This window comes from Rhinoderma darwinii, unplaced genomic scaffold (genome assembly GCF_050947455.1).
Source record: "Rhinoderma darwinii isolate aRhiDar2 unplaced genomic scaffold, aRhiDar2.hap1 Scaffold_937, whole genome shotgun sequence".
Classification (NCBI taxonomy): Eukaryota; Metazoa; Chordata; class Amphibia; order Anura; family Rhinodermatidae; genus Rhinoderma; species Rhinoderma darwinii.
In genome coordinates, this window is record NW_027464511.1 from 1 (window position 1) to 58,139 (window position 58,139).

At 41.9% G+C, this 58,139-nt stretch overlaps 1 protein-coding gene across 1 annotated transcript; it reads right to left on the minus strand.

The window, feature by feature from the left end:
* Positions 1 to 15,476: 15,476 nt before the first annotated feature.
* On the minus strand, positions 15,477 to 48,979 carry LOC142733214 (transient receptor potential cation channel subfamily M member 2-like). The gene is made up of 9 exons (XM_075849514.1): positions 48,593 to 48,979; positions 44,017 to 44,174; positions 22,682 to 22,758; positions 21,949 to 22,044; positions 19,225 to 19,311; positions 18,856 to 18,958; positions 18,613 to 18,714; positions 18,405 to 18,515; positions 15,477 to 16,753 (listed from the first exon to the last, which is right to left on the minus strand). The coding sequence occupies exons 1-9, from the start codon at positions 48,672 to 48,674 to the stop codon at positions 16,628 to 16,630; spliced, it is 942 nt and encodes a 313-aa protein (XP_075705629.1). The 5' UTR covers positions 48,675 to 48,979; the 3' UTR covers positions 15,477 to 16,627.
* Positions 48,980 to 58,139: the final 9,160 nt, after the last annotated feature.

Genomic DNA, 58,139 nt, shown 5'->3' on the forward strand with positions numbered 1-58,139 from the left:
AGTGATGTGTATATATGTATAGTGATGCGTATATATGTATAGTGATGTGTATATGTATAGTGATGTGTATATATGTATAGTGATGTGTATATATGTATAGTGATGTGTATATATGTATAGTGATGTGTATATATGTATAGTGATGTGTATATGTATAGTGATGTGTATATATGTATAGTGATGTGTATATATGTATAGTGATGTGTATATATGTATAGTGATGTGTGTATATGTATAGTGATGTGTGTATATGTATAGTGATGTGTGTATGTGTATATATGTATAGTGATGTGTATATGTATAGTGATGTGTATATATGTATAGTGATGTGTATATATGTATAGTGATGTGTATATATGTATAGTGATGTGTATATATGTATAGTGATGTGTATATATGTATAGTGATGTGTATATATGTATAGTGATGTGTATATGTGTATAGTGATGTGTATATATGTATAGTGATGTGTATATATGTATAGTGATGTGTATATGTATAGTGATGTGTATATATGTATAGTGATGTGTATATGTATAGTGATGTGTATATATGTATAGTGATGTGTATATGTATAGTGATGTGTATAGTGATGTGTGTGTATATGTATAGTGATGTGTATATATGTATAGTGATGTGTATATGTGTATAGTGATGTGTATATGTATAGTGATGTGTGTATATGTATAGTGATGTGTGTATATGTATAGTGATGTGTGTATATGTATAGTGATGTGTGTATATGTATAGTGATGTGTATATATGTATAGTGATGTGTATATGTGTATAGTGATGTGTATATGTATAGTGATGTGTGTATATGTATAGTGATGTGTGTATATGTATAGTGATGTGTGTATATGTATAGTGATGTGTGTATATGTATAGTGATGTGTATATGTATAGTGATGTGTATAGTGATGTGTATATGTGTATAGTGATGTGTATATGTATAGTGATGTGTGTATATGTATAGTGATGTGTATATGTATAGTGATGTGTGTATATATGTATAGTGATGTGTATATGTATAGTGATGTGTATATATGTATAGTGATGTGTATATGTATAGTGATGTGTATAGTGATGTGTGTGTATATGTATAGTGATGTGTATATATGTATAGTGATGTGTATATGTGTATAGTGATGTGTATATGTATAGTGATGTGTGTATATGTATAGTGATGTGTGTATATGTATAGTGATGTGTATATGTGTATAGTGATGTGTATATGTATAGTGATGTGTATATATGTATAGTGATGTGTATATGTATAGTGATGTGTGTATATATGTATAGTGATGTGTATATGTATAGTGATGTGTATAGTGATGTGTGTGTATATGTATAGTGATGTGTATATATGTATAGTGATGTGTATATATGTATAGTGATGTGTATATATGTATAGTGATGTGGTAATATGTATAGTGATGTGTATATGTATAGTGATGTGTATATATGTATAGTGATGTGTATATGTATAGTGATGTGTATAGTGATGTGTATATATGTATAGTGATGTGTATATGTGTATAGTGATGTGTATATGTATAGTGATGTGTATATATGTATAGTGATGTGTATATGTATAGTGATGTGTATATGTATAGTGATGCGTGTATATGTATAGTGATGTGTGTATATGTATAGTGATGTGTATATATGTATAGTGATGTGTGTATATGTATAGTGATGTGTATATATGTATAGTGATGTGTATATATGTATAGTGATGTGTATATGTATAGTGATGTGTATATATGTATAGTGATGTGTATATGTATAGTGATGTGTATATGTATAGTGATGTGTGTATATATGTATAGTGATGTGTATATGTATAGTGATGTGTAATATGTATAGTGATGTATATATGTATAGTGATGTGTATATGTATAGTGATGTGTGTATATATGTATAGTGATGTGTGTATATGTATAGTGATGTGTGTATATGTATAGTGATGTGTGTATATGTATAGTGATGTGTATATATGTATAGTGATGTATATATGTATAGTGATGTGTATATATGTATAGTGATGTGTGTATATATGTATAGTGATGTGTATATGTATAGTGATGTGTATATATGTATAGTGATGTATATATGTATAGTGATGTGTGTATATGTATAGTGATGTGTATATATGTATAGTGATGTGTGTATATGTATAGTGATGTGTATATATGTATAGTGATGTGTATATATGTATAGTGATGTGTGTATATGTATAGTGATGTGTATATATGTATAGTGATGCGTGTATATGTATAGTGATGTGTATATGTATAGTGATGCGTGTATATGTATAGTGATGTGTATAGTGATGTGTGTATATGTATAGTGATGTGTGTATATGTGTATAGTGATGTGTATATATGTATAGTGATGTATATATGTATAGTGATGTGTGTATATGTATAGTGATGTGTGTATATGTATAGTGATGCGTGTATATGTATAGTGATGTGTATATATGTATAGTGATGTGTATATGTATAGTGATGTGTGTATATGTATAGTGATGCGTGTATATGTATAGTGATGCGTGTATATGTATAGTGATGTGTGTATATGTATAGTGATGTGTATATGTATAGTGATGTGTATATATGTATAGTGATGTGTATATATGTATAGTGATGTGTATATATGTATAGTGATGTGTATATGTATAGTGATGTGTATATGTATAGTGATGTGTATATGTATAGTGATGTGTATATGTATAGTGATGTGTATATGTATAGTGATGTGTATATATGTATAGTGATGTGTATATATGTATAGTGATGTGTATATATGTATAGTGATGTGTGTATATGTATAGTGATGTGTGTATATGTATAGTGATGTGTATATGTATAGTGATGTGTATATGTATAGTGATGTGTGTATATGTATAGTGATGGGTATATGTGTATAGTGATGTGTGTATATGTATAGTGATGTGTATATATGTATAGTGATGTGTGTATATGTATAGTGATGTGTGTATATGTATAGTGATGTGTGTATATGTATAGTGATGTGTGTATATGTATAGTGATGTGTATATATGTATATAGTGATGTGTATATATGTATAGTGATGTGTGTATATGTATAGTGATGTGTGTATATGTATAGTGATGTGTGTATATGTATAGTGATGTGTGTATATGTATAGTGATGTGTATATGTATAGTGATGTGTGTATATGTATAGTGATGTGTATATATGTATAGTGATGTGTATATGTATAGTGATGCGTGTATATGTATAGTGATGTGTGTATATATGTATAGTGATGTGTGTATATGTATAGTCATGTGTATATGTATAGTGATGTGTGTATATGTATAGTGATGTGTATATGTATAGTGATGTGTATATATGTATAGTGATGTGTATATATGTATAGTGATGTGTATATGTATAGTGATGTGTGTATATGTATAGTGATGCGTGTATATGTATAGTGATGTGTATATGTATAGTGATGTGTATATATGTATAGTGATGTGTATATATGTATAGTGATGTGTATATATGTATAGTGATGTGTATATGTATAGTGATGTGTATATGTATAGTGATGTGTATATGTATAGTGATGTGTATATGTATAGTGATGTGTATATGTATAGTGATGTGTATATATGTATAGTGATGTGTATATATGTATAGTGATGTGTATATATGTATAGTGATGTGTGTATATGTATAGTGATGTGTGTATATGTATAGTGATGTGTATATGTATAGTGATGTGTATATGTATAGTGATGTGTGTATATGTATAGTGATGGGTATATGTGTATAGTGATGTGTGTATATGTATAGTGATGTGTATATATGTATAGTGATGTGTGTATATGTATAGTGATGTGTGTATATGTATAGTGATGTGTGTATATGTATAGTGATGTGTGTATATGTATAGTGATGTGTATATATGTATATAGTGATGTGTATATATGTATAGTGATGTGTGTATATGTATAGTGATGTGTGTATATGTATAGTGATGTGTGTATATGTATAGTGATGTGTGTATATGTATAGTGATGTGTATATGTATAGTGATGTGTGTATATGTATAGTGATGTGTATATATGTATAGTGATGTGTATATGTATAGTGATGCGTGTATATGTATAGTGATGTGTGTATATATGTATAGTGATGTGTGTATATGTATAGTCATGTGTATATGTATAGTGATGTGTGTATATGTATAGTGATGTGTATATATGTATAGTGATGTGTATATATGTATAGTGATGTGTATATATGTATAGTGATGTGTATATGTATAGTGATGTGTGTATATGTATAGTGATGTGTGTATATGTATAGTGATGCGTGTATATGTATAGTGATGCGTGTATATGTATAGTCATGTGTATATGTATAGTGATGTGTATATATGTATAGTGATGTGTATATATGTATAGTGATGTGTATATATGTATAGTGATGTGTATATATGTATAGTGATGTGTATATATGTATAGTGATGCGTATATATGTATAGTGATGCGTATATATGTATAGTGATGCGTATATATGTATAGTGATGCGTATATATGTATAGTGATGCGTGTATATGTAGTGATGTGTATATGTGTATAGTGATGTGTGTATGTGTATAGTGATGTGTATATGTGTATAGTGATGTGTGTATATGTATAGTGATGTGTATATGTATAGTGATGTGTATATGTATAGTGATGTGTGTATATGTATAGTGATGTGTGTATATGTATAGTGATGTGTGTATATGTATAGTGATGTGTATATGTATAGTGATGCGTGTATATGTATAGTGATGTGTATATGTATAGTGATGTGTGTATATGTATAGTGATGTGTATATATGTATAGTGATGTGTATATATGTATAGTGATGTGTGTATATGTATAGTGATGTGTATATATGTATAGTGATGTGTATATATGTATAGTGATGTGTGTATATGTATAGTGATGTGTATATGTATAGTGATGTGTATATGTATAGTGATGTGTATAGTGATGCGTGTATATGTATAGTGATGCGTATATATGTATAGTGATGTGTATATATGTATAGTGATGTGTATATATGTATAGTGATGTGTATATATGTATAGTGATGTGTGTATATGTATAGTGATGTGTATATATGTATAGTGATGTGTATATATGTATAGTGATGTGTATATATGTATAGTGATGTGTATATATGTATAGTGATGTGTATATATGTATAGTGATGTGTGTATATGTATAGTGATGTGTATATATGTATAGTGATGTGTATATATGTATAGTGATGCGTATATATGAATAGTGATGCGTATATATGTATAGTGATGCGTATATATGTATAGTGATGCGTATATATGTATAGTGATGCGTATATATGTATAGTGATGCGTATATATGTATAGTGATGTGTATATATGTATAGTGATGTGTATATATGTATAGTGATGTGTGTATATGTATAGTGATGTGTATATGTATAGTGATGTGTATATATGTATAGTGATGTGTATATATGTATAGTGATGTGTATATATGTATAGTGATGTGTATATATGTATAGTGATGTGTGTATATGTATAGTGATGTGTGTATATGTATAGTGATGTGTGTATATGTATGGTGATGTGTGTATATGTATAGTGATGTGTATATGTATAGTGATGTGTATAGTGATGCGTGTATATGTATAGTGATGCGTGTATATGTATAGTGATGTGTGTATATGTATAGTGATGTGTATATATGTATAGTGATGTGTATATATGTATAGTGATGTGTGTATATGTATAGTGATGTGTGTATATGTATAGTGATGTATATATGTATAGTGATGTATATATGTATAGTGATGTGTATATATGTATAGTGATGTGTATATATGTATAGTGATGTGTATATATGTATAGTGATGTGTGTATATGTATATTGATGTGTATATGTATAGTGATGTGTATATATGTATAGTGATGTGTGTATATGTATAGTGATGTGTATATGTATAGTGATGTGTGTGTATATGTATAGTGATGTGTATATGTATAGTGATGTGTGTGTATATGTATAGTGATGCGTATATATGTATAGTGATGCGTGTATATGTATAGTGATGTGTGTATATGTATAGTGATGCGTATATATGTATATAGTGATGTGTGTATATGTATAGTGATGCGTATATATGTATATAGTGATGTGTATATATGTATAGTGATGTGTATATATGTATATAGTGATGTGTATATATGTATAGTGATGTGTATATATGTATAGTGATGTGTATATATGTATAGTGATGCGTATATATGTATAGTGATGTGTATATGTATAGTGATGTGTATATGTATAGTGATGTGTATATGTATAGTGATGTGTATATATGTATAGTGATGTGTATATATGTATAGTGATGTGTATATGTATAGTGATGTGTATATGTATAGTGATGTGTATATGTATAGTGATGTGTGTATATGTATAGTGATGTGTGTGTATATGTATAGTGATGTGTATATATGTATAGTGATGTGTATATATGTATAGTGATGTGTATATGTATAGTGATGTATATATGTATAGTGATGTGTATATATGTATAGTGATGTGTGTATATGTATAGTGATGTGTGTATATGTATAGTGATGTGTATATGTATAGTGATGTGTATATGTATAGTGATGTGTATATGTATAGTGATGTGTATATGTATAGTGATGTGTGTATATGTATAGTGATGTGTATATGTATAGTGATGTGTGTATATGTATAGTGATGTGTGTATATGTATAGTGATGTGTATATGTATAGTGATGTGTGTATATGTATAGTGATGTGTGTATATGTATAGTGATGTGTGTATATGTATAGTGATGTGTGTATATGTATAGTGATGTGTGTATATGTATAGTGATGTGTGTATATGTATAGTGATGTGTATATATGTATAGTGATGTGTGTATATGTATAGTGATGTGTATATGTATAGTGATGTGTATATGTATAGTGATGTGTGTATATGTATAGTGATGTGTGTATATGTATAGTGATGTGTATATATGTATAGTGATGTGTGTATGTGTATAGTGATGTGTATATGTATAGTGATGTGTATATATGTATAGTGATGTGTGTATATGTATAGTGATGTGTGTATATGTATAGTGATGTGTATATGTATAGTGATGTGTGTATATGTATAGTGATGTGTGTATATATGTATAGTGATGTGTGTATATATGTATAGTGATGTGTATATGTATAGTGATGTGTATATATGTATAGTGATGCGTGTATATGTATAGTGATGCGTATATATGTATAGTGATGTGTATATGTATAGTGATGTGTATATATGTATAGTGATGTGTATATATGTATAGTGATGTGTATATATGTATAGTGATGTGTATAGTGATGTGTGTATATGTATAGTGATGTGTGTATATGTATAGTGATGTGTATATATGTATAGTGATGTGTATATGTATAGTGATGCGTGTATATGTATAGTGATGTGTGTATATATGTATAGTGATGTGTGTATATGTATAGTCATGTGTATATGTATAGTGATGTGTGTATATGTATAGTGATGTGTATATGTATAGTGATGTGTATATATGTATAGTGATGTGTATATATGTATAGTGATGTGTATATGTATAGTGATGTGTGTATATGTATAGTGATGTGTGTATATGTATAGTGATGCGTGTATATGTATAGTGATGCGTGTATATGTATAGTCATGTGTATATGTATAGTGATGTGTATATATGTATAGTGATGTGTATATATGTATAGTGATGTGTATATATGTATAGTGATGTGTATATATGTATAGTGATGTGTATATATGTATAGTGATGTGTATATATGTATAGTGATGCGTATATATGTATAGTGATGCGTATATATGTATAGTGATGCGTATATATGTATAGTGATGCGTGTATATGTAGTGATGTGTATATGTGTATAGTGATGTGTGTATGTGTATAGTGATGTGTATATGTGTATAGTGATGTGTGTATATGTATAGTGATGTGTATATGTATAGTGATGTGTATATGTATAGTGATGTGTGTATATGTATAGTGATGTGTATATATGTATAGTGATGTGTGTATATGTATAGTGATGTGTATATATGTATAGTGATGCGTGTATATGTATAGTGATGTGTATATGTATAGTGATGCGTGTATATGTATAGTGATGTGTATAGTGATGTGTGTATATGTATAGTGATGTGTGTATATGTGTATAGTGATGTGTATATATGTATAGTGATGTATATATGTATAGTGATGTGTGTATATGTATAGTGATGTGTGTATATGTATAGTGATGCGTGTATATGTATAGTGATGTGTATATATGTATAGTGATGTGTATATGTATAGTGATGTGTGTATATGTATAGTGATGCGTGTATATGTATAGTGATGCGTGTATATGTATAGTGATGTGTGTATATGTATAGTGATGTGTATATGTATAGTGATGTGTATATATGTATAGTGATGTGTATATATGTATAGTGATGCGTGTATATGTATAGTGATGCGCGTATATGTATAGTGATGTGTATATGTATAGTGATGTGTATATATGTATAGTGATGTGTATATATGTATATAGTGATGCGTATATATGTATAGTGATGCGTATATATGTATATAGTGATGTGTATATATGTATAGTGATGTGTATATATGTATAGTGATGTGTATATATGTATAGTGATGTGTATATGTATAGTGATGTGTGTATATGTGTATAGTGATGTGTGTATATGTGTATAGTGATGTGTATATATGTATAGTGATGTGTATATATGTATAGTGATGTGTATATGTATAGTGATGCGTGTATATGTATAGTGATGTGTATATATGTATAGTGATGTGTATATATGTATAGTGATGTGTATATGTATAGTGATGCGTGTATATGTATAGTGATGCGTGTATATGTATAGTGATGTGTGTATATGTGTATAGTGATGTGTATATATGTATAGTGATGTGTATATATGTATAGTGATGTGTATATGTATAGTGATGCGTGTATATGTATAGTGATGCGTGTATATGTATAGTGATGTGTATATATGTATAGTGATGTGTATATATGTATAGTGATGTGTATATGTATAGTGATGCGTGTATATGTATAGTGATGTGTGTATATGTATAGTGATGCGTGTATATGTATAGTGATGTGCGTATATGTATAGTGATGTGTATATGTATAGTGATGTGTATATATCCAACCGCACCTTCACTCCCCTGCTGAGACTGTATTCACACCTGCCCTCATCCAGCCGCACCTTCACTCACCTACTGAGGATGTGTTCCCACCTGCTCTCATCCAGCCGCACCTTCACTCACCTGCCCTCAGCCAGCCGCACCTTCACTCCCCTGCTGAGGATGTATTCACAACTGCCCTCATCCAGCCGCACCTTCACTCACCTAAAGAGGATGTATTCACAACTGCCCTCATCCAGCCGCACCTTCACTTACCTGCTGAGACTGTATTCACGCCTGCCCACATCCAGCCGCACCTTTACTCACCTAAAGAGAATGTATTCACACCTGCCCTCATCCAGCCGCACCTTCACTCACCTGCTGAGACTGTATTCGCGCCTGCCCTCATCCAGCCGCACCTTCACTCACCTGCTGAAACTGTATTCACACCTGCCCTCATCCAGCCGCAGCTTCACTCACCTGCTGAGACTGTACTCACACCCGCTCTCATCCAGCCGCACCTTCACTCACCTGTTGACGCTGTACTCACACCTGCCCTCATCCAGCCGCACCTTCACTTACCTGCTGAGACTGTATTCACACCTGCCCTCATCCAGCCGCACCTTCACTCACCTGCTGAGACTGTATTCACACCTGCCCTCATCCAGCCGCACCTTCACTCACCTGCTGAGGCTGTACTCACACCTGCCCTCATCCAGCCGCACCTTCACTCACCTGCTGAGACTGTATTCACACCTGCCCTCATCCAGCCGCACCTTCACTCACCTGCTGAGGATTTATTCACACTTGCCCTCATCCAGCCGCACCTTCACTCACCTGCTGAGACTGTATTCACACCTGCCCTCATCCAGCCGCACCTTCACTCACCTGCTGACGCTGTACTCACACCTGCCCTCATCCAGCCGCACCTTCACTCACCTGCTGAGACTGTATTCACACCTGCCCTCATCCAGCGGCACCTTCACTCACCTGCTGAGGATTTATTCACACTTGCCCTCATCCAGCCGCACCTTCACTCACCTGCTGAGACTGTATTCACACCTGCCCTCATCCAGCCGCACCTTCACTCACCTGCTGACGCTGTACTCACACCTGCCCTCATCCAGCCGCACCTTCACTCACCTGCAGAGACTGTATTCACACCTGCCCTCATCCAGCCGCACCTTCACTCACCTGCTGAGACTGTACTCACACCCGCTCTTATCCAGCCGCACCTTCACTCACCTGCTGACGCTGTACTCACACCTGCCCTCATCCAGCCGCACCTTCACTCCCCTGCTGAGGCTGTATTCACACCTGCCCTCATCCAGCCGCACCTTCACTCACCTGCTGAGACTGTATTCACACCTGCCCTCATCCAGCCGCACCTTCACTCACCTGCTGAGACTGTATTCACACCTGCCCTCATCCAGCCGCACCTTCACTCACCTGCTGAGGATGTATTCACACCTGCCCTCATCCAGCCGCACCTTCACTCACCTGCTGAGACTTTATTCACACCTGCCCTCATCCAGCCGCACCTTCACTCACCTGCTGAGACTGTATTCACACCTGCCCTCATCCAGCCCAACCTTCACTCACCTGCTGAGACTGTATTCACACCTGCCCTTATCCAGCCGCACCTTCACTCACCTGCTGAGACTGTATTCACACCTGCCCTCATCTAGCCGCACCTTCACTCACCTGCTGAGACTGTATTCACACCTGCCCTCATCCAGCCGCACCTTCACTCACCTGCTGAGACTTTATTCACACCTGCCCTCATCCAGCCGCACCTTCACTCACCTGCTGAGGCTGTATTCACACCTGCCCTCATCCAGCCCCACCTTCACTCACCTGCTGACGCTGTCCTCACACCTGCCATCATCCAGCTGGACATTCTCTCACCTGCTGAGACTTTATTCACACCTGCCCTCATCCAGCCGCACCTTCACTCACCTGCTGAGGCTGTATTCACACCTGCCCTCATCCAGCCCCACCTTCACTCACCTGCTGACGCTGTCCTCACACCTGCCATCATCCAGCTGGACATTCTCTCACCTGCTGACGCTGTACTCACACCTGCTCTCATCCAGCTGCACCTTCACTCACCTGCTGAGACTGTATTCACATCTGCCCTCATCCAGCCGCACCTTCACTCACCTGCTGACGCTGTACTCACACCTGCCCTCATCCAGCCGCACCTTCACTCACCTGCTGAGACTGTACTCACACCTGCTCTCATCCAGCCGCACCTTCACTCACCTGCTGAGACTGTACTCACACCTGCCCTCATCCAGCCGCACCTTCACTCACCTGCTGAGCTTGTATTTTCTGCCATTCTGGCCTCTCTCTCCTTATGTTTGTATGGTAACATTTTGATTGAAATTGTATCCCTGAATCCTGGATCTTATTGTACAGCGCTATGAAGTATGTGGGTGTTTTATAAATAACATTATTATTACATTCTTATAAGAGCACTCTGCCTCTCTACGGGTCCCAGCTGGGCATAAGCTCAGACACCGACCGAGGAATCAAGTCACAAAGAATCTCCCCCAGACGCCGCTCACCCGTGTGTCACTATCATTACATTCACGCTATGGAGAAAGATAAAAACAAAGAGCAAATCGTGCATGAACCTGTGTGATCACGTGGAAGGAAAAAGTGGTCAAATGTGCTGACCTGATAATGTTATGCTGGGAGCAAAACATCCAAAAATGCCTATCCAAATTGCCCTGGCAAGAGCCGGTTGCTGCCCAATTTCTGATCCGTAGATTTTGGAACAAACGCCGCTAAACGAATCCAGTAGAAGGAAAAGGGAGAAGGGTGGAAAAATCCAAGGGCGCAGCCATATAGGAATTTAAAGTTTTAATTGTACATAGAACAGCAGCAATATATGTGTATCGGCCTCTTCGTCAGGTCAAGTACAAGTAATTAGTCCAAAGAGGATTCTCTGCTTATATAGTCAAATTTCAAAGTCGGTAGCCCAAATGACTACCGGGTTAGGTTATAGGTCAAACGGAGGGCAGGTTACGGCAGAGAATTTTGTACACAAGAAACACACAAATAACACATAAAAGCACCTAGAACACACTATTCAGTCCATAATATAAAAGACCATAAAAAAGGATGTTACTAAGATAAAAACAATGGAAAACAGAAAAAAGGGGGACGAATGAAAAACATGTAAATACATATGAGTCTCTACATACATAAATGCACACACATATATAAATTCATTAACTCTTCGTTTAGTCCTGCATGTTCTACATATAAAGCCATCAGTTGTCATAGAGAAAAGACCATAAAAAAGGATTCTAATGTGAGATTATCGCTGAAAGGCTGAAAGGGTTATAAATATAAGAGGAGTGGGAATATCAAAAGTTCCAAATATATTTTTGTATAGACACATAAAATCTCTCAAGAAATTGATAAAATAGTTAAAAGTATAAAATTGTAAAAACCTTATCTCGTATCTTTATATGTTTGTTCAACTTATTTTCCAAAAAAAGCTGAACATGCGATCAAAAGTTTATATATATTTTATTGGTTTGATAAAAAAGCTTTTATTTGAGGGTGTTCAGGGTTGTCATAGTAACGTGACCTTCATGGATGTAAATGATCTAGACGGAGCGCTCCACTAGAAGGGTAAGAACTGAAGAAGGGGGTGTAGAAAGAGAGAAGGAGCTGCCCATGTTAGTGACCCCGGGGAGTATTTTTCCATGTAGGGATCTTCATTTCCATGGCGGTGTATCTGCAGAGAAAAACGCTTCTTATTCCGCTATACTAAAAAAGTGTTCATGAAAAGTCGATTCAAACAATGGTCTCATTGAGTTCGTTCAGACCGATCGGTTTTAGTGTTTTTAACTTATAAATCCAAAAGATTTCTCTTTTACCGAGAGTATTAAAGCGATCTGGGTGATTTTCTTGGATTCGGTCAATTGGGGGTAAAACATGGAAATGACCCTCATGTGGCACATGAGGAAGGTCTAGAACCGCTGCGGAGGGGGATTCTCTTCACAGTCTGCAATGTAGCGGCTGAATTGTCCTCCCTACATACTGGACTCCACATATACAATTCATTGGGTGGAGCACAACGTTAGACTGGCAGTTTAAATTTGCCTCGATATGAAATATTTTTTCAGTTTGTCGTGACCGGGATGTATAGGTTTTATCCGCGATAGATTTACAACATAGACACCTATTTAGCCCACATTTAAAGCTCCCCACTGCGGGCAAAGGGTTACGTGGTTGCATCTCATGTCCCGAATTGCCCTTTAGTACAGAAAAATTCACCCGACTTGGGGCCAGAATATTTTTGATAGTTCTCGCCCTTTTGAACGTAATTGTCGGTTTGAGAGGTAGAATTTTTTGGAGGATCGGTTTGGCGTACAAGCCAACGTCTGCGGAGTATGTCTCCTATTCTTTTATATGATGTACTTTACTGTGTAATAAAATTGAATCCAAAATTTGTAGTCACATTCGCATGTTCTTGGGGTCCTTTTCCAGTTTTTTGATCATTAATGGCATGTTCTGGTAAACAATCCTCTTGGGACAGTGTTAGAGTCTTCTTGTAGGCATCGGCTTGCAGTGTATTTGGATATCCTTTTATCTTTAAATCGTTTGTATAATATTACAGTACAGTTTTTTCTAATTCTCTTATACTGGCTATAAGGGATGTTTTAAGCTATTTCGGATGGTGACCACTATTAAAATGTAAGTCGCTATTGGTGTCTACTTTTTTTTTAAAAAGTGCATGTTATAAAATTATCTCCTGAGAAGGTGATTGTCAGGTCAAGATAGTCAGTTTCTTTTTCTTGAATATTGAATGTGAATCTGATGCCCCATTGATTCTCATTGAGTGAATTACAAAAATTGTTCGCACTTGTCATGTTGCCATTCCATACAAAAAACAGGTCATCTATATATCTTTTATATAGGAGAATATGATTCATAGCCCAAGGGTGGTTCCATATAAATTGGTCCTCAAATGCACCCATAAAAATATTGGCGAAACTCGGGGCTACCCTAGTACCCATCGCAGTACCCTTTACTTGATGGTATATATTGTTGTCAGAGGAACAAACATTATTTTTGAGGATAAATTCCATGCGGTCACAATAAAATGTAATTTGCGATGGTTGGAGATCGCTGTCTTTTTCAAAAATATTTCTGAGGTTTTTTAAACCTAAGGAGTGCTCAATATTACTATATAATGCACTTACATGTAAAGTGATCAGGAGCGGGTAGATTAGGGCTCACCTGTCTGTCTCCCTACCCTGTCATTACAATATTACTATATAATGCACTTACATGTAAAGTGATCAGGAGCGGGTAGATTAGGGCTCACCTGTCTGTCTCCCTACCCTGTCATTACAATATTACTATATAATGCACTTACATCTAAAGTGATCAGGAGCGGGTTATTTTTTGAAGAAATTAAACGTAGTTCACTAATGAGTTGTGTTGAATCCTTTAAAAAACGAGGTAGTGTTACAACATATTTTTGCATAACCAGATCCAAATAGTGAGACAGGTGGCAGGTGGGTGATTGGATACCAAAAATAATTGGTCTCCCTGGGGGATTTATGGGATCTTTATGAATTTTTGTCAAATGGTAATAGAATGGTAAATTAATATTTTTATAATTTCTTTCATTTTTATGAAGGATTTTATCTATAAAGGCTTGATCTATCAGGAATTTAAGACGTTTGTTGATGTCTTCAATGGGATTGTGGTCCAGACTGATGTAATAATTCGTATCTGACAGAATTTTAGTTGCTTCATTAGTGTTCTGAATTACTGCGCCTCCACCCTTGTCCGCACATCTTATTACAATTGATTTGTTTTCTTTCAGATTTTTTAGAGCACGTTTTTCAATAATGGACAAGTTATTTTTATGTGGAAAATGGTACGACTCCAGGTTTTCCAGATCTCTGCCAACTAAATGGTGAAAAGTATTGATAAAATTGCCCTGATGGGCCAAAGGATAAAATTTGGATGGCGCTTTTAGGGTTGTATGTTTCACAATAGAAGGTGATTCACTTTGTTGATCATTGTTTAGATCCACATGGCTTTTTCCAACATCCGACTTGTAAGATGTTAATTGGAAATGCCTCTGGAGTGTAAGTTTCCTAGTAAAACGATGTAGATCAATAAATAGGTTAAAACCATTTGTTCCAGCAGTAGGACAGAAGGAAAGACCTTTTACAAGAAGGGAAATTTCAGGTTTATTCAAAATATGATCGGAAAGGTTAAAAATGGACATGGAAGGGGGGGGGGGGAGACCTTTATTACTTTATTACATTATTATATAAATGAATGCTCCAGTTTATTATCTAATCTCACGAAGGCGACCGGCCGAGCATGTGGTGGAGGAACATCTATAGAATCTGCACAGTATAGAGAAGAATTATGGGATTAGATAAAGACTCAATGGATGTTTATTGGGCAAGTAGTCATGTATTGTGTGTAATCTGTGGAGTCTGAGCTCCGTTACCTACATATATGAAGGGGGGTCTACAACGATCTAGGTGCACCCCATAATGCTTCATGTGTTCCTCGTCTTTCATTAGACTTCTTGTATTTGCGCTGAAGAAAATGATATTGAGACTTTCAGGGGAACAGTAAACAGATGACAAGAAGCCTGTAATGGCGGCACCAGGATTGGACCGGACGGTCGCCCAGTCTCCCTTCATCCCATGCACGTGACAATGGGTTCTGGTGGATCTCAATCAGTGAAGAAGATTCATTCTGTGTCTCGTATTACGGTGACCAGTCTATATGGTGGCGTTACAAATCCTTGGCTGGAGGTCCAGAGTCTTCCCCCGTGTAATATATCAAAAAGAATGAGCCTGACACAAGATACATCACATTTACTTGGTTACACCAGGATATGATCCAGACCATTGCTGAGACAAGTAAACCATGTGCCGCTCACTGGAGAAATAGCAGAGATCCATCTCCAGAGCAGCTGCGACCACATCACCGGGTGGAGTAACGTTGATCGCTGTGGGGAGGAGTTGGTCACATGTCTAACACTTCACGTGACACTCGTAGTCACTTTCCACCATTGTGTTATAATATTGAGCGTCGTTGTTGGGAATGTTGTTGTATAATCACGTCAGTAACGACCTCCCCACTTTTCTACATTGGTAGGGACTAGAGGGACAGTTCACTACTGGTCAATGTGATGTTCACATCTCCGGGGGATAAGAGCTCCTCCTGATTTCATGGTTGTATTTCCGGCTGAGAGTTCCGGTGGTCTTTGGTTTAATGGTTCCTCGTCCTCCTGGGTTGTGGGTTCAGTTTTGATTCCCTTTGTTTTCTGGTTATAATTGGGTGGAGGGCACATTCTTAGTAGTGAGCATTATGATGCTCGACTGTTCTGTGAAGTATCTCCTTCTCATTGGCGTAGAGGGGAATCTTATGGTCCAGGATCTGCCAAAGGAGCGACACCCCCAAATCTATTTTTTCCGAGTTCTACAATGATACAAATATCATCATTAGTGTGAAATATTCACCGAAGAATTGCGGCTGATAAATGAGAGAAAATAACGGCACAAACATTTATCAAAATATCTTGCCGTTTACATGAAAAGTTCACAACTGATGTCCCAGAATTGGGCTCATAGTCGGCATAAAACAAGACGTTTCAAGATGGACGCAGCGGCCACGAGGACATGCAACGCTATCATCAAAACGATTACCTGAGCAATCAGATCCCAAAAAAGAAGGAAACGTCACTTCACTAATATAATTGTTAAAAAGTAGCTGAGGGGGGAGGGGACTGTAGAGTTATCACCCTAAGAAGTGTGACCCACCAACCTAAACCTCCTGATGTCCTCAGGCAGGGGCTCCCTAGGGGCTATCTGGGTTACTGAACTTCCCACTTTGGACTTGGGATCAGAAATATCTCAATCTATCCCATTGGAGAGGACACGAGGCTGCGCTCGGGACGGTTCTGTCTATTCCATCAAGTATAGTGGCTGCTCGTGATGTGCGGACCCCGATATCCCGCCATGAACCTCTGTCTCGCGTTCTGTTCTCTGAGAATCCATGAGAAGAGAAAACAAATTGTGGTTTTAAATATTTTTGATCCTGAATCTGAAAATTCTGGATGAAATGTGTTGGGAGGTTGACTGATAACCCCGGGACCCTACTCTCACTTGGGACATCTGAAGGGTTACGTCGGTGAGTGGGGGCACTCTTTTTTGGGGTGGTAACTCTACTTTATAGGGCCAGTGAAAGGGAAACTTTAGATAAAGTCTACGCTTACACCCCCTCCCCCCGTGATGTTTTATACTTGTGTCAACTCCATTATAATATTCATTTTTTAATGCACGTTACGATGTGTTTACTGTTGTCACATGAGGAATTTACAAAGCAAACAAGTCGTGTGATCTCAGATCGCCCCGTTGTGATTCAGATTGGAATAAATCCATCATTCTGGACCTGCACTTGGGATGGAAATACAAAAGGTTTGCTCTCCATTCCACCAGCTACAGCTTCACCTTCCATCTTCTTGTCTCTGGTGGCAGCGGATGAATGTGGGGACTGAGGACAGACCTGGCTCTGCATCTCACGACCGGAGACGCAGCATAAGAGAAGAATCGGCAGCAGCACCGGAATCCTAGAGATTAAGAGGATTTATCCAGAGCAAACCACAGCACCGCTGCCTCCACCCGTCCTGTCATCTCCGGTGATATCTGTGGTGGGGCTGGACATATGTGCCACCTGGGCAGCCTGACATAGACCCAGCAGGTAGGGGCCACGGTCAGAAGCATCCTACTGTCTGTTAGGGTGCAGATAAAGGACTGAAGTGATGAATTCATTGCTACAATTACTGGAGGATTGTTCGAGAGAGCGGGGGAACTGTGCTGAGCTATTGGAGACCAAGGGGCCCATATACTGTTCTAGCACAGGGGCCCTCCACTGGCTGTGTCCACCTCTGTGGATAATAGTTGAAGCTCTAACACAAAATCTTCATTTACATTTTTTTCAGTAAGATTATTCCAGAAGAGAACAGATAGAAGAAGAGTCATGGAAGACAATAAATACACTCTGCCTGTCTGTGCCAGGAAGAGCAGAAGAGGAGCGCATTCCCTGTCATGATTTAGGGTTTGTCAGTTACCAGAAAAAGTCGTTCACTAGATTCTTTAGTTTCAAAATGAATATTGATGGCCAAGGTCTCGATCCAGGCGTTATCCGTGTTTCGTGGATCATCCAGGTACCCATGGAAAACCTGAGATAAATTCATGTCACATTAGTCACATCAATTGACAGGCGGACCTAAATTATCCTCCAAAAGCTTAACCCCCAGTCAAGGCCAATGAACCAACCTCTGTCCCAGCTCCAAGCAGCGCCAGGAACTCGCTCAAATGTTCACGTTTCAGGAGGGTCTGGATCTTAAGTGGAATCCTCTCCCCCGGATCCAGAGTCCCCTGTGATGCAAATCAAAGTTACCCCAAAATACATTGCAAAACAACGAGAAGCCTCATCTCCCCCTACGTCAAGTAGCACAGTCATCCCTTATAGATCCTCCCAGCTGGGTGTGGGGGCCTCTTACCATAAGAACTGCTTACCCCTGGCAGTGCCCACAGCTCATTACCAACCGGCTTCACAACCAAGACCTCCAGCTGCCTCCTAGACATCTCGTTAGGACCTCCCGCTTTGTTTGAGCCCCACCTGGAGATCAAGGAAGGAGACGAGTTACAGAAAAAGTATCTGAAGATTTGGTTAGAAGAAACGTCAAAGAGCTCCAGGAATGACATGAAGTATTATAAGCGGATTGGATGCATTGCTTGTATTACAGCAGGTGCCGCACCCCAAGACAACGCTGCACAATGTTCAGAAGTTATTCTTCGCCATGACAGCATTGAACTTTGTGTATATTGTGTTATCATCATAGCAAACTGCCAAGAATCGCACATGTTCTGCTCATTGCACCTCACCGGGTCAGTACTGGGTGAAGAGAATGATTCGGTCCAAACCAGTGCAGACTCCCAACTCCCCTCAGTCCAGTTCTTCCCATAGGGTTCCTGAGGGATGACAAGGTGTCCCATTATCAGGAGCTAGAAAATCCCCTGTTATTACATCATCAACAAGTGACAAGTATTTAGAGAAGTCAAGGAGGCTCCTGAAGCCCAACCTACCGATAAGCAGAACAAGAGCCAAATGAGAGAGATAATGAAAACCAGAGCATCTGCTGAATGGTACAGACATCCGCCCGGGAGACGTCCACTGCGCACACCCGCCCGGGGGGAGACGACGTCCACTGCGCACACCCGCCCGGGAGACGACATCCACTGCGCACACCCGCCCGGGAGACGACATCCACTGCGCACACCCGCCCGGGAGACGACATCCACTGCGCACACCCGCCCGGGAGACGACATCCACTGCGCACACCCGCCCGGGAGACGACATCCACTGCGCACCCCCGCCCGGGAGACGACATCCACTGCGCACCCCCGCCCGGGAGACGACATCCACTGCGCACCCCCGCCCGGGAGACGACATCCACTGCGCACCCCCGCCCGGGAGACGACATCCACTGCGCACCCCCGCCCGGGAGACGACATCCACTGCGCACCCCCGCCCGGGAGACGACATCCACTGCGCACCCCCGCCCGGGAGACGACATCCACTGCGCACCCCCGCCCGGGAGACGACATCCACTGCGCACCCCCGCCCGGGAGACGACATCCACTGCGCACCCCCGCCCGGGAGACGACATCCACTGCGCACCCCCGCCCGGGACACGACATCCACTGCGCACCCCCGCCCGGGACACGACATCCACTGCGCACCCCCGCCCGGGAGACGACATCCACTGCGCACCCCCGCCCGGGAGACGACATCCACTGCGCACCCCCGCCCGGGAGACGACATCCACTGCGCACCCCCGCCCGGGAGACGACATCCACTGCGCACCCCCGCCCGGGAGACGACATCCACTGCGCACCCCCGCCCGGGAGACGACATCCACTGCGCACCCCCGCCCGGGAGACGACATCCACTGCGCACCCCCGCCCGGGAGACGACATCCACTGCGCACCCCCGCCCGGGAGACGACATCCACTGCGCACCCCCGCCCGGGAGACGACATCCACTGCGCACCCCCGCCCGGGAGACGACATCCACTGCGCACCCCCGCCCGGGAGACGACATCCACTGCGCACCCCCGCCCGGGAGACGACATCCACTGCGCACCCCCGCCCGGGAGACGACATCCACTGCGCACCCCCGCCCGGGAGACGACATCCACTGCGCACCCCCGCCCGGGAGACGACATCCACTGCGCACACCCGCCCGGGAGACGACATCCACTGCGCACACCCGCCCGGGAGACGACATCCACTGCGCACACCCGCCCGGGAGACGACATCCACTGCGCACACCCGCCCGGGAGACGACATCCACTGCGCACACCCGCCCGGGAGACGACATCCACTGCGCACACCCGCCCGGGAGACGACATCCACTGCGCACACCCGCCCGGGAGACGACATCCACTGCGCACACCCGCCCGGGAGACGACATCCACTGCGCACACCCGCCCGGGAGACGACATCCACTGCGCACACCCGCCCGGGAGACGACATCCACTGCGCACACCCGCCCGGGAGACGACATCCACTGCGCACACCCGCCCGGGAGACGACATCCACTGCGCACACCCGCCCGGGAGACGACATCCACTGCGCACACCCGCCCGGGAGACGACATCCACTGCGCACACCCGCCCGGGAGACATCTACTACACACATTGTGTACGTTCAGAATTATCGAGGTGTAATAAGTGCAGTCATATTTCAGGATGGAGTTAGGTGATATAGGGTTGAATAGCGCAGTTTTATAGGTGGTGATATATAAAGTGGGGATTTGCGGTGATATAAGGTGGTGGAGAGCAGTAACGTAACGTGGGGTGCAGTGATATAGGGAGGTGGAGTGCAGTGACATAGGGAGGTGTTGTGCAGTGACATAGGGGTGGAGTGCAGTGACATAGGGTATTGGAGGGCAGTGATATAGGGAGGTGGAGGGCAGTGATATAGGGAGGTGGAGGGCAGTGATATAGGGAGGTGGAGTCCAGTGATATAGGGAGGTGGAGTCCAGTGATATAGGGAGGTGGAGTGCAGTGACAGGGTATTGGAGGGCAGTGACATAGGGTATTGGAGTGCAGTGACATAGGGTATTGGAGGGCAGTGACATAGGGAGGTGGAGGGCAGTGACATAGGGAGGTGGAGGGCAGTGACATAGGGAGGTGGAGGGCAGTGACATAGGGAGGTGGAGCGCAGTGACATAGGGAGGTGGAGCGCAGTGATATAGGGTGGTGGAGTGCAGTGATATAGGGAGGTGGAGCGCAGCGATATAGGGATGCGGAGCGCAGCGATATAGGGAGGTGGAGCGCAGTGATACAGGGAGGTGGAGCGCAGTGATACAGGGAGGTGGAGCGCAGTGATACAGGGAGGTGGAGCGCAGTGATACAGGGAGGTGGAGCGCAGTGATACAGGGAGGTGGAGCGCAGTGATATAGGGAGGTGGAGCGCAGCAATATGAGGTGACTATGCTACTGCACAAGATGTTTTCTTTATCCTCCAGTTGATAATGCTCTTGCTCTTCACCAGTCTGCGCTCCATCCTCTTCTGCCGTCTCTAGTCGTTATAAGACACTTACAGGGGCACTCCGTCCTCCACCAGATATGTTCCCAGGCAGCTGCGGAAGTCCAGCACGCCGTCTACTCCATTGTATTTCCTCTTTTTTTGCTGCATCCTATAAAGACATCACTCATATTACTCATCACTGCAACTGACAACCAATGTCATGCATGGGAAGTTGTCACCGCCACGTTGTAGGAGTCGTTGCTATGTATTTCTTTGTATGAGTCGTTGCTATGTATTTCTCTATGTATGAGTCGTTGCTATGTATTTCTGTATGTATGAGTCGTTGCTATGTATTTCTGTATGTATGAGTCGTTGCTATGTATTTCTGTATGTATGAGTCGTTGCTATGTATTTCTGTATGTATGAGTCGTTGCTATTTATTTCTGTGTGTATGAGTCGTTGCTATGTATTTCTGTGTGTATGAGTCGTTGCTATGTATTTCTGTGTATGAGTCGTTGCTATGTATTTCTCTATGTATGAGTCGTTGCTATGTATTTCTGTGTGTATGAGTCGTTGCTATGTATTTCTCTATGTATGAGTCGTTGCTATGTATTTCTCTATGTATGAGTCGTTGCTATGTATTTCTCTATGTATGAGCATTGTAAACAGCATTGCGACTGATTAATGATGTTGTTCAGTCACGGTCTTATTATAGACGCTCCACTATATCTAGAACAATATCTCTAGGGAAATTTACTTATATTCGAAGATTCTGAAATATCCGTAGAAGAAACAAAATGTCTTACTCTTGTGAAGGGTCGTACGGCCCCCGGTCGTCTCTCTCTGCATTATACAGTGGAGGACTGTAACCTGGGAAACCCACCTGCAGACAGATCCTCATATCAGAAAAGACCCCAATATTCTCAGATCAGCAGAATATAAAGCTCAGGGAGATCTCAAAACTGCTGGGTAACCACAGAAATACATAGCAACGACTCATACATAGAGAAATACATAGCAACGACTCATACACAGAAATACAAAGCAACGACTCATACATAGAGAAATACACAGCAACGACTCATACACAGAGAAATACATAGCAACGACTCATACACAGAAATACATAGCAACGACTCATACACAGAAATACATAGCAACGACTCATACACAGAAATACATAGCAACGACTCATACATAGAGAAATACATCGCAACGACTCATACATAGAGAAATACATCGCAACGACTCATACATAGAGAAATACATAGCAACGACTCACACACAGAAATACATAGCAACGACTCATACACACAGAAATACATAGCAACGACTCATACACACAGAAATACATAGCAACGACTCATACACAGAAACACATAGCAACGACTCATACATAGAGAAATACATAGCAACGACTCATACATAGAGAAATACATAGCAACGACTCATACATAGAGAAATACATAGCAACGACTCATACATAGAGAAATACATAGCAACGACTCATACACAGAAATACATAGCAACGACTCATACACACAGAAATACATAGCAACGACTCATACACACAGAAATAAATAGCAACGACTCATACATACAGAAATACATAGCAACGACTCATACATACAGAAATACATAGCAACGACTCATACATACAGAAATACATAGCAACGACTCATACATACAGAAATACATAGCAACGACTCATACAAAGAAATACATAGCAACGACTCATACACACAGAAATACATAGCAACGACTCATACACAGAGAAATACATAGCAACGACTCATACATAGAGAAATACATAGCAACGACTCATACATAGAGAAATACATAGCAACGACTCATACATAGACATACATAGCAACGACTCATACACACAGAAATACATAGCAACGACTCATACATAGAGAAATACATAGTAACGACTCATACACAGAAATACATAGCAACGACTCATACATAGAGAAATACATAGCAACGACTCATACATAGAGAAATACATAGCAACGACTCATACATAGACATACATAGCAACGACTCATACACACAGAAATACATAGCAACGACTCATACATAGAGAAATACATAGTAACGACTCATACACAGAAATACATAGCAACGACTCATACACAGAAATACATAGCAACGACTCATACATAGAGAAATACATAGTAACGACTCATACATAGAGAAATACATAGCAACGACTCATACATAGAGAAATACATAGCAACGACTCATACATAGAGAAATACATAGCAACGACTCATACATAGAGAAATACATAGCAACGACTCATACATACAGAAATACATAGCAACGACTCATACACACAGAAATACATAGCAACGACTCATACACAGAAACACATAGCAACGACTCATACATAGAGAAATACATAGCAACGACTCATACATAGAGAAATACATAGTAACGACTCATACATAGAGAAATACATAGCAACGACTCATACATAGAGAAATACATAGCAACGACTCATACACAGAAATACATAGCAACGACTCATACACACAGAAATACATAGCAACGACTCATACACAGAAACACATAGCAACGACTCATACATAGAGAAATACATAGCAACGACTCATACATAGAGAAATACATAGTAACGACTCATACATAGAGAAATACATAGCAACGACTCATACATAGAGAAATACATAGCAACGACTCATACACAGAAATACATAGCAACGACTCATACACACAGAAATACATAGCAACGACTCATACATAGAGAAATACATAGCAACGACTCATACATACAGAAATACATAGCAACGACTCATACAAAGAAATACATAGCAACGACTCATACACACAGAAATACATAGCAACGACTCATACATAGAGAAATACATAGCAACGACTCATACAAAGAAATACATAGCAACGACTCATACACACAGAAATACATAGCAACGACTCATACATAGAGAAATACATAGCAACGACTCATACATAGAGAAATACATAGCAACGACTCATACATAGACATACATAGCAACGACTCATACACAGAGAAATACATAGCAACGACTCATACACAGAGAAATACATAGCAACGACTCATACATACAGAAATACATAGCAACGACTCATACATAGAGAAATACATAGCAACGACTCATACATAGAAATACATAGCAACGGCTCATACATACAGAAATACATAGCAACGACTCATACATACAGAAATACATAGCAACGACTCATACATAGAAATACATAGCAACGACTCATACACACAGAAATACATAGCAACGACTCATACATAGAGAAATACATAGCAACGACTCATACATACAGAAATACATAGCAACGACTCATACAAAGAAATACATAGCAACGACTCATACACACAGAAATACATAGCAACGACTCATACATAGAGAAATACATAGCAACGACTCATACACAGAAATACATAGCAACGACTCATACATACAGAAATACATAGCAACGACTCATACATAGAGAAATACATAGCAACGACTCATACATAGAGAAATACATAGCAACGACTCATACATAGAGAAATACATAGCAACGACTCATACACAGAGAAATACATAGCAACGACTCATACACAGAAATACATAGCAACGACTCATACACACATAAATACATAGCAACGACTCATACACACAGAAATACATAGTAACGATTCATACACACAGAAATAAATAGCAACGACTCATACATAGAGAAATACATAGCAACGACTCATACACAGAAATACATAGCAACGACTCATACACACAGAAATACATAGCAACGACTCATACATAGAGAAATACATAGCAACGACTCATACACAGAAATACATAGCAACGACTCATACACACAGAAATACATAGCAACGACTCATACATAGAGAAATACATAGCAACGACTCATACATAGAGAAATACATAGCAACGACTCATACATAGAGAAATACATAGCAACGACTCATACACACAGAAATACATAGCAACGACTCATACACACATTAATACATAGCAACGTCTCATACATAGAGAAATACATAGCAACGACTCATACATAGAGAAATACATAGCAACGACTCATACACACAGAAATACATAGCAACGACTCATACACAGAGAAATACATAGCAACGACTCATACATAGAGAAATACATAGCAACGACTCATACATAGAGAAATACATAGCAACGACTCATACATAGAGAAATACATAGCAACGACTCATACATAGAGAAATACATAGCAACGACTCATACACACAGAAATACATAGCAACGACTCATACACACAGAAATACATAGTAACGACTCATACATAGAGAAATACATAGCAATGACTCATACATAGAGAAATACAAAGCAACGACTCATACATAGAGAAATACATAGCAACGACTCATACACAGAAATACATAGCAACGACTCATACACAGAAATACATAGCAACGACTCATACATAGAGAAATACATAGCAACGACTCATACACAGAAATACATAGCAACGACTCATACATACAGAAATATATACCAACGACTCATACACACAGAAATACATAGCAACGACTCATACACACATAAATACATAGCAACGTCTCATACATAGAGAAATACATAGCAACGACTCATACATAGAGAAATACATAGCAACGACTCATACACACAGAAATACATAGCAACGACTCATACATAGAGAAATACAAAGCAACGACTCATACACAGAAATACATAGCAACGACTCATACACACAGAAATACATAGCAACGACTCATACATAGAGAAATACATAGCAACGACTCATACATAGAGAAATACATAGCAACGACTCATACATAGAGAAATACATAGCAACGACTCATACATAGCAACGACTCATACATAGAGAAATACATAGCAACGACTCATACACAGAAATACATAGCAACGACTCATACACACAGAAATACATAGCAACGACTCATACACACAGAAATACATAGCAACGACTCATACATACAGAAATACATAGCAACGACTCATACATACAGAAATACATAGCAACGACTCATACACACAGAAATACATAGTAACGACTCATACATAGAGAAATACATAGCAATGACTCATACATAGAGAAATACAAAGCAACGACTCATACACAGAAATACATAGCAACGACTCATACACACATAAATACATAGCAACGTCTTATACACAGAGAAATACATAGCAACGACTCATACACAGAAATACATAGCAACGACTCATACATAGAGAAATACATAGCAACGACTCATACATAGAGAAATACATAGCAACGACTCATACATAGAGAAATACATAGCAACGACTCATACATAGAGAAATACATAGCAACGACTCATACACACAGAAATACATAGTAACGACTCATACACAGAGAAATACATAGTAACAACTCCTACATAGAGAAATACATAGCAACGACTCATACACAGAAATACATAGCAACGACTCATACATACAGAAATATATACCAACGACTCATACACACAGAAATACATAGCAACGACTCATACACACATTAATACATAGCAACGTCTCATACATAGAGAAATACATAGCAACGACTCATACACAGAAATACATAGCAACGACTCATACACACATAAATACATAGCAACAACTCATACACACAGAAATACATAGTAACGACTCATACATAGAGAAATACATAGCAACGACTCATACATAGAGAAATACATAGCAACGACTCATACATAGAGAAATACATAGCAACGACTCATACACAGAAATACATAGCAACGACTCATACACAGAAATATATACCAACGACTCATACACACAGAAATACATAGCAACGACTCATACACACATTAATACATAGCAACGTCTCATACATAGAGAAATACATAGCAACGACTCATACACAGAAATACATAGTAACGACTCATACACAGAGAAATACATAGTAACGACTCATACATAGAGAAATACATAGCAACGACTCATACATAGAGAAATACAAAGCAACGACTCATACACAGAAATACATAGCAACGACTCATACACACAGAAATACATAGCAACGACTCATACATAGAAATACATAGCAACGACTCATACACAGAAATACATAGCAACGACTCATACACACAGAAATACATAGCAACGACTCATACATAGAGAAATACATAGCAACGACTCATACACAGAAATACATAGCAACGACTCATACATACAGAAATATATACCAACGACTCATACACACAGAAATACATAGCAACGACTCATACACACATTAATACATAGCAACGTCTCATACATAGAGAAATACATAGCAACGACTCATACATAGAGAAATACATAGCAACGACTCATACATAGAGAAATACATAGCAACGACTCATACATACAGAAATACATAGCAACGACTCATACATACAGAAATACATAGCAACGACTCATACACAGAAATACAAAGCAACAATTTATACATAGAGAAATACATAGTAACGACTCATACACAGAAATACATAGCAATGACTCATACATAGAGAAATACAAAGCAACGACTCATACATAGAGAAATCCATAGCAACGACTCATACACAGAAATCCATAGCAACGACTCATACACACAGAAATACATAGCAACGACTCATACACACAGAAATACATAGTAACGACTCATACACACAGAAATACATAGTAACGACTCATACACAGAGAAATACATAGCAACGACTCATACATAGAGAAATACATAGCAACGACTCATTCATAGAGAAATACAAAGCAACGACTCATACACAGAAATACATAGCAACGACTCACACACAGAAATACATAGCAACGACTCATACATAGAGAAATACATAGCAACGACTCATACACACAGAAATACATAGCAACGACTCATACACACATAAATACATAGCAACGTCTCATACATAGAGAAATACATAGCAACGACTCATACACACATAAATACATAGCAACGACTCATACACAGAGAAATACATAGTAACGACTCATGCATAGAGAAATACATAGCAACGACTCATACATAGAGAAATACATAGCAACGACTCATACATAGAGAAATACATAGCAACGACTCATACATAGAGAAATACATAGCAACGACTCATACATAGAGAAATACATAGCAACGACTCATACATAGAGAAATACATAGCAACGACTCATACATAGAGAAATACATAGCAACGACTCATACATAGAGAAATACATAGCAACGACTCATACATAGAGAAATACATAGCAACGACTCATACATAGAGAAATACATAGCAACGACTCATACATAGAGAAATACATAGCAACGACTCATACATAGAGAAATACATAGCAACGACTCATACATAGAGAAATACATAGCAACGACTCATACATAGAGAAATACATAGCAACGACTCATACATAGAGAAATACATAGCAATGACTCATACATAGAGAAATACAAAGCAACGACTCATACACAGAAATACATAGCAACGACTCATACACACAGAAATACATAGCAACGACTCATACATAGAGAAATACATAGCAACGACTCATACACAGAAATACATAGCAACGACTCATATACACAGAAATACATAGCAACGACTCATATACACAGAAATACATAGCAACGACTCATACATAGAGAAATACATAGCAACGACTCATACATAGAGAAATACATAGCAACGACTCATACATAGACAAATACATAGCAACGACTCATACATAGAGAAATACATAGCAACGACTCATACACAGAAATACATAGCAACGACTCATACACACAGAAATACATAGCAACGACTCATACACACAGAAATACATAGCAACGACTCATACACACAGAAATACATAGCAACGACTCATACATAGAGAAATACATAGCAACGACTCATACATAGAGAAATACATAGCAACGACTCATACATAGAGAAATACATAGCAACGACTCATACATAGAGAAATACATAGCAACGACTCATACACAGAAATACATAGCAACGACTCATATACACAGAAATACATAGCAACGACTCATATACACAGAAATACATAGCAACGACTCATACATAGAGAAATACATAGCAACGACTCATACATAGACAAATACATAGCAACGACTCATACATAGAGAAATACATAGCAACGACTCATACACAGAAATACATAGCAACGACTCATACACACAGAAATACATAGCAACGACTCATACACACAGAAATACATAGCAACGACTCATACACACAGAAATACATAGCAACGACTCATACATAGAGAAATACATAGCAACGACTCATACATAGAGAAATACATAGCAACGACTCATACATAGAGAAATACATAGCAACGACTCATACATAGAGAAATACATAGCAACGACTCATACATAGAGAAATACATAGCAACGACTCATACATACAGAAATACATAGCAACGACTCATACATAGAGAAATACATAGCAACGACTCATACACACAGAAATACATAGCAACGACTCATACACAGAAATACATAGCAACGACTCATACATAGAGAAATACATAGCAACGACTCATACACAGAAATACATAGCAACGACTCATACACACAGAAATACATAGCAACGACTCATACATAGAGAAATACATAGCAATGACTCATACATAGAGAAATACATAGCAACGACTCATACACAGAAATACATAGTAACGACTCATACATAGACATACATAGCAACGACTCATACATAGAGAAATACATAGCAACGACTCACACACAGAAATACATAGCAACGACTCATACACACAGAAATACATAGCAACGACTCATACACACAGAAATACATACATACACAGACAAGCCCCTACATAATACATACTTAAAAATATATTCATACACCACTATAACCCACACACAGACAAGCCCCTACATAATGCAGACATGCAGAAATATATTCATACATCGCTATAACCAATACACAGACAAGTTCCTACATAATGCATACATCCAAAATATATACATACACCGCTATAACCCACACACAGACAAGCCCCTACATAATACATATTTAAAAATATATTCATACAGCACTATAACACACACACACACACACACAAGCCCCTACATAATCCATACCTGCAAAAATATTTTCATACACCTCTATAAACCACACACAGAAGAAGCGCCTAAATAATCCATACCTGCAAAAATATATTCATACACCACTGAAACCCACACACAAACAAGCCCCTACATAATTATTACCTGCAAACATATAATCATACACCTCTATAACCCACACACAGACAAGCCCCTACATAATCCATACATGCAGAAACACATACCCACACACAGACAAGCCCCTACATAATTCATACCTGCAAAAATACATTCATACACCGCTATAACCCACACAGACAAGCCCTACATAATGCATACCTGCAAAAATATATTCATACATCACTATAACCAATACACAGACAAGCCCCTACATAACCCATACCTGCAAAACTATATTCATACACCACTATAACCCACACACAGACAATCCCCTACATAATCCATACCTGCAAAAATATATTCATACACCGCTATAACCCATACACAAAGATATACAGTCATAACCTAGATAATTATACATGCAGATATACATTCATACACCTCCATAACCCATTCACAAATATATACTGTTATGGCAGGAAGGAGGTGAAGGGAACAAGTGAGCCCTAATCTACCCACCGCCCTGTCCCTGCCTACTTGCAACGACCCGCCCTAGGCGACAGGGTACAACTTGGCGGCGGTCCCTACGCTGACTAAGTGCAAGGGGATACAAACAGGGAACAAGCAAGGGAAGGGGCAGTAGCCCACGGAACACCGTGAGGAAACGGAGTGGTGAACGAGCCAGTCAGGATCAGGATGTAATGGAGTATACAAACGCAGAGCCCGGAGAAGGAAGCAAGCCAGGGGCAGAGCGAAGCAGGATAAGCGGGAACTGAAGCAAGGCAGAAGCAGGCTGGAGCAAGGCAGCAGTGGGGCCAGGAAACCAAGAAGAATCACAAGCAATGAGGAAGAGAAAACGGCAGGTATAAATGGACAGGGGGCGGAGCTAACGCCGACTGACCAGGCCGCGATAGGCTCTCCCACTCCTGAGCCTGCCACCCTGATTGGTGGGAGCCGGTGTCAGTCTAAGAGGTCTGGCCTCAGGTGTCGACTGATTAATCCTGGGAGTATCCACAGACGTAGTGCCTGGCAGATCCTTTACAGTACTCCCCCTTTTATGAGGGGCCACCGGACCCTTACTAAGAGGACCCGGTTTAGTGGAGAAGAGAAGGTGGAACCTCCTGACCAATACCCCAGCGTGAACATCTCGAGCAGGTACCCAAGTCCTCTCCTCCGGCCCGTATCCTCTCCAATGGACCAGGTACTGGAGGGAGCCCTGGATCATCCTACTGTCCACAATCTTGGCCACCTCGAATTCCACCCCCTCAGGGGTGAGAACGGGAACAGGAGGTTTCCTCGAGGGGGACCAGGACGGGGAACAGCGTTTAAGGAGGGAGGCATGAAAGACGTTGTGTATGCGAAAGGATGGGGGCAGCTCCAGACGGAAGGATACAGGGTTGAGGACTTCAATGACCTTATAAGGCCCAATAAATCGGGGAGCAAACTTCCTGGACGGGACCTTAAGGCGCAAGTTCCTAGATGACAACCACACCAGATCCCCGACGACAAACCGGGGGTTAGCAGAACGTCTTCTATCAGCCTGAATCTTTTGTACGCTCTGGGACGCCTCTAGGTTCTTCTGAACCTGGGCCCAGACTGTGCACAGTTCCCGATGAACGTCCTCTACCTCGGGATTATTGGAACAACCAGGAGAAACGGAGGAGAACCTTGGATTAAACCCGAAATTACAGAAAAACGGGGAGACCCCTGACGAGTTACTGACCCGGTTATTCAGGGAAAATTCGGCGAGGGGAAGGAATGAGACCCAATTGAATTGACAGTCAGAGATGAAACACCTTAAATATTGTTCCAGGGATTGATTAGTCCTTTCCGTTTGGCCATTAGTTTCGGGATGGAAGGCGGAGGACAAGGACAGATCAATCTCCAACTTTTTACAAAAAGCTCTCCAAAATAAGGAAACAAATTGTACCCCTTTGTCAGAAACGATATTGACTGGGACCCCATGGAGACGCAGGATGTGTTTCACAAACAAAGAAGCTAACGTCTTGGCGTTAGGTAGTTTCTTAAGGGGCACAAAGTGGCACATCTTGCTGAAGCGGTCTACTACCACCCACACCACCGACTTGCCCTGAGATGGAGGCAAATCGGTGATAAAATCCATGGAGATATGGGTCCAAGGTCTCTGGGGTATGGGCAAAGAACGTAGTAAGCCTGCAGGTCGGGACCTAGGGGTCTTGGACCTAGCACAAACCTCACAAGCGGCGACGTAAGCCCTAACGTCTTTAGGCAACCCAGGCCACCAATAGTTTCTGGTAATGAGGTGTTTGGTACCCAAGATGCCAGGATGACCAGATAGTGCGGAGTCATGGTTTTCCCTGAGTACCCTTAGCCGGTATTGCAGGGGGACAAACAGCTTGTCCCCAGGGAGGTTCCCGGGAGCTGAACCTTGATCAGCCGCAATGTCAGAGGCTAAATCAGAATCAGGGGCAGAAACGATTATACCAGGGGGTAAAATACAAGCAGGATCCTTCTCAGAAGGAGGATTGGCCATGAAACTACGTGACAGTGCATCAGCCTTAATATTTTTAGACCCAGCCCTATAGGTAACCAAGAAGTTAAATCTGGTAAAGAATAGCGCCCATCGAGCTTGTCTAGGATTAAGCCTCCGGGCAGATTCTAGGAAAACCAGATTCTTGTGGTCAGTAAGGACCGTTACCTGGTGTCTGGCCCCCTCCAAGAAGTGACGCCACTCTTCAAAAGCCCATTTAATGGCTAAAAGTTAGCGGTTGCCAATATCATAGTTACTCTAGGTGGGCGAAAACTTCCTAGAGAAGTAAGCACAGGGGCGGAGATGGGTGAGGGAGCTGGTACCCTGGGACAAGACGGCCCCCACTCCCACCTCGGACGCGTCAACCTCCACAATAAATGGCTCCCTTTGGTTGGGCTGAACCAGCACGGGGGCCGAGATAAAGCACTTCTTGAGGGTCTCAAAAGCCTGGACGGCCTCAGGAGGCCAGTGGAGGACATCAGCACCCTTGCGAGTGAGGTCCGTAAGAGGCTTAGCGACGACCGAGAAGTTGGCAATAAATCTCCTGTAATAGTTAGCGAACCCCAAAAAACACTGTAGCGCCTTCAGGGAGGCAGGTTGGACCCATTCCGCCACAGCCTGAACCTTGGCAGGCCCCATGCGGAATTCATGAGGAGTGAGGATTTGACCCAAAAATAATATCTCCTGTACCCCAAACACACATTTTTCGGTTTTCGCAAACAGATTATTTTCCCGGAGGACCTGGAGGACCTTCCTGACATGCTCCACGTGGGAGGACCAGTCCTTGGAAAACACCAGTATGTCATCAAGGTACACTACAAGAAAATTACCCAGGTAATCTCTCAGAATTTCATTAATAACATTCTGGAAGACGGCAGGGGCATTACACAACCCAAAGGGCATGACCAGGTATTCGAAATGACCTTCGGGCGTGTTGAACGCAGTCTTCCACTCATCCCCCTCTTTGATGCGGATAAGGTTAAACGCCCCCCGTAGATCAAACTTAGAGAACCATTGGGCCCCCTGTACCTGATTAAAGAGATCAGGAATCAAAGGAAGGGGATACTGGTTCCTTACTGTGACCTTATTCAAGTTCCGATAGTCAATGCACGGCCTAAGACCACCATCCCTCTTCCCTACGAAGAAGAAGCCAGCACCTACAGGAGAAGTCGAGGGGCGAATGAAACCCTTGGCCAGGCATTCTTGGATATTCTTCCTCATAGCTTCACGTTCAGGACATGAAATATTAAATATCCTACCCTTAGGAAGCCTGGCACCAGGTACCAAATCGATGGCGCAATCGTAATCTCTATGAGGGGGCAACACCTCGGAGGCCTCTTTAGAAAACACATCAGCGAAGTCCTGAACAAACTCAGGAAGCGTGTTTACCTCCTCACGGGGAGAAATAGAGTTAACCGAAAGACATGACGTCAGGCATTCACTACCCCATTTGGTGAGATCCCCAGTATTCCAATCAAACGTGGGATTATGCAGCTGCAACCACGGAAGACCCAATACCAGATCGGACGATAATCCCTGCATCACCAGTACAGAGCACTGCTCCAAATGCATGGAGCCAACCAGGAGTTCAAAAACAGGAGTATGCTGAGTAAAATAACCATTAGCAAGAGGAGTGGAGTCGATACCCACTACCGGGACAGGATAAGGCAAATCAATAAAAGCCATTTTTAGAGACATAGCAAATTCCACAGACATGATATTAGCAGATGAGCCAGAATCCACGAAGGCACTGCCAGTGGCAGACCGGCCAGCAAACGAGACCTGAAAGGGAAGCAAAATTTTATTGCGTTTCATATTAACGGGAAATACCTGTGCGCCCAAGTGACCTCCCCGATGATCACTTAGGCGCGGAAGTTTTCCGGCTGCTTATTCTTGCGCCTGGGACAGGTGTTCAGTTGATGCTTGTCATCCCCACAATAGAAGCAGAGACCATTCTCTACGTTGTCGAGGGGACATGGAGGCCCCGAGTTGCATAGGTACCTCCGAGTCTTCCGTGGAAGAGCGAGGAGACGGGACCTCGGGGGGAATCGCAGGGAAGTCAGAGGGGAAAACATTGAAACTTTCAAGCTGACGTTCCCTGAGACGTCGGTCAAGTCGTACTGCTAAGGCCATAACCTGGTCTAGGGAGTCAGAAGAGGGGTAGCTAACAAGCAGATCCTTCAGGGCGTCAGATAATCCTAACCTAAACTGGCATTTTAGGGCCGGGTCGTTCCACCGAGAAGCTACGCACCACTTTCTAAAATCAGAACAGTATTCCTCAACAGGTCTCCTACCCTGACGTAAGGTCACCAGCTGACTCTCGGCTAAAGCAGTCCTGTCAGTCTCGTCGTAAATGAGTCTGAGGGCAGAGAAAAAACGATCAACGGAGGAAAGTTCAGGGGCGTCAGGAGCCAAGGAGAAGGCCCACTCTTGGGGCCCTTCCAGGAGTCGGGATATAATGATTCCCACCCGCTGGTTCTCGGAACCTGAGGAGTGAGGTTTTAGACGGAAGTAAAGTCTGCAACTCTCCCGGAAGGAGAGAAAAGTCTTACGGTCCCCTGAGAACCGGTCAGGTAACTTGAGGTCAGGTTCTAGAGGTGAGGTGAGGGGTACTACTATGGCAGCGTCAGACTGGTTGACCCTCTGAGCCAGGGCCTGGACCTGTAGGGAGAGGCCCTGCATCTGCTGGGTCAGGGTCTCAAGGGGGTCCATGATAGCATCAGCGTAGGAGAAATGGTAGACTAGGTATGGGCTTGTGATTATGTTATGGCAGGAAGGAGGTGAAGGGAACAAGTGAGCCCTAATCTACCCACCGCCCTGTCCCTGCCTACTTGCAACGACCCGCCCTAGGCGACGGGGTACAACTTGGCGGCGGTCCCTACGCTGACTAAGTGCAAGGGGATACAAACAGGGAACAAGCAAGGGAAGGGGCAGTAGCCCACGGAACACCGTGAGGAAACGGAGTGGTGAACGAGCCAGTCAGGATCAGGATGTAATGGAGTATACAAACGCAGAGCACGGAGCAGGAAGCAAGCCGGGGGCAGAGCACGGAGCAGGAAGCGGGAACTGAAGCAAGGCAGAAGCACGGCAGAAGCAGGCTGGAGCAAGGCAGCAGTGGGGTATAAATGGACAGGGGGGCGGAGCTAACTCCGACTGACCAGGCCGCGATAGGCTGATTGGTGGGAGCCGGTGTCAGTCTAAGAGGTCTGGCCTCAGGTGTCGACTGATTAATCCTGGGAGTATCCACAGACGGAGTATACAGTCATATCCTTACATATACAGTCATATCCTACATAATTATACATGCAGATATACATTCATACACCTCTATAACCCATACACAAAGATATACAGTCATAACCTAGATAATTATACATGCAGATATACATTCATACACCTCCATAACCCATACACAAAGATATACAGCCATAACCTAGATAATTATACATGCAGATATACATTCATACACAAATATATACAGACATAACCTAGATAATTATACATGGAGATATACATTCATACACCTCCATAACCCATACACAAATATATACAGACATAACCTAGATAATTATACATGCAGATATACATTCATACACCTCCATAACCCATACACAAAGATATACAGTCATAACCTAGATAATTATACATGCAGATATACATACACCTCTATAACCCATACACAAATATATACAGTCATAACCTAGATAATTATACATGCAGATATACATTCATACACCTCTATAACCCATACACAAATATATACAGTCATAACCTAGATAATTATACATTCATACACCTCTATAACCTATACACAAATATATACAGTCATAACCTATATAATTATACATGCAGATATACATTCATACACCTCTATATCCCATACAGAAATATATACAGTCATAACCTAGATAATTATACATGCAGATATACATTCATACACCGCTATAACCCATGCACAAGGATATACAGTCATAACCTAGATAATTATACATGAAGATATACATTCATACACCGCTATAACCCATACACAAATATATACAGTCATAACCTAGATAATTATACATGCAGATATACATGTTGTGACATCCTGGGGACCACTTAGCTCATGGGATCGCCATCTCCCGGGTGAGATGGTTGGCGCACACATAGAAAGTTCACTCCAACTCCTTGAGTAAAAGGTTTAAACCAGCCGCAGCAGCTTCACAACAGCAATCAGTGGTACAACAATAAACATACAAAATAAACCCTAGGCCGTCCAGCCTCTAACTAACACATTCAGTGTCCCTCACAACGAGACACTGAGCCTTGTGCCCAGCACCTCACAACATAGGCAGCTTTACCTTACACGGTGGTGACTCTCACAGGCTAGCATGCCTGTCTTCACCAGACTGAGAGCCCTGTGTAAACTGCACACACCTCAATTAAAGAGCCGTCTCAGGTGACGCCCAACTAAGCTAACCCTATGGAGTGGAAGCCCAAGACACGGACTGTCTGTATGGAGTGGAAGCCCAAGACACGGACTGTCTGTATGGAGTGGAAGCCCAAGACACGGACCGTCTGTATGGAGTGGAAGCCCAAGACCCGGACTGTCTGTATGGAGTGGAAGCCCAAGACACGGACTGTCTGTATGGAGAGGAAGCCCAAGACACGGACCGTCTGTATGGAGTGGAAGCCCAAGACACGGACCGTCTGTATGGAGTGGAAGCCGCCCTTCTCCTTCACACTCCAGTAAACCAGGCCCTATTCCAGGCTTTACACCCAAGCAATAGCAGAGAAAACCCTCCCTGCTGTACATGCTCCCTGGTTGCTTAAAACCTGAGTTTCTGCACGGTCCAGTAGCTGCACTGCTACATATCCCCCCCCTTTGATAAAGGCCGTAGTACTGATCACATTTCAACCTCCCTCCAGGGTCAAAGCTCCTACGTTGGGACATAATCACACTTAGGGTCACCCCTACAGTAACAGACATTTGATAATCACCCCTGGGTGTATTAGACCGGTGCTCCTGCAGCTCTTCTATGTTGGCATGCCTGGCATCCTCATCCCTTGTAGGCACTACTAGCCTTTGCTGATCACAGCCGTATTTACCTGTGTTGTGCCCTACATTCAGCGACCTTTCCGCATCCATGAAGTGGCTTTGTGTGTCACCCCTTGGTTTAGACACTGGCTCATAGTGTTCAGTAACACTCATCTCGTGAGTTGTGGTATACACCGTACCATCTACCAAACCACCTTCAGACGCTATACTCCCCTCCATCTTGGAGTTTTTCATCTCAGTACTTAAATGCTCAGACTGTCCGTCCAGAGACAATTTTTCACCGCACTGACCCGACCCCTCTGGGTTACTTTATCAGACCCGGTAGTGGTCGTCTCTGCAGCAGCGTTAGGGCCCGCATCCTGCTTAGGGGTATAGCCCTGCTTGTTGCCCTTAGCAACCTGTCCTGTGTCACATGCAACTTCAATGGCTAGACCACACTCTGCATTTGTATCCATTGAACCAGCCTGGAAGACCCCCTCTATGGCTCCCCTTACCTCCTGGGAAAGTGTGGGCGCTACGTGGATCTCAACGTCTACATGTGAAAGACCTGCAGGGGGCAGAACTTCTAGGGGTGAAGTAGTAACCCTTCTCACACTATACATGGCAGTAGTGACCTCATTGGTACCATTGACAGCCCCAACCTCTAGGGTAATGTTTTCATGTACATCTGGTTCACTACTGGGTGGTTCATTAGTGACCGAGGCCACAGCCACCAGCGCACACACCTCACTGACTCCACCGTCCAGGGACTCATGTGCGTCACTTAGGGCTACATTCACACTGGTGTGGTCGCTCAAATAAAAAGGTGGATCACTGCTGCTGGATTCAGCGGACTCTGAGGTGACCCCAACCACATTCTCAGACCTGTAGAGTTTATCACAACTCCACTCACACATCGCAGCAGTATACAGCTGGTTGCCATTAGGAACAGTTCACACATCACATGCAACAGTCTCAGTTTCTACAGGATAGGAATGACCTGTAGGGGGCAACCTTTCTAGAGGTGCTGCAGTCACCTCTTTTGCACCACGCACACCTTCATCACCATCACTGGGTATGGCAGGGCTGTACTCCAGGTTACCACCATCAACAATCCCAACCTCTAGGGAAATGTAAGATACACCTGACACATCTGTTTCCAAGGACACATCCTCTGGATTACCATCAGTAACCGTACGCACATCACATGTGACACGCTCGACTTTCTCAACTACAGCCTCAAGGGGCGCACATGAACTAATCCCCACTTCTGTCTCGGCTGCTGTTTCTTTAACAGCCTGTTCACACAATGCATTAACCTGCTCAGGCTGTGTGACATACTCATGGCTTAAAGACACGTTAGGCACAATTTTGGACATTTCACTAGTGTCCTCACATAAACGCTGTGCATCAAATACATGTGCGTCATTTTTAGCAGGCATTTCCTGAATCACATTATCACTTGATATCATTACAAATGGTGCATTTTCCCTTTTTGGCAGTGGAGCAGCACACCCTGCAGAGGAGCAGCACACCCTGCAGAGGAGCAGCGCACCCTGCAGAGGACTAGCGCACCCTGCAGAAGACTAGCGCACCCTGCAGAGGACTAGCGCACCCTGCAGAGGACTAGCGCACCCTGCAGAGGAGCAGCGCACCCTGCAGAGGACTAGCGCACCCTGCAGAGGACTAGCGCACCCTGCAGAGGACTAGCGCACCCTGCAGAGGACTAGCGCACCCTGCAGAGGACTAGCGCACCCTGCAGAGGAGCAGCACACCCTGCAGAGGACTAGCGCACCCTGCAGAGGACTAGCGCACCCTGCAGAGGAGCAGCACACCCTGCAGAAGACTAGCACACCCTGCAGAAGAGCAGCACACCCTGCAGAGGAGCAGCGCACCCTGCAGAGGAGCAGCGCACCCTGCAGAGGACCAGCGCACCCTGCAGAGGAGCAGCACATCCTGCAGAGGAGCAGCACACCCTGCAGAGGAGCAGCGCACTCTGCAGAGGACTAGCACACCCTGCAGAGGAGCAGCACACCCTGCAGAGGAGCAGCACACCCTGCAGAGTAGCACACCCTGCAGAGGAGCAGCACACCCTGCAGAGGAGCAGCACACCCTGCAGAGGACTAGCACACCCTGCAGAAGACTAGCACACCCTGCAGAGGAGCAGCACACCCTGCAGAGGAGCAGCACACCCTGCAGAGGACTAGCACACCCTGCAGAGGAGCAGCACACCCTGCAGAGGACTAGCACACCCTGCAGAGGACTAGCACACCCTGCAGAGGACTAGCACACCCTGCAGAGGACTAGCACACCCTGCAGAGGAGCAGCACACCCTGCAGAGGAGCAGCACACCCTGCAGAGGAGCAGCACACCCTGCAGAGGAGCAGCACACCCTGCAGAGGAGCAGCACACCCTGCAGAGGACTCTTCCCTGTAAGGCTTATCGGAGATATTGCCTTTCCCCACAACTGCCAACTATGAGGGAAGTCCCTTCCCAGCACAAACTCCTCATCAAGTTCCTGACATTTTATAAGTCTGTGCTGCACAGTCCCAAAATCAGTTTCAAAGTCAATCAGAACGGTCTCACCTATCTCAGAATCCTTCCTCACGAACAGCACACTGTCCGGATGCACCCTCGAGACCTCTTGGCGAAGATCCAGACGGACCAGTAGCGGAATCCCACCAACCAACACTTCACGTGTCTTCTCTTGCGCTCTCTCTGGCCTCCTGACCAGAGAACAATCAGGTGCACATCCATCCGCTCGATGGCATCTCCATCAGCGCTCCTTTTGCTGAACAGCCGCCACATGCTGTCGGGGTTGGTTGCTCCTAGCAACCACATCTGGGCGATTCAGCACACTTGTCTTTTTAACAGCTGCCCAACATTGTTTGGGAACAACTTTTCCATCCAGACAATAGATTCCCACCATGGGTCCGGGTGGTTGCCCTTAGCAACGGTCCTCACAGCTTGTATCACAGGTATGCATGCTCTTTGCTCTTTTCTGCAAACTGTCTGCAACACGTCAGGAGTACCCGGCATCAATGCAGCTGGCGTTGAAAGGCATCTACTTGGCTTGGAAGGCTGTGTATCCTTGGACAGTACTTGTGCCCTTAAAGACTCTCCATTTGCTTCCAACTGTGCCAGGAACCTTTGGTTATCCTCCCTCTGCTTGGCATTTGCTTCTTGCAGCTCCGCATTCGTTTGCACTATCTTTTTGAGGAGTTCCTCAATAAGACCCATTGCAATGGAAAAACAGTCTCTTTAATTGGGCTTCTGGCCCTTTAAATTTCACTGCACACTTCTTGTGCCATTTTATTGCCCAAAGCAATTCTCCACCATATGTGACATCCTGGGAACCACTAAGCTCATGGGATCGCCATCTCCCGGGTGAGAAGGTTGGCACACATAGAAAGTTCAATCCATCTCCTTGAGTAAAAGGTTTAAACCAGCCGCAGTGCTAGCTTTATTGTCTTCACAACAGCAAGCAGTGTTACAACAATAAACATACAAAATAAACCCTAGGCCGTCCAGCCTCTAACTAACACATTCAGTGTCCCTCACTACGAGACACTGAGCCTTGTGCCCAGCACCTCAGAACATAGGCAGCTTTACCTTACACGGTGGTGACTCTCACAGGCTAGCATGCCTGTCTTCAGACTGAGAGCCCTGTGTAAACTGCACACACCTCAATTAAAGAGCCGTCTCAGGTGAAGCCTAACTAAGCTAATCAGACAGCCCAAGACACGGACTGTCTGTATGGAGTGGAAGCCCAAGACATGGACTGTCTGTATGGAGTGGAAGCCCAAGACACGGACTGTCTGTATGGAGTGGAAGCCCAAGACATGGACTGTCTGTATGGAGTGGAAGCCCAAGACACGGACTGTCTGTATGGAGTGGAAGCCCAAGACCTGGACTGTCTGTATGGAGTGGAAGCCCAAGACACGGACTGTCTGTATGGAGTGGAAGCCCAAGACCTGGACTGTCTGTATGGAGTGGAAGCCCAAGACACGGACTGTCTGTATGGAGTGGAAGCCCAAGACACGGACTGTCTGTATGGAGTGGAAGCCCAAGACACGGACTGTCTGTATGGAGTGGAAGCCCAAGACATGGACTGTCTGTATGGAGTGGAAGCCCAAGACACGGACTGTCTGTATGGAGTGGAAGCCCAAGACATGGACTGTCTGTATGGAGTGGAAGCCCAAGACACGGACTGTCTGTATGGAGTGGAAGCCCAAGACATGGACTGTCTGTATGGAGTGGAAGCCCAAGACACGGACTGTCTGTATGGAGTGGAAGCCCAAGACACGGACTGTCTGTATGGAGTGGAAGCCCAAGACACGGACTGTCTGTATGGAGTGGAAGCCCAAGACACGGACTGTCTGTATGGAGTGGAAGCCCAAGACATGGACTGTCTGTATGGAGTGGAAGCCCAAGACACAGACTGTCTGTATGGAGTGGAAGCCCAAGACATTGACTGTCTGTATGGAGTGGAAGCCCAAGACATGGACTGTCTGTATGGAGTGGAAGCCCAAGACCTGGACTGTCTGTATGGAGTGGAAGCCTAAGACACGGACCGTCTGTATGGAGTTGAAGCCCAAGACATGGACTGTCTGTATGGAGTAGAAGCCCAAGACCCGGACTGTCTGTATGGAGTGGAAGCCGCCCTTCTTCTTCACACTCCAGTAAACCAGGCCCTATTCCAGGCTTTACACCCAAGCAATAGCAGAGAAAACCCTCCCTGCTGTACATGCTCCCTGGTTGCTTAAAACCTGAGTTTCTGCACGGTCCAGTAGCTGCACTGCTACAATATATATATACACCTCTGTAACCCATACACAAATAGATACAGTCATAACCTTCACCGGATCCTGAGTAAAGGGGCTGAAGACTTTAGATTTTAGTTTTTCCTTTTTAATAAATTAGCAAAGAACTTACATTCTGTTCTCAGTTTGTCATTATGGGGGGGGGGGCGTGAGTGCAGAACGAGGGGAAAAAATTGAATTATTTTTATTTTAGCACAAGGATCAATGTAAGAAAATGGGAAAAAAGTGAAAGGGTCTGAAGACTTTCCGTGCGCATTGTACATACATGCACACACACACACACACACCTTATGGATAATAACATAAACACACGTACTGTATATGCAGGTAATTCAGACCCTATGTGAGACATATACATGTGCAGATAACTCGGGGTACATCAGTGGATCTCTCATCATTCACAGAGACGACATATATACAGCTTATAGATAATCCCTAGATAGATCACAGACACCGATGTAAAGGACTCCAGCATCCATCTATACAGACACATAGTAGCGGGTTCATACATAATGCAGACATACATCCACATAGATACATACACAGCCTCCATACCTCCCAGGGCACCAGCTCATCAGGTACCGGGTGACGAGTCGCTCTATAGTCCGGATAATCAAGGATCCTGGAGTTGACATGGTACCTGCACATCTTCTCCCCTTTGTTGTCGGAGTCGGGCGCGGTCTGTTCCTCAGACTCTGTAGAGTCGCTGTCCACTGGAGAAGAACACAACATAAGGAGACAAACGAGACAGCACAATGTAATAAATATGCCACAAGTAGAGCCTCCACCAGAGGTGCACAATGTACCCATCACCTAATAACATGTCAGCAACCAGACACTAAATAACTTCCCGTGGGGTAAAATGTTGAACCACGTAGAACAGGTTATAGATACAATTCATTATTCCATAGTTACATAGTAAATACGGTTCAAATAAGACAAATGTCCAACAATTAACATCACTACTCTGAGTTACAGCCTACAGTATGTTATACTTCACAGCTGCACTCACTATTCTGCTGGTGGAGTCACTGTGTACATACATTACATTACTTATTCTGTACTGATCCTGAGTTACATCCTGTATTATACTCCAGAGCTGCACTCACTATTCTGCTGGTGGAGTCAGTGTGTACATACATTACATTACTTATCCTGTACTGATCCTGAGTTATATCTTGTATTATACTCCAGAGCTGCACTCACTATTCTGCTGGTGGAGTCACTGTGTACATACATTACTAATCCTGTACTGATCCTGAGTTATATCCTGTATTATACTCCAGAGCTGCACTCACTATTCTGCTGGTGGAGTCACTGTGTACATACATTACATTACTTATTCTGTACTGATCCTGAGTTACATCCTGTATTATACTCCAGAGCTGCACTCACTATTCTGCTGGTGGAGTCACTGTGTACATACATTACATTACTTATCCTGTACTGATCCTGAGTTATATCCTGTATTATACTCCAGAGCTGCACTCACTATTCTGCTGGTGGAGTCACTGTGTACATACATTACATTACTTATCCTGTACTGATCCTGAGTTACATCCTGTATTAGGGCATGCCCCCACTTGGCGGTTTTCCTGCGCAACTGTCCGCATCAATGCTGCATATAATCTGCGTTGCAGATTCTGTGGCGGATTTGCCCAAAATGTGCAGTAAATTGATGCGGACTGGCTGCTGCGTATTGCGGTGAAGGTGCTTCCCTTCTCTGTATCAGTGCAGGATAGAGAGAAGGGACAGCACTTTCCCTAGTGAAAGTAAAAGATTTCCTACTTACCGGCCGTTGCCTTGGTGACGCGTCCCTCTTTCAGCATCCAGCCCGACCTCCCTGGATGACGCGGCAGTCCATGTGACCGCTGCAGCCTGTGATTGGCCTGTGATTGGCTGCAGGTTGTTATTTGCCTGTGATTGGCTGCAGCCTGTGATTGGCCTGTGATTGGCTGCAGCCTGTGATTGGCCTGTGATTGGCTGCAGCCTGTGCTTGGCCTGTGATTGGCTGCAGCCGTCACTTAGACTGAAACGTCATCCTGGGAAGCCGGACTGGAGGAAGAAGCAGGGAGTTCTCCGTAAGTATGAACTTCTATTTTTTTACAGATACATGTATATTGTGATCGGTAGTCACTGTCCCGGGTGCAGAAACAGTTACTGCCGATCGCTTAACTCTTTCAGCACCCTGGACAGTGACTATTTACTGACGTCGCCTAACAACGCTCCTGTAATTCCGGGAGCCCCATTGACTTCCTCAGTCTGGCTGTAGATCTAGAAATACATAGGTCCAGCCAGAATGAAGAAATGTCGTTAAAAAAGCAAGACGCATCCGCAGCACACATAACATGTGCATGACAGCTGCGGACTTCATTGCGGAATTTAGAATCTCCATTGAAGTCAATGGAGAACTTCCGCAATGAGTCCGCAACCAGTCCGCCACATCCATTGTATGCTGCGGACACCAAATTCCGCACCGCAGCCTATGCTCCGCAGCGGAATTGTCCGCAACATGTAAACGAAGCCTACTAAAAAGAAGTGGGAGGCAATGGAGGAACGGGTCCGCTGCGGATTAACGCTGCGGAGTGTCCGCAGCGGAATTCAAGAGCAATTCCGCCACGTGGGGCTTTGCCCTTATACTCCAGAGCTGCACTCACTATTCTGCTGGTGGAGTCACTGTGTACATACATTACATTACTTATCCTGTACTGATCCTGAGTTACATCCAGTATTATACTCCAGAGCTGCACTCACTATTCTGCTGGTGGAGTCACTGTGTACATACATTACTTATCCTGTACTGATCCTGAGTAATATCCTGTATTATACTCCAGAGCTGCACTCACTATTCTGCTGGTGGAGTCACTGTGTACATACATTACATTACTTATCCTGTACTGATCCTGAGTTACATCCTGTATTACACTCCAGAGCTGCACTCACTATTCTGCTGGTGGAGTCACTGTGTACATACATTACTTATCCTGTACTGATCCTGAGTAATATCCTGTATTATACTCCAGAGCTGCACTCACTATTCTGCTGGTGGAGTCACTGTGTACATACATTACATTACTTATCCTGTACTGATCCTGAGTTACATCCTGTATTACACTCCAGAGCTGCACTCACTATTCTGCTGGTGGAGTCACTGTGTACATACATTACATTACTTATCCTGTACTGATCCTGAGTTACATCCAGTATTATACTCCAGAGCTGCACTCACTATTCTGCTGGTGGAGTCACTGTGTACATACATTACATTACTTATCCTGTGCTGATCCTGAGTTACATCCTGTATTATACTCCAGAGCTGCACTCACTATTCTGCTGGTGGAGTCACTGTGTACATACATTACTTATCCTGTACTGATCCTGAGTAATATCCTGTATTATACTCCAGAGCTGCACTCACTATTCTGCTGGTGGAGTCACTGTGTACATACATTACATTACTTATCCTGTACTGATCCTGAGTTACATCCTGTATTACACTCCAGAGCTGCACTCACTATTCTGCTGGTGGAGTCACTGTGTACATACATTACATTACTTATCCTGTACTGATCCTGAGTTACATCCTGTATTATACTCCAGAGCTGCACTCACTATTCTGCTGGTGGAGTCACTGTGTACATACATTACTTATCCTGTACTGATCCTGAGTTACATCCTGTATTATACTCCAGAGCTGCACTCACTATTCTGCTGGTGGAGTCACTGTGTACATACATTACATTACTTATCCTGTGCTGATCCTGAGTTACATCCTGTATTATACTCCAGAGCTGCACTCACTATTCTGCTGGTGGAGTCACTGTGTACATACATTACTTATCCTGTACTGATCCTGAGTAATATCCTGTATTATACTCCAGAGCTGCACTCACTATTCTGCTGGTGGAGTCACTGTGTACATACATTACATTACTTATCCTGTACTGATCCTGAGTTACATCCTGTATTACACTCCAGAGCTGCACTCACTATTCTGCTGGTGGAGTCACTGTGTACATACATTACATTACTTATCCTGTACTGATCCTGAGTTACATCCTGTATTATACTCCAGAGCTGCACTCACTATTCTGCTGGTGGAGTCACTGTGTACATACATTACTTATCCTGTACTGATCCTGAGTTACATCCTGTATTATACTCCAGAGCTGCACTCACTATTCTGCTGGTGGAGTCACTGTGTACATACATTACATTACTTATCCTGTACTGATCCTGAGTTACATCCTGTATTATACTCCAGAGCTGCACTCACTATTCTGCTGGAGGAGTCACTGTGTACATACATTACATTACTTATCCTGTACTGATCCAGAGTTATATCCTGTATTATACTCCAGAGCTGCACTCACTATTCTGCTGGTGGAGTCACTGTGTACATACATTACTTATCCTGTACTGATCCTGAGTTACATCCTGTATTATACTCCAGAGCTGCACTCACTATTCTGCTGGTGGAGTCACTGTGTACATACATTACATTACTTATCCTGTGCTGGTCCTGAGTTACATCCTGTATTATACTCCGGAGCTGCACTCACTATTCTGCTGGTGGAGTCACTGTGTACATACATTACTTATCCTGTACTGATCCTGAGTTATATCCTGTATTATACTCCAGAGCTGCACTCACTATTCTGCTGGTGGAGTCACTGTGTACATACATTACATTACTTATCCTGTATTATACTCCAGAGTTGCACTCACTATTCTGCTGGTGGAATCACTGTGTACATACATTACATTACTTATCCTGTATTATACTCCAGAGCTGCACTCACTATTCAACACACTTACCTGAGTGCAAATTACAGGAGCAAGCGCTGTGCAGGCACTGAACAAGCAGGGAATGCAGGAAGATTTAAGCTCGTCCAGGGACATCTTGTTGCCACATTTTATTATTGCGCCATAACAATGTAGATTGAGGTTAGGTGGCCGGCAGGGAGAGGCCTTCTCCTGACCTCACAATCCTGGAGGTCATTCCCACACTTGTGGTGGAGAAGATGTTATCTATATACTTAGTTATTGTCTGGCACCACATTTTATGGTCAGCTGTGCCCCTCCGTATAGATACCGCACGCCCCCACCCCCATAATACATGAACCGTTACCTAAACTGGAGGTTTTACTGCTGAACCCTTTTTCTTTTAGGGCAGAAATGATCCAGTTGAGGTGTCGTGAAGATTTAGCCATCTGAGGAGAAGAAGGAGATGATTACCAGGGCTGTACGGGGAGCACACGCCAGACACACACGTCCATCAGCCGGGGAAGACGCTTACTTCTAGCAAACATCAAATGTGCCGGTGTGATATGTAAATTAAGGGGAGGGGCTTACTCGGAACTGTCACCAGCACATAACATCCTATAGAGGTTCATTCACACGGTGCCGTTTAATGCTGCGCTTACCACAAAATCAATGCAATATACTGCCGCTTTTGCAAAAAAACTTGCATGTTGCTGTGATTTTGCAAGAAACTTGGATTTAACCTGGTGAATAGTCCCTTATACTTTTCATCAATAACTAAATATGAATTGTCCCCATCAGCACAGAGTAATTCAGGAGAGGAGTGAGCTGGTGTGGCCCTCTCTCTTCTGTTCCTGAGGTCCAGCAGCCATTTCCCTGGAGGCCTTGAGTCCCGGGCTCCTACTCTGTGGTTTAGGCCGGCTCTGAGCCAGAGAAGCCACAACCAGCCTCCTCCACACCTGCAGGACCTGGGTGAGGAGATCCAGCATGAAGTTTGGAGATCCTTCTCACCCCTAGAAGCCTCCAGGCCCCTGTGGCAGAGGGGTAATAGTGGTCACCAGAAGGAAGGCGCGGGGAAGCTGCAGAAGCTAGAGAAGGTGAGGACGAGGAAGGCTGGGGAGTCAGAAGACCCCGGTAGTCTGACAGGACCTGGATCCTGTGCCACCTCCGTCAGTATGTGGAAGCGGCAAAGACCCTCAAACGACTCAGTGAGAAACTGTTACATAGTTACATAGTTACATACATAGTTACATAGTTTGTACGGTTGAAAAAAGACACATGTCCATCAAGTTCAACCAAGGGATGGGAAAGGGGAAGTAAAAATTTCTACACATAGCAGTTAATATTTTTTTGTTCTAGGAAATTATCTAAGCCTTTTTTAAAGCCATCTACTGTCCCTGCTGTGACCAGCTCCTGCGGTGTCTACTGTCCCTGCTGCGACGGCTCCTGCGGTGTCTCCTGTCCCTGCTGCGACCAGCTCCTGAGGTGTCTCCTGTCCCTGCTGTGACCAGCTCCTGCGGTGTCTACTGTCCCTGCTGTGACGGCTCCTGCGGTGTCTCCTGTCCCTGCTGTGACGGCTCCTGCGGTGTCTCCTGTCCCTGCTGTGACGGCTCCTGCGGTGTCTCCTGTCCCTGCTGTGACGGCTCCTGCGGTGTCTACTGTCCCTGCTGTGACGGCTCCTGCGGTGTCTCCTGTCCCTGCTGTGACGGCTCCTGCGGTGTCTCCTGTCCCTGCTGTGACGGCTCCTGCGGTGTCTCCTGTCCCTGCTGTGACGGCTCCTGCGGTGTCTACTGTCCCTGCTGTGACGGCTTCTGCGGTGTCTCCTGTCCCTGCTGTGACCGCTCCTGCGGTGTCTCCTGTCCCTGCTGTGACGGCTCCTGCGGTGTCTCCTGTCCCTGCTGTGACGGCTGCTGCAGTGTCTCCTGTCCCTGCTGTGACGGCTCCTGCGGTGTCTCCTGTCCCTGCTGTGACGGCTCCTGCGGTGTCTACTGTCCCTGCTGTGACTGCTTCTGCGGTGTCTCCTGTCCCTGCTGTGACCACTCCTGCGGTGTCTCCTGTCCCTGCTGTGACGGCTCCTGCGGTGTCTCCTGTCCCTGCTGTGACGGCTGCTGCAGTGTCTCCTGTCCCTGCTGTGACGGCTCCTGCGGTGTCTCCTGTCCCTGCTGTGACGGCTCCTGCGGTGTCTACTGTCCCTGCTGTGACGGCTCCTGCGGTGTCTACTGTCCCTGCTGTGACTGCTTCTGCGGTGTCTCCTGTCCCTGCTGTGACCACTCCTGCGGTGTCTCCTGTCCCTGCTGTGACGGCTCCTGCGGTGTCTCCTGTCCCTGCTGTGACGGCTCCTGCGGTGTCTCCTGTCCCTGCTGTGACGGCTCCTGCGGTGTCTCCTGTCCCTGCTGTGACGGCTCCTGCGGTGGCTATTCCATAGATTCACAGTTCTCACAGTAAAGAAGGCTTGTCGCCTCTGCAGCTTGAACCTTTTTTTCTCCAGACGGAGGGAGCGCCCCCTTGTTTTTTGAGGGGGTATTACAAGGAACAGGATTTCACCATATTTTTTGTATGTGCCATTAATATATTTATATAAGTTAATCATGTCCCCCCTTAGTCGTCTTTTTTCAAGGCTAAATAGGTTTAATTCTTTCAATCTTTCCTCATAACTTAGATTCTCCATGCCCCTTACTAGCTTCGTTGCTCTTCTTTGTATTTTTTCCAACTCCAGGGCATCCTTTCTATGAACTGGAGCCCAGAACTGAACTGCATATTCTAGATGAGGCCTCACTAATGCTTTGTAAAGTGGTAATATTACATCCCTGTCCCGCGAGTCCATGCCTCTTTTGATACACGACAATATCCTGCTGGCCTTTGAAGCAGCTGATTGACACTGCATGCTGAAATTTAGTTTATGATTTACAAGTACACCCAGATCCTTCTCAACAATTGACTCCCCTAGTGTGGCTCCCCCTAGGACATATGATGCTGCAGATTATTACACCCAGATCCTTCTCAACAAGTGACTCCCCCAGTGTAGCTCCCCCTAGGACATATGATGCTGCAGATTATTACACCCAGATCCTTCTCAACAAGTGAATCCGCCAGTGTAGCTCCCCCTAGGACATATGATGCTGCAGGTTATTACACCCAGATCCTTCTCAACAAGTGAATCCGCCAGTGTAGCTCCCCCTAGGACATATGATGCTGCAGATTATTACACCCAGATCCTTCTCTACAAGTGAATCCGCCAGTGTAGCGCCCCCTAGGACATATGATGCTGCAGGTTGTTGGTACCCAGATGCATAACTTTACATTTATCTACATTAAACTTCATCTGCCAAGTGGACGCCCAAACACTTAGTTTGTTTAAATCTGCCTGTAATTCATGAACATCTTCCATAGTCTGAACTATATTACATAGCTCGGTGTCATCTGCAAAAATAGAAATCGTGCTACTACTCCCATCCTCTATATCATTAATAAATAAGGTGAATAATAGGGGTCCCAGCACTGAACCCTGGGGTACACCACTTATAACTGGGGACCATTCAGAGTAGGAATCATTGACCACAACTCTCTGGATAAGGTCCTTGAGCCAATTCTCAATCCAATTACAAACTATACTTTCTAAACCTATAGTCCTTAATTTACCCATTAGGCGTCTATGGGGGACAGTGTCAAATGCCTTTGTAAAGTCCAAAAACACTAAATCCACAGCGGCCCCTCTGTCTAGACTTCTGCTCACCTCTCATATAATCATTACATCCACAGCGGCCCCTCTGTCTAGGCTTCTGCTCACCTCTTCATATAATCATTATATCCACAGCGGCCCCTCTGTCTAGACTTCTGCTTACCCCTCATATAATCACTATATCCACAGCGGCCCCTCTGTCTAGGCTTCTGCTCACCTCTTCATAAAAACAGATTAGGTTAGTTTGACAACTTCTGTCCTTAGTAAAACCGTGCTGGCTGTCACTTATAATGCTATTTATTGTCACATAATCCTGTATATAGTCCCTCAATAGCCCCTCAAACATTTTCCCCACGATGGATGTTAAGCTTACTGGTCTATAATTACCCGGGGAAGACCTAGAGCCCTTTTTGAAAATAGGCACCACATTTGCCCTGCGCCAGTCCCTTGGCACTATACCAGTCACTAGAGATTCTCTGAATATTATGAAAAGGGGGACAGAAATAACTGAACTAAGCTCTTTAAGAATTCTAGGGTGTAACCCATCTGGTCCCGGGGCCTTGTGTCCCGGGGCCTGTGGAGAGCAAGATCCCTGGCCGAAGTCATCAACTAGAGGAGCGGTGCGAGGTCATCGGCAGCAATGGGGCTATTCATGGAGAAGCTGTGGGGAAGCCAAGCGAGCCGGTGTAGTCATCTGCTGGGGCCATCTGAGTAGTACAGCGGGCACCCTGTTCAGCAGAGAGGAGAAGCATCCTGCTCGGCCGGTGGGGGATGATAATAAAGATGCCGGCAGTGGTTGGGGTGGTAAGGTAATGGCCCGGATCAAGTTTTTGGAGTCACCAACAGACCTCCAACATTTCTCCTTTGGCGATGATCTGGGCACAGGATGATTCAAGCAAGAAAATAGGTAGGAAAGAAGAAAACATCATCTGAACAGATACAGATAGTTGTCGTCCACCACCCTGTGCCCCCTGGAGATGGGCACAGGATCAGCCCTGCAATGTAAGCCTCATTGTCCTCACCCTGTGCCCCCGGAGGTGGCCGCAGGATCAGCCCTGCTGTGTAAGCCTCGTTGTCCTCACCAGTCCGGCTTATGCAGTGGAGTCACATTGGGGAAATTGTAGGTCAGGACAACATCATGGCGGTTGTTGTAGCGAGGTAAGTAACAGGACGGTAACGGCCCAGCAGCAGGAGGCCAATGGCTGGTGCTTTCCTACCAAGATCAGAGGCAGGAACCAATTGTATAGACCATGTCCAATAATATTAAAGCTAAGAGGACGCCAGAGACTGGACGAAGTTTAACAGTCACGGAAGGGTCAAGGGGTTAATAAGATCAGTGATGCTGCAGCTTACAGTGGGTGCTCAAGCTCCCAAAGGGCCTGTGTCCAGCCATGGGAAAGCGGCAGGACTGAGCCCCAATGAACCGGAGGCGGTTACTGATCAAGCTAGTCCAGCTGTAGATTTGTTTGCCTCCAGTCACGTAGCTATAGGGGTCGCAGCACTTGCAATTGCGACCGGGCCCCGAAGCCACATTTGCGTGAGGTCACTAATGTAAAAACGCTGCATATGCAGCATTAAAGCTGGACAGATACGACTTCCTAGTGGGCTTAAGGACCTTTAATGACGTCACGCCCATGTGACCTGACTGGCCTTTGAGGAACAGAAGCTCCGCCCACCGATCAGGTCCTTCTATCACGGTATAGCAGCAGCAGAGTCGGCAGAAGAGAAGGGGCCGAAAATACCGGAAACAATAGCGGAGCATGCTGCACTACTGCTTCAGGGAAAATCAGACACCGCAACGAAACCCATTATAGTCAACGAGTTCCGCTGGGCATCGGTTGTCTTTTGCAATAACACTACATTACCATAATAATACTACATTACTATAACGCTACATTACTATAACGCTACATTACTATAACACTACATTACTATAATACTACATTACTATAACACTACATTACTATAACACTACATTACTATAATACTACATTACTATAACACTACATTACTATAATACTACATTACTATAACACTACATTACTATAACACTACATTACTATAATACTACATTACTATAATACTACATTACTATAACACTACATTACTATAACGCTACATTACTATAATACTACATTACTATAACACTACATTACTATAACACTACATTACTATAACACTACATTACTATACACTACATTACTATAACACTACATTACTATAACACTACATCATTACTATAACACTACATCATTACTATAACACTACATCACTATAACACTACATCACTATAACACTACATCACTATAACACTACATTACTATAACACTACATTACTATAACACTACATTACTATAACACTACATTACTATAACACTACATTACTATAACACTACATTACTATAACACTATATAACACTACATTACTATAACACTACATTACTATAACACTACATTACTATAATACTACATTACTATAACACTACATTACTATAACACTACATTACTATAATACTACATTACTATAACACTACATTACTATAACACTACATTACTATAACACTACATCATTACTATAACACTACATCATTACTATAACACTACATCATTACTATAACACTACATTACTATAACACTACATTACTATAACACCACATTACTATACACTACATTACTATAACACAACATTACTATACTACATTACTATAACACTACATTACTATAACATTACATCATTACTATACACTACATTACTATAACACTACATTACTATAACACTACATTACTATAACACTACATTACTATAACACTACATTACTATAACACTACATTACTATAATACTACATTACTATAACACTACATTACTATAACACTACATTACTATAACACTACATTACTATAACACTACATTACTATAACACTACATTACTATAACACTACATTACTATAACACTACATTACTATAACACTACATTACTATACACTACATTACTATAACACTACATTACTATAACACTACATTACTATAACACTACATTACTATAACACTACATTACTATAACACTACATTACTATAACACTACATTACTATAACACTACATTACTATAACACTACATTACTATAACACTACATTACTATACACTACATTACTATAACACTACATTACTATAACACTACATTACTATAATACTACATTACTATAACGCTACATTACTATAACACTACATTACTATAACACTACATTACTATAATACTACATTACTATAACACTACATTACTATAACACTACATTACTATAATACTACATTACTATAACGCTACATTACTATAACACTACATTACTATAACACTACATTACTATAACGCTACATTACTATAACACTACATTACTATAACACTACATTACTATAACGCTACATTACTATAACACTACATTACTATAACACTACATTACTATAACGCTACATTACTATAACACTACATTACTATAACACTACATTACTATAACACTACATTACTATAACACTACATTACTATAACACTACATTACTATAACACTACATTACTATAACACTACATTACTATAACACTACATTACTATAACACTACATTACTATACACTACATTACTATAACACTACATTACTATAACACTACATTACTATAATACTACATTACTATAACGCTACATTACTATAACACTACATTACTATAACACTACATTACTATAACGCTACATTACTATAACACTACATTACTATAACACTACATTACTATAACGCTACATTACTATAACACTACATTACTATAACACTACATTACTATAACGCTACATTACTATAACACTACATTACTATAACACTACATTACTATAACACTACATCATTACTATAACACTACATCACTATAACACTACATTACTATAACACTACATTACTATAACACTACATTACTATAACACTACATTACTATAACACTACATTACTATAACACTACATTACTATAACACTACATTACTATAACACTACATTACTATACACTACATTACTATAACACTACATTACTATAACACTACATTACTATAACACTACATTACTATAACGCTACATTACTATAACGCTACATTACTATAACGCTACATTACTATAACGCTACATTACTATAACGCTACATTACTATAACGCTACATTACTATAACACTACACTACTATAACGCTACATTACTATAACACTACATTACTATAACACTACATTACTATAACACTACATTACTATAACACTACATTACTATAACACTACATTACTATAACACTACATTACTATAACACTACATTACTATAACACTACATTACTATAACACTACATTACTATAACACTACATTACTATAACACTACATTACTATAACACTACATTACTATAACACTACATTACTATAACACTACATTACTATAACGCTACATTACTATAACGCTACATTACTATAACACTACATTACTATAACACTACATTACTATAACACTACATTACTATAACACTACATTACTATAACACTACATTACTATAACACTACATTACTATAACACTACATTACTATAATAACACTACATTACTATAACACTACATTACTATAACACTACATTACTATAACACTACATTACTATAACATTACATTACTATAACACTACATTACTATAATACTACATTACTATAACACTACATTACTATAACACTACATTACTATAACACTACATTACTATAACACTACATTACTATAACACTACATTACTATAACACTACATTACTATAACGCTACATTACTATAACGCTACATTACTATAACACTACATTACTATAACGCTACATTACTATAACACTACATTACTATAACACTACATTACTATAACACTACATTACTATAATACTACATTACTATAACACTACATTACTATAACACTACATTACTATAACACTACATTACTATAACACTACATTACTATAACACTACATTACTATAACACTACATTACTATAACACTACATTACTATAACACTACATTACTATAATACTACATTACTATAACACCACATTACTATAACACTACATTACTATAACACTACATTACTATACTACATTACTATAACACTACATTACTATAACACTACATTACTATAACACTACATTACTATAACACTACATTACTATAACACTACATTACTATAACACTACATTACTATAACACTACATTACTATAACACTACATTACTATAACACTACATTACTATAACGCTACATTACTATAACACTACATTACTATACTACATTACTATAACACTACATTACTATAACACTACATTACTATAACGCTACATTACTATAACACTACATTACTATAACACTACATTACTATAACACTACATTACTATAACACTACATCACTATAACAATACTACATTACTATAACACTACATTACTATAACACTACATTACTATAACACTACATTACTATAACACTACATTACTATAACACTACATTACTATAATACTACATTACTATAATACTACATTACTATAACACTACATTACTATAACACTACATTACTATAACACTACATTACTATAACGCTACATTACTATAACACTACATTACTATAATGCTACATTACTATAACACTACATTACTATAACACCACATTACTATAACACTACATTACTATAATACTACATTACTATAACACTACATTACTATAACACTACATTACTATAATACTACATTACTATAACACTACATTACTATAACACTACATTACTATAACACTACATTACTATAACACTACATTACTATAACACTACATTACTATAACACTACATTACTATAACACTACATTACTATAACACTACATTACTATAACACTACATTACTATAACACTACATTACTATAACGCTACATTACTATAACACTACATTACTATAACACTACATTACTATAACACTACATTACTATAACGCTACATTACTATAACACTACATTACTATAATGCTACATTACTATAACGCTACATTACTATAACACTACATTACTATAACACTACATTACTATAACGCTACATTACTATAACACTACATTACTATAACACTACATTACTATAACGCTACATTACTATAACACTACATTACTATAACACTACATTACTATAACACTACATTACTATAACGCTACATTACTATAACACTA

What these genes read in the sequence shown, in the direction of transcription:
- LOC142733214 (XM_075849514.1), bottom strand. Translation starts at nt 48,674, where the DNA reads ATGGCTAAATCTTCACGACACCTCAACTGGATCATTTCTGCCCTAAAA. An exon ending in ATGAGCTGGTGCCCTGGGAG is followed by an intron (nt 22,759 to 44,016) that starts GTATGGAGGCTG and finishes ATCTGTCTGCAG; the next exon opens with GTGGGTTTCCCAGGTTACAG. An exon ending in GTGGAGGACGGAGTGCCCCT is followed by an intron (nt 19,312 to 21,948) that starts GTAAGTGTCTTA and finishes GTCATCCCTCAG; the next exon opens with GAACCCTATGGGAAGAACTG.